Source organism: Pinus tabuliformis, chromosome X (assembly GCF_031772625.1).
Source record: "Pinus tabuliformis cultivar Carrire ecotype Pingquan chromosome X, CPIR1, whole genome shotgun sequence".
NCBI lineage: Eukaryota > Viridiplantae > Streptophyta > Pinopsida > Pinales > Pinaceae > Pinus > Pinus tabuliformis.
The window spans coordinates 42,194,595-42,266,683 of NC_142308.1; positions in this window are offsets into that span (position 1 = coordinate 42,194,595).

Consider the following 72,089-nt stretch of genomic DNA (forward strand, 5'->3'; position numbering starts at 1 on the left):
TAGAATTCCGTGTAGCTGAGACATAGTAAGAATTCGTATGTTTTCCTTTTCTTCTATTGCAGACACTTTAGATTCAAACTTGGGGGACAACGATCTTAAAACTTTTTCAACCACAATAGCCTCTTTTATTTCTTCACCCAAGTTTTTCATGCAATTAACAATCTCGTCTACCTGAAGAAAATGGTTAGCCACACTTTCATCATTATACATTCTGAGATTCTCATACTGAATCCTGAGGGTTTGAAGTTTAGCACGCTTTACCTGTTCATCTCCTTCGTAGCTCAAGACAATCTTGTCCCATATTTCCTTTGCGGATTTATATTGCATAACCTTTACGAATTCTATTTGAGATAAGCATCCTAGCAGAGTATTGACTGCTTTAGCATTTGTTTCATATTTATTCTTCTCGGTCGAATCTGTAGGAGTAGCTGAAGGAAAAGTGTAGCTTGTATCTATGATATCCCAAACTTCTGTACCAAGAGATTGAAGATAGGCAGTAACTCTTACCTTCCAATAATTGAAGTTTGTCCCATCAAAGATTGGTTGCCTGATTGATGCTTCCCTCTCGTAGTTGCTCATGATGAATGATCTTCCTTCAAGCGATCAAGCTTCTCTGAAGGACCTGCTCTGATACCAATTGTTGGAAATAATACTGAGAGGGGGGTTGAATCAGTATTATCAAGTTCTTTTAATAAATCTTCCTTATTTATACTTCGAATTATTTTTGCATGTCAGTACCATAAAAATAATCAGCATGAACAAGAAAAACAGATAGTCACACCAAAGAACACCAGATATAAGGTGGAAACCCAATGTGGGTGAAAACCACCTGCTGCAATATGTCTCTATCTTCTTTCAAATTAGAAACTCCTTTTACAATGGTTTTGTACTGGTGCAGTCCTTTACCAGTACGCAGGCTGCAACCTGCAGAGAGCTATAACTCTCCCTCGTTTTCTAGTCTCTCCTGGAAGGGAGCTACAACCCCCCTACTTCTTGTCTTTCAAGGACCACTTTTCATAAATTTTCAAACTGGATCCATGAACATCAAATGATCATCAAGTACAAGTAAATCACCCAGTCAACTGTAGTAACCAGATCAATAGCAACAGTAAACTAAACCCAGAACACCTTATCAACAGAGAAAAGTCAATCAAATAAATGCCTTAATACAGATCCGTAGTTTTTTCTTTATCTAGCCTGTGTGGCTCCGCACTTCACCTTTTGCTCCCCTGTGTATACCCGCAGAGAGCCTTCTGTTGCACCGCGTACCCACGCACTGTTTCTTCAATCACGCCGTGTACTGTTACTGTAGCCACACACCCACAGATGCTGTCGCACCGCGTACTACTACTGTATCCACGCACCCACAGATGCTATCGCGCTGCATACCTACGCACCTGCGGCTTCAGAAGGGCCGTGTACTTTCACTGTGCCTACACATCTGAACCTCTGTCGCGATGCGTACCCACGCACTGAGCCTTCTTCTGTTCAACGTACCCACGCACTGCTCCTTCTTCTGCTCTGCGTACCCATGCACTTGCACCGTTGATCACCTGCGTACCTCTGATTAGGGCCGAATTAGCAGTCCTCCAGTGTGCCACAGATAGTCAGATGCCCAGATCTGATCATGCGCCCGAGAGATCACTCTTCATAGATTCACTTTCAACTTCACTTTTATATAGATCAAGCTTTTAAACCGATAACCCAATATTTCAGATCTTAAGATATTTAATTTGCAAAAGTTACATTGGCCAAGTGATCTCCTTCCCTATTTATAGTCAAATTAGATCCTATACCACGGGCCAAAACCATAGAAACAAGAACGGCGGGCTTAATACCACAGGCCAAACATAAGAAACCCCACGTGAGCGCGCTTCTCTGCCTTGAAGTGAGTGAACTGGGGGTACACACCTCATGAACGGGTCACCTGCGGGTATGAACGCACTTCCTGGCCAGTGTACCTGCGGGTACACACCTTTTGAACTATTCTCCTGCGTACCTCTTAATTTCCAACATTTTGAGAGCCTGAACAGAGCATTGCCACCTGTATGAGTTGCCATCAAGTACAACACATGAATCATAGAGCCATACCAGAAACATAATGCCAACAACGTGACTCATACATGTAGCAGAATCAAAACACATTCATTTTCTATTAGCACCCAACATAATTCATAACAGAAATGAGAATTGATCCCTATCTGGAATTTTGTATTTCTCTAAACACATCGAATTTCAAAATTGAAGTTCGATTTTGATCTTTTATATGTGGAATCGATCATTCCAAGGATCAATACAGTAAATAACATCCCTTTCAGCTATGTGCACAATCTCAACAACTTCAATGGTATCGATCCAATCAAGAACAAGACTAATTTATCAAATCATATAATATACAATTCACCCAGGAATTTTAAAACCAAAATTCTTCATTAATAAAACCAAATGTGAAAAATTTCAAAACCTCTTAGTTCATGGCCAGATTTTTAAGATTTGTGGCCCTTACAATCGTCGAAGGCTCCCAAGATGAAACCCTCTCACTACTCACACTCACACTCTCTCTGCAACTCTTCAAGTGTCTTTTCCTCACAAAAACCACTCATATTTATACACAAATAATGCATTTAATTCACTCCAAAAGTCTCTCCACCCAATCCTCAACTAAATCTATATTTTAGGTGTGGACTCAACAAAGTCCCCTACATAGTATTCCTAATCCCAAATTTGGCTCCTAATCTATTTCTCTCATATCCTTTTAATTAATAAAAGAATATCTACAAAATCCTCACTTATATAATTTATCTAGTAATTTAATTAATAAAATAATAAAAATGTCACACCCCCTTTATTTACATCATTAAAATGAAAATTGGACTTGATGCTCCTGCATCAGACTCCAAAGATTGAAATTTAACATGATCGCCTGATCATGTGTTCGGATCTGTGTATGCATGGATCCCATATCTTTTGCTGCAACTTTCCACTTGTCGTTGCTTCTCTCTGTTGTTCTTCTCCAGGTTTCCTCACTTTATGCTACATCACCCCACTCACTAGGCTTTCACTATCTTCTGTTGTCTTTCTTTTGCTGCTTCTCCTTTGTTTTACTGCTGCTAGCCTCTTTCGGGATACTTTCATCATCAGTCTTCATATTCTTTCAATCTCTCGGTCCAATAAATCTCTCGGCTGTTGATTTCTTGCTATCTGCTGAACTAAGATGGCTTGCTTAGTTTTTACTCTCTCTATCTGTACTGTCACTTGCTGACTTCTTGCTTCTATGCTTGTTTCTATTCTGACTGCCACCCGATCATCCATGCCCTCTTGTCTTCTGGAACAGAAAACTTCTTCTCCCTTCATTTGACTGCTCAACTGAGTCAAATGTTCTTCAGTACCAATACCTGCATTCACAAAACACTTGTTAAAATAAAAATCATAAGGCCTCAGTGCCTTACTTCCCATTGCCAGTATTTCAGTATGTTGATCCCAATCATTCTTGAGACTATCACTTAGTCTCTCCTCAGCATCATCTTCTCCGAGAATGCCTCTGTGTTCTGGTTCATAAAAATGAACCTCTTTATTTTCATTCATCTCTGTCTTTATATTCTGAACACTTATCTTTTGTACTTCTAGTCTCTGCTCTAGAACACTTAACTCATGCCATAGACCTGTCATCTCCTTTGAGAAACTTTCTGTGAAATCTTCAATACTTTCACAAGCCAAGCTTTCTATTGTCACCATCTCATCATCTGTTATCAGAACATAATTCTGATTCTCAACTCCTGCAATAAACTCAGTTATCTGTCCATCACTTAATAAAAACAATTTGTCATTATCAGCATTTATAACAAATTGATCATCATCATGTATCATCCCTGCATTCATACACAACTTGTCAGTTTGAAAACTACAAGTTTCAACAGTTTCAACTGTTGGTTCATATACTAGCTCCTCAAGCTGATCCTTTTCTTCATTCACAAGAACTTCCTGTGCTGTAACAGCAAAAGCATCACTGCTTTCTTCTTCAAAGTACTTATCTCCTGAAAGATTCTTTTCCATGCTTGTGACAACTTCACAAGATTGCGCATCCTCCTCAACACCTTCACCAGCTCTTGACCAATCATCAGCTGGTCCTTCTCTTTCTGCACCAATATTTCGATTAGACTCCTCTGTCTTCATTTCCTCCTGAGATCTTGCTATCTCAGCATCGATCTGAACAGTCTTCAGATTCAAATCTTCTTGAACAAACTCTAAAGCTTGCTCATCTCCCTGTACTGTACCTGCAAACATACACAACTCATTAGTTTTAAAACTACAAGACTTTTCAGTCTTGACTGCTCCCTCCAGCACTTCCCTTTGAACAAATCTGCATGTGGAATTTTCAAATTCCATCTCTGGCTCAAGAACTCTAAGTCCTTTCTTCAATAAGGCAATCACACTTTGCCTCAACTTCACCTGCAATGGTTTCCAAATCACTCTCTTTCCCTTTAGTGGAAAAATCCATCCTCCTTTCTGATTTTCCTGCTCTTGCAGCCATTCTTCTAGTACCTGCAATTGTACCTTCATTACTGCAATCTCTCTTTCTCGGACTTCATCAGTCATCTCACCTCTGTGGCATTCTTCTGAACCTCTTTTCTGATCCTCCATGATCATCTTCTCCATGAGTTTCTCACTCACCATGAGTTTCACTAGCCTCAGCAACAGCAAGCTCTCCTGTCTTGCCGCCACTTACCTCACCAAGCTCTCCTCACTCAGTCTTTTGGTAAGTACTGGTTCACTGCCTCTGGAACCTCTTGAGCATTCTCCTCTGCTCTCTCTCTAGGCTATTTCTTCAACTCACCTTCTTCTTCAGGACACTGTAATAGTCCTCCCTATCTAGCCTTTAGCTGAATGTCAGGTTCACTTCCATCATCTTGTCTACAACCATAAACTTCAACCATAAATTTCAAATCAGAAAATCATCTCACCTTTAAGATCTTGCATGATCTTGTCCTCCATTTACTTCTGCCATCCTGCTCACTGCAATTATGTAGCTTGCATATCAGATTAAGAATATAATATTCCTCTCAGTCTTCATCACACATTTAAATAAAACACACTTCAGTTCTCAACAGAACCTTCCTGTCCTCATTCAGAAAACAAACATCTTCAACATAGCATTCCGGCTCTAATACCAAAAATGACGTAGGGCTAGCCTGGAAAACCCAGAATCTCTAAACACCATGCATATAAACATGCATCTCAGCATTTTCCCAAATCAAAATCTCAATGTCTGGCAAATTCCACACACTACCGTTTACATGCGGAAGCCTTTCAACATATGGTTCGAATCATTCACCATTTATTCCACATTTTAATTAAATGCCATTCGTATATGGAATTATCTCAATCCCAATCCACTCACCTTCAGGGCGTTAATTTGAAATGTCACCCTACATAAATCTCAACTTTGAGAAAACCCAATAGCCCAATTCCATGAAATTACTACGCAATTCATATAACACCCAATCATGCTCTCATAAAGAGTCTTTCCCAAGCCTTAATAACAGACTTTCATTAAATCCCATTTTACATATTCACATATGCTCTTGATATTGTATTTTAAGATCAAAACAATGTACCCACACTTGCCATTCTTCGTGCATTCATTGCAGCACTGCACCATCTGCGCTCTGCTAGTTTTTATATACGTTGGCCAGTTACAAAGACCTTTCCTCATCGACTCCACCTGCACTCAAGTCGAATTTCATCTAATCCTTTGCTTTGAAACCTCTGCAATTAAACAATTACACATACATTTGCCTTGAACACGGAACCAAACTGTTTTTAATCAACCAGATTCAATATTCATTTAGACTCTGACAAATGCAGATTTGCCGCATACAATATTCCATTCACAATTAGATTCATGCACAGACTTGTACATGCTTGTTTTAGTGCCAGCGCTCCTGACTTATACAATCTACCATCGTTCTACCCTTACACTGCACATAGACTTGCAAACTAACACCATTCTATTCCAATCTTCTTCACGTAGAACAATTACACAAAAAATCATTCAATCGATCGCTACATGGTGCCTTTCCAATATACAAAACCCACATAACATGTCAGATCAAATGTGTTCTATAGACAATTACTGCCTCCAACGCTCTACAGTTTCGATATCCCCCTTATAATCACATTATTTCAATGCTGCCACTTAATTTAATACAATCCGTAGGTACTTGAACCTTTAAAAAAAAACAAACTAAAGTTCCGAGCTTTTGGAAAAGGCGCAAAACTTAATCACTGCCAGTCGCTCTCTCCACGTCTCGTTGTACTCCGTTTGCACACATTTGACTCTACGTCCTTTCAAACTCTTGCACGCAGAACCTGTCACTCAATAACTGTGAACTGGTTCAATCAAATCGATACAGAAAGCCTTGCACTACTTTTCCATTGTGCTAGCAATTCAATTCAACGTTGTCCATACCAACGTGACTCATACATGTAGCAGAATCAAAACACATTCATTTTCTATTAACGCCCAACATAATTCATAACAAAAATGAGAATCGATCCCTATCTGGAATTGTGTATTTCTCTAAACACATCGACTTTCAAAATTGAAGTTCGATTTTGATCTTTTATATGTGGAATCGATCATTCCAAGGATCAATACAGTAAATAACATGCCTTTCAGCTATGCACACAATCTCAACAACTTCAATGGTATCGATCCAATCAAGAACAAGACTAATTTATCAATCATATAATATACAATTCACCCAGGAATTTTAAAACCAAAATTATTCACTAATAAAACCAAATGTGAACAATTTCAAAACCTCTTAGTTCATGGCCAGATTTTCAAGATCTGTGGCCCTTACAATCGCCGAAGGCTACCAAGAGGAAACCCTCTCACTACTCACACTCACACTCTCTCTACAACTCTTCAAGTGTCTTTTCCTCACAAAAACCACTCATATTTATACACAAATAATGCATTTAATTCACTCCAAAAGTCTCTCCACCCAATCTTCAACTAAATATATATTTTAGGTGTGGACTCAACAAAGTCCCATACATAGTATTCCTAATCCAAAATTTGGCTCCTAATCTATTTCTCTCATATCCTTTTAATTAATAAAATAATATTTACAAAATCCTCACTTATATAATTTATCTAACAATTTAATTAATAAAATAATAAAAATGTCACACCCCCTTTATTTACATCATTAAAATGAAAATTGGCCTTGATGCTCTTGCATCAGTAATTTACCTACTGCTAAATAATTCACAAAATCAACATACCAGGGTATTTTGATAGTAACAATGAATAAATGTTCATTTGGAAATTGATCTTTGACTGCTGTTGCGTCTACTAGCTTTGGTATTCATGAGAGAAAGTCAACTACATGATTCTCTTTCCCAGGTCGATCTTTTATTGTGATGTCGAATTCCTGCAATAAGATCAACCATCTTGTTACTCGACCATTTGTAATTCGTTTATTTGCCAAATATTTTATAGCAGAGTGATATGTATATAAAACAACATGATATCCAGTGATATAATGCCTAAATTTATTGACAACATGAATTACAACTAAAAATTCTTTTTCAATAAGGGTATAGTTTAGCTCAGCAGGAGACAAATTATTGCTAAAATAATAGATTGCATATGGTTTTTTGTCTTCTTCCTGCACAAGGACTGCTCCAATAGCTATGTCTGAAGCATCTGATGAAATTTGAAATGGCAGGGCCCAATTTGGAACTCTGAGCACTAGGGCTATTGACACAAGCTTTTTCAGATCCTTAAAAGCACGGTCACATTTATATGTCCAAATAAAATCAAAATTCCCTATTAGTGTGTATAGAGGTGCAACTATTTGAGAAAAAGGTTCTATAAATCTCCTATAATAACTAGAGAATCCAAGAAAACTGCGTACCTTTGACTGTGTGGTAGGAGTAGGTATTAACAAAATTATTTGAATTTTGGTCAAGTCTACTTGTATTCCAACTACTGAGATAGAATGACCTAGGATGAGTCCTTCATTCATCATCATATAACAATTTTCATGCACAAGCAGAGCCTGATGGTGATACGTCGTTGCAACACCTTTTCTAATGTGTCTAGTGCTGGGTTGAAATCATCTCTGTATGGTGTGAAATCATCCATGTATACTTTGAGCCCTTCATTTATGAAATTTGAAAAGATGCCGAGGACAACCCTTTGAAATGTGGCAGGGGCATTGCATAGGCCCAAGGGTAGGGCTCTGTAGGCAAATGTTCCTGAAGGACAGGTAAAAGTGGTTTTTTGCTGGTCTTTAGGGGAAATTTGAATCTGATTGTATCCACTGAAGCCATCAAAGAAATAAAAGAATTTCTTTCCTGCTAATGTGTCTAATACCTTATCAATGAATGGAAGGGGGAAGTGGTTTTTCTGGATGGCTTTGCTTAATTCTCTATAATCTACAAAAATCCTCCACTTTCCATTCTTCTTTGGTACCACTACTAGTGGAGAGACCCATTTGCTATGGGAGATTGGATAGATAAAGTTTACATCCAAAAGTTTTTGTAATTCAGCTTTCACAATGTCTTTCAAGTGAGGGTTGAGTCTCCGTTGGGGTTGGCGAATGGGTCTCACATCTTTTGTATAAATGTGGTGCGTACAAAGTTAGGGATCAATTCCTTTCATGTCTATATAATCCCATGCAAAAGCTTCCTTATATTTTCTCAGTAGTTGGATCAACATGTCTTCTTGTTCAGGAGTCAGGTTATTATTGATGTTTAAGGTTTTTCCTGGCTCAATCTCCACAATTTTGTTATTTGAAATATAGGTAGTAGGTATTGTTTGATCATGAATTTCTTTGAGAGGATATTCTTCTAGTTCATTGTCAAATGCTGCCTCTTTCATGTGACATTGTATGTGGGATGTGGATTCAACTTGGTTAATAAAGTTGTTAATAACATAATCCTCTGTTTGATCTTCGAAATCAAGGGCATCTTCTATAGTTAATGGGGATCTAATGTTTTTGGTAAGGTATGATACTGGATGTTTGTTAGTTTTTATTATTGTTACACTTGGCTGGGCTGGAGGGTATAAGGCTAGGTTCTTGATGTTACTCCCTCTAGTTATGGTCATACTGTCTTGTCGGCATCCAATGTAAGCATCAACGGTCGCAAGCCAAGGTCTGCCTAAAATCAACGGGTGTCCTGTTAGAGCCTAGATTTGCCTCAGGTTGAAAAGACAAGGTTCTAGGTCCACATCAAACCACGCTCAGCCTCGTAGCTAGCCCTATGAGGACAGGAGAGGGCTCTCTCCGGGTCAATCTCAGCAAAAGATAATCAAAGGGGCTAGAGATGACTGATTTAGCAACTAATTTTAGGCTATGTATGAAGTGCAAGGATTTAATTTGAGTTTTTAAGGGATTTTCTTGGAAAAAAGGGACAAGCAAATTTGGGTCCGGGGATGAGGGCCAGTTCTTGCAGAGTTCAAGTTGGGGTGAGAAAAAGCAATGGTTAGGATGCCTTAAATTGAATGAATGGATAGAAAGTATTGTTGAGAAGCTGAAGAGGGAAAGATTATATCATGGATCCTCTATAGACTAAAGAAAACATATAAAACTAAACAAAAGTCAAAGGCAGAGCATAGCAATTTATGAATTCCACATTAAGTACTCATCAGTTTAATTTTAGAAGCAAGAGAAGGGAAATGGTATACATAAAAATTCATGAACTTACAAATACATGGAGAAAAACACCATCTAAATATAGAGCCACAAGGATCCCAACAAGTGCTGCAAAACCCTGGTCTTTCCTTTGCCAAAATTGCTGAAATGAAATGTACAATAGAGTGCCAATCAATCCCAAGTGTCCAACCATGAAAATGATTAAGAAATTACATAATATAGACAAACCTAACTCCTTCCCTTGCTTCTAGGGGTCGACCTCATCATTCTAGGAGTTGTTTCAACCAATTCTAAACAAAGCACTAAAATCTAGGCATTCAAACAACTTGCCTCTATATGGTAGGAAACTGATTCATTCATTTAATTTTGACTTTTTAGTGAATGAATCCTCTATAACAAGTAACTGTGTACCAAAATTACATCATGGTGGATCAAGAGTTACATGAAAAAGTGGAACTAGTTAAAATAGGCGAATTTCTGAGCTGTACAGTGAAAAATAGGCAAAAATCCTCTATGCGTCGTGCCTGATTCTCTATGCGTCGCGCCACTGTGGAGCTAATTTTGAGGCACTTCCTGAAGTCCAAATTGAGTGAAGGATAGCTTGTTGGAAATGTACTTGAGTCTATGTTCCAACCCAACTAGAATGTTTTAATTTGGAGTTCATTTACCCTATCAAAAGTCAAATCTCCCAAGACTGGTCAAAATGTGCCAAATGAGGTTGCCCCAGGGCAGAGTGCTGTTGCAGTCAACTTTTGAAGGTGTTCCTCAACTCCAAATTGAGCGCATGATAGCTCATTGGAAATATATTTATGCCTAGTTATCCTTTGACTCATCAAGCAAGTCATTTGGCCAACCAAGCTAGGCGAAAACTTGAATTTCCCAAGGTCACTTCATAGGTGCATCAATTCTCCCGAGGCAACTGTATTTTTGACATTTCTCTAAAACCATGACACCTGTATAAACAGTGAAGGAGGTTTTTCTTCCTTGGCCTATTTGGGACAAAATACTCTCTTAGTGTTTCCAAATTCATTCTTCCTTGCTCAAAAACATAATTTGAGTAAAACCTACCCCGATGTGTGGAACAGGGGATTTGTCGAAATGAAGTGAAATGAAGGGGATAAGGGGCTTCTAAATTCTTGAGAAAATTTTTGGAAGTAGGAAGGGATGTTAGGAAGTAGGGGAAAGTGGAATTTCAAATATTGAGTGAGAGGAATGGGTCCAAAAGGGCTAAACATAGGCCCAACCTAGAAAATGGTCAAGTTGTGGCAAGAAACTAGGGTTTGTTCAAAATTGATGAATTTGGGGGATCGCAGTGATGGGAAGTGTTTAATAAGGTACATTAAGGATAGGGTAAGGTGTATGAACATCAGGATACAAGTTTTTTTGATTATTTGACCATCCAAGAGAAATTGCTTTCAAAACCCTAAGAGAGGGAAATGACCTTACCTGGGCACAATTGAAGCATGAACAAGGCATAAAATGACCTAGTGGAACTTGGCATGATGATGGAAACCCTCAAAAGGATGGTAAACTCCACTGAATGGTGACATGAAGCTCTTGCGATAGCCATTAGGGTTTGGGATGATTAAGACTACGGATTTGGGAAAATGGGAATTGGGGATAGGTATGACTAAATATGGGAGTTAGGAAATGGGTGATAAGCTGAAAAAATAAATGGAGGAATGAAAAGTGAAGGAGTGGTAGAAGGCAGCAAAATGACAAGTACAAAACCCTAGGAAATGGATTTTGAGGGATTGCAAGATATTAGGGTTTGGATTTTCTTTTACACAACCATCATAAACTTTAAGAAAAGCTCCTGCACTAGCAAGGAAAAGAGCTTAGCTTACCTGCACATTAGAAGGTTTGAGCAATTTTGGAAATTTGAGGAATTGTTGAAAATTTTGGGATCCTCTGGCTATAAGCATTGTGCAGCTCGCCCAATGTGCCGTGCCTGTGTAAAAATGCACTGAATGGTCGCGCCCAGTGCACCGCGCCTCACCAGTGCGCCGCGCCTCCTGCTCAGTGCGCTGCGCCTACAACTTGCAATGATTTTTTGCCCAAGATTCTCACTTGCTCACTAAATTTGCTCAATCTTGTTTCTCCTTTGCTAATGAGCTTATGACATGAAGGAATAGCTTATAGACCAAGAGCTTTTGAAATCTTGGCTCATTAAACCCACTTTTGTAATGTTGCAGACTTTGGCACTTTCACATAACTCTGATTTTGCTTCCACTTTGAATTTTGGCTGAATGAGTAAACTCTGTCTATTTTTGCAGGGATGATTAGCATGTAATTTTGGAAAAGGATGACTAGGGTTGTGCCTGAAGCACCTCATGACTGAAAAACTTTAAAAATTACATATTTATTACAAACCATAAATTTGATGATTTCTTTTTCAAAACAGGGTTTTCATGAAGAATCATGACCAAACACATGGACGATGAAATTTTGCAATGAAAATTGATTTTGAACCTGCCTCATGTGCCTGTGGACATTATTAGACCTTTTGAAGACGAAACCCTAGACCTAATGAGTAAAATGACCCTTTTGCTGACCAAGAGACCAAATAGGACTGTGAATGACTTTAAAATTGATTTTGATGTATATACATGGAGCAACAGATACATGACATGAGGGAGATGAGTGACAAGACCGTTCTGTTAGAAAATCGATGCTCCTAATGGAATGCAAATGACTAGACTGAATGAGACACCTAAAAATGAAATGCAACAAAAGAGATTTTGATCACTGACGGAGGGCTGAACAGACCGACTCTAACATGTCCATCAAGTCAATTTTTAGGGTTTATTATCAGAAAATCAATAGGATATTCCGAGGAATCAATAGATACCATGAGATCATGTAGTGTACCTTCTGGCCTAACCACTGATCGGTTAGCTAGTTCTAATAAGGTGGAGGTTAGTTCTACTGATGTAATGCCCAATGTTTGATAAGTGGTGGTTGTTAAAATATTAATTGAAGCCCCTAAATCAACTAAGGCATTTGAAAATGTTTGTCCATTGATTTGCACTGCCACTATTGGATTTCCTAGGTCTTCATATTTGACAGGTGCTTCTGTCCCTGATAATAGATCAGATAAGGTGCCAACTACTTGGACTGTTGGCTTATTTGTTATTCTCCTCCATGGTTTTTTTTATATGGAGTTCTTTAATGGTTTTTACATATATTGAGATATCTTGGATAGCTTGGAGGAGTGGGATTTTTATGTACAAATTCTTTAGTTCTCCCAGAATATCAAATTCAGGATGTTCTATAGGGCATGGTATGATTAATTGTTTTGGGAATGGGGGAGAAGATGTAGTTGCTTAGTTATGAGTCTGTTGTCTGACCACATCTTCTTCTTGTAATGGTTGATCTACAGGTAACTGATTTTCAACTTGGGCTTGTTTATCTCCCTTGGTTTCTACAATACGCCCAAACCTTAATTGAAGGTCGTTTCACTCCCTTAGATCGGTTTCTAGTTCTGGTGTTTTGATTATTTGAATATATTGCACTAGTCTATTATTTGGGTTTGGGTTGGGTTGGGCTGGGAGTTGTCGTCTTAAGTTGGACTGGGGGTTTTGTTGTAGTGCTAGCAGTGTAGGTTGAGGGAGTGGAATGGTTCTTACTGGTTGATTCATCGGTCTTTGCTAGTTTGTCTGCCCGACTTGACTCTGCGAAGTGGGAGGGGACCATTGTGTTAGATATGCATTATTTTACCAATATGGTGGAGCATAGGGGAAATTAGGCTAATTAGATTGGCTTGTTTGGTTTGGCCATGGAGAGGACGAAGGAAATGGTTTTTGTGACCAATTTGAGAAGGGAGGTTGATTTTTCTACATTGTATTATATTGTTGAGCATGATATTGCAGAGGCTAGAAAGAAGAAGATGGATCGGGGAACATACCTGATTGTCACGACTACAATTGACGACGCTAATTAAGTAGGTACACCGGTTCTAGTTCTTCTTCCACTTCATTGTATACTGCTTTCAAACCAAGAAGTGAGGGGCAGCTCTCCGTAGAGTGGTCTTATGTACAAATAGTGCAAACTTGAATTGCATCTAATGGGAACTCTTTGTGGCTATGTTTCTTTCTGCATTTGGGGCAGAATATTGCCAGATTTTGCTTTGCCTCTGCTTGTTTCTGTTTTTCTTGCATAATATCGAGCTACGTTGTCAGAGTCCCCAATATATCAGTTTTGAAATTCTCCAATAAATTTCCAATTTCTGTGCGAGTTACTCCTTCTCCAGTGATCTTGTTGTCCCTTGTAAACCTATCATATTTTGTTGGTTTTAGCCTTGTGCTGCCTTGCAAACTCCTGGTACATAAGTTAATAATATCGGAAAATTTTCTTGATAAATATCTCCTTTTCCCATAATATTTAGTGTTTCAACCCATTGTTCCTTCATGCCTTTAATTAGTGTTGTTTTTAATACATTTTTAGGTAAGGGTAATCATGCATAAGGAGATCTTTGAAGATTATACTGAAAACGTTCAACATATTCTTCTAGTGTTTCATTAGGTCTAGCTACCATCTGAAATATTTCGACTTTTAACTCTCTAGACCTACAATAATCCTGATATTTCTTCAGGAAAGCACCTTTCATCTGATCCCAGTCATTTATAACACCTCCACCCAACCCCATAAACCATCGTAAAGCAGCCCCTTTCAATGTAGAGGGAAATAATTTCAACTTTTGGGGATCGATGGTATAGTCATATCTTTTGCACAACACATCGAATTCAAATAAAAATGCATTTGGATCTTCTGATGTTAGGCCATGGAATGTAGGGATGTGCTAGAAAGGAATGGCCTTCATAGGTGCATTAACTACAGTATCTACAATGGGATATTGCAGTGTAGAGATTTGGGGGGTTTGCTGGTTGTGGGCCATTTGGTCAAATATGTGCCAATAACCTTCCGGAATTTCTAGGAGGATATTCCTAGGTTGGTTAGATGGAGTAGGAATGACCTTAATATGAATGGCCTTAACAACACTTCCTTTGTCTGGGATGACGAGAGTTCCTAATGTCTGGGGGGGATTTTAGCTGTTGAGGTTCTTCAACTTCGTTCTGGATGATTTTTACAACACTTTCCTTATCTGGGCTGCTTAATGGTTGAATTATTCCAAGAGGAGGTCTTGGTTCTTCAATTTCCCCTGTTTCTCCTCTCCCTTCGCAGAGATTACTAAAGTTCCCTTCTTGCAATGATTTTGGACTAGAATTCACAATTTCTTGAAAATATTGCTCCTCTGTTTGGCTGTGCACCTCAGCAAAGGCTACAGATGGTGATCCTATGGCCTGAAGGGAACTAGTAGGTTGTCTAGAATCATCTTTTCTAGGTCCTACTAAAGGCTAAGATTCTACTTTTTAAAGGATTTTGTCTATGAAAATCGATCGGCCAACGGTCACCGACCCCTTAGCTTTATCAGGTTTGGGTAGTGGTTTAGGATTCTTTTTAGGTTTTTTCTGCTTAGTCATGCACACAAATCAAATGCTGATTTCTACCCAAAATAACAACAAATCTGCAGGAAAGTGGGCAGGGGAGCAGGGCTGTTACATGCTTCGTACGCAACTTCTTACCTTCCATTTTTAAAACCCAACTCTCTCGTAGTAGGTACTTACACTACTCTTAAAAGAAACAAATGGATACACTCTTCCCCCGGAAACGATGCCAAAATGTTGAGCAATAAAAAGTGTCTTTTTCACCTATATTTACCCTACATTATTTTTCAATCCAGGTAAGATTTGTTATCTCAAAGAGTGTACTCAGTCTGAGGTAGTCACTTGTTAAGAGAAATGCTAGTATTATATTGCTTTCACAAGAGTAAATAAATGTTGGAAACAAACTCTAAATGTAATGGCAAGAAATGGAAATGCTCTGTAACTGAATAATTTATTTAAGAAACTACAACACTTAATCAACCAAGGGTGTAGTAATGATAACTCTTCCCTTTGTAAACTGATGCAAATGAAAAGTAATCAAAGAGAAGATCTCAAATCTGGGAACCAGACATCAATAGTCAATGTTCACTACATTTGCAAACCGTTCTGTTCACACCAAAGCAATTACTTGAAATGATAATTCAATTAATAGAAAAGGGAACAACAACTAATCTATTTGAAAAGATTGAACAACAAGCTTTAATTTATGGAAATGAATTAAACAACAATCATAATATAAAGGAATTAAGCAAAAATCTTTAACTCATAAATGGTTGGAACAGCAAACCAAGAATAGAACAACAAACTAAAGTAAGTCTACGAAATATTGAACAACAATTAAATCAAAGGTAAACGCACAACAAACTAAATCAGATGTTAACACATAGCAGAGTTATAATGATGGAATTAGTAATCTGAGTCTTTAGCATAATAAATCTTAACCACTATGATAAAGAAACGGAAATTGCGGTTACAATGGAACGACAGTCCAAATGAACATCAATCACAGTTAGAGGTAAACCGGAGCTAAATAAACAATAATACTGATCTGTAAATGCATAGCACCATTACTTTGTAAACCAACAGTAATGTTAATTTGTAAAGGAACAACAATGTTACACAGTAATGCCAATCTATAATGGAACAACAATGCGATATGCTTTCAGAATGGACATCATAACATTTCAGCTGTAGAAGATAACCTTATTATTCAAATACGAATGAAATATGACAGAGCTAGTACACGAAATGATAAGGAACAATAGATTACTGAATGAAGTAAGTAAAAGAAATCAAACCACACATAACTTGGAATTGGAAGTAATAGTAGAGGAAGCAAGTGATCCACTAGGGCTGGGCCCTTAGCCTTTAGGGATGCACTGTTTCGGTTACTCCAGAATCAAAGACGGAACAACAACAAAGTTTATATGATCATGAAAACAGAGTTACAGTAATCAGTCTTTAAAAAGAGTCGATGATCAAAGTTCAGTTTACGATAGTAGATTCTATAAAACAAAAATAGTCCACTCCTTGGGCTAGCAACGTTGTCCCTTTTTATAGTGGCGAGGTGGAGATATCAAAGATACAGATGAATTCGCCATATCATTATCCTTCAGTTATCTCTTCATCCTCTTGCGTTGATTTGGTATTTCTTCTTCCTTTTCCTGGCTTATGTGCTCTGATCTAGATTGCCTCGTATAGATACGGTTCCCTATCAAAGGGACAACAGTTGGTTTCACCTTGTCTTTTCCTTTGAAATGATGATCTTCCATTTTCTTCATTTTCTGCATAGAAAAAGTTAATAATTAGTTATTCCACTTTACTCACAAATCTCTTAAAATTTATCATAATCCTTCATCATATGCTCGTTTCATAATGTAAAGAAGTTATGAATTAAAGGAAAAGATAATGAAATAAGTGGCAATCACATACCTTTTCTAATGCAAGAAAACGAAAGAAGAAATTGATATCCTTAAGAAGGAAGTTGATGATTTGAACAAGAGCCTAAAGAGCTCTCAAAACCTAGATGACATCCTAAGTCTTCAAAGATATCCTATTGATAAATCAGGGCTTGGCTATGCAGGTGAATCCTCAAGTAAGAATGATGCAAACCATAATGATGAAAACAACAAGGATGTGAGGACGCATGTAAGAAATGTTTATTTTCTTAGTTCCAGCAAAGGCAAAGAGAAGAGTCAAGACAACTATGGAATAAATCCTTCTCCAAGGATACTTACAGATGGTGTTAAGAATACAAAAGGAAATGGATATCATCAAAGAATCCCACAAAAAAATACTTCATAAGTACATCAAGGAAATCGTCATCTCCCAGGTACCAACATATATTTATTGGTTATTGCTACTCTCATACAAACTTTAGGTACATACCAAAAGATTGTACGGCATATCACAAAGAAAAATATAATTGTCCCCGTCAATCTCCTAGAAGCAATTTTGCAAGAAGAAGTCATGATTACTCATTCATAAAAAAAACATGGAGTGAATCAATTTCCATAACCTTAGACATATGGCACATGATTGTAACTTGAATTGGGTCCCTACACAAGCTAGAACCATGACAACCAAGCCAAAAATGAAAGTTACACAAATATGGAGAAAGAAGTAAATTGGATCTAAAACTCTCTTGGAAGCTCTAGCCAACAACACATGTTGTTGATTTGATGAAGACATCCTTGACAGATGTGATATTCCAAGTGTTTGATGATGAGACTCTACCTAAAAGAATACCATGCATATAGTTAGGGGGAGCTTGTAGAAGCTATCGTTGAAAGGACCCTACAAAATCATTGATGAGTCACTCATGGAAAATCTTCCTTTGATATATCATCTCTTCAGAGAAACTCCATTGGAGAACATGATCCCTTACTCATCCGATGGACTATTATTGAAGATTTCTTCTATTTCATCAAAAAGAAAGAGATGCTTCTTGAGATAAAGGAATTTATAAAGGCAGGGGGAGTTGGTTCATCACATGAAGAAACGTAAACACATCTATCATGGGCTACGTTGCCGAAAGGAATAACACCATAATATGGGGAGAAACATATCTATGAAGAACTATTATTAATGAAGATAACCATAACTAGGGGAGAAACGTACCTATGAAGAACTATTATTGATGAAGAGAATATGATGAAGAGAAACAACTTAATAGGGGGATTACTTGGGCACCTTGTTTTCCTTTGATTTTAAAGGGGGATAAAGTGTTGGAAAAGAAAGAATATTTCCATCAATGACAAAGGGGGAGACAGTTGATGAAGGTTGTCGTTGATGTCAATATGACATTGTTGGAGATGGAAAATATTCTTGTGATACATGCCTTAAACCCTTTCATGATATTTCCCTAACTACATGACAATACCCTAAGTACATTTATGCCCTAGATTGGTGATGAATGATCTAAATGCCCATAATAGTCTAGAATATGCCTTAGCCCTAACACGTTGATGAAAGTCATAATAATTATTATGCCCTTCAGATACATGAATGGAAGCCTATATGTATGAATCCTTAATATTAATGAAGAAGCCCTTGCCCTAATGTCCATGAAAAGCCTTATATAATTGATGATGAAGCCTTAAATGAAGATGCCTATGAATACATATTGGAAAGAAACCTTAATCTTGTTTATTTCCATGATACCTTTAATGAATCCTTAATCCTAATCAGCTTGATGACCTAATTCTATAAAGAAGGAGCCCTAAACATTGGATGCCTAAAACTAAAATCCTAATGGCTACCATAAATAAAATAATAATGACATTATCAAAAAAATAAATATATTGGTGGTAATATGATCCTATTTAAGGATGGGATTGACGTAGGAGTGTACAAGATTTTTTCCTCCTTCTAATGAGCTACTAAATGCCCCCAAATTCCTTACCGTTGAAGAGAAATCAATTTTTGAAATCAATATATGTCAAAAATTGTCAAACTATCCAAGCCAACTTGAGTAGGTTGTTAAACCTTGGAAAAGAGACATCTCTCTTCAGAATATGGAAAAACCACTATAAATATAAACCTAAATTCGTCCATTCAACCTCATATTTTTTGGTGGAGACAAGACAAGAGGTAGAGAAGTAGTCGCAACCTATAAAGGGAAGGAAGACAAGTTTGTGGAATTGTTCTTGGGTTAAATAGTCTCCCACGGGTTCAAGCTAGAAGCAGAGAAGTTGTCCTAGTTGTTCTGGTCAAAGCTTCCATAGTGGCCATGCTCGAAGCTACCATAGTTTTCATGGTCAAAGATATCGTAGTTGTCGTGGTAAAAGTTGTCATAGTTTTCATGGTCCAAGTTGCCATAGTTGTTGCGGTCGAAGCTGTTGTAGTTGTCATCGTAAAATTTTCCATAGTTCTCATAGTTGAAGCTACCGTGGTCAAATTTTCCATAGTTTCCATGGCTGAAGTTATTGTAGTTTCCATGGTTGAAGCTACAATAGTTTCCATGGTCAAATATTCCATAGTTTCTGTAGCTGTGATGGTCTAAGCTATCATAGTTGTTGTGGTCAAAGTGGTGATTTATTTAGATTGGAAGAATAGAGCTTATTGAAGTCCTCTCTTGAGAATAGAAAGGGAAGAGTTGGAGAACTTTGTGAAGTAGCACATTGACTATTGGAGGAGATCATTGAATACCATGTTGCATTGAAGCCATCATGAGGTGACCCTGAAGAAGTTTTGTTTGGGTAACAAGAAGAGTTGTGCGGACATCTTCTAAGAAGGAAAAGTTGTCATTGATGATCTAAGTGCTCTGGAGATCAAGGGAATTGTTGAAGGTGAAGATTATTTACAGGGCTAGTTGCAAAAGATATTGGGAGCCTTGAAGAATTATTAAACTTATCTTGATGAATTGAAGTCATGGGTTGGAGCCTTAGAGGATAGGAGTCCTAAAGAAGACCAGGTTAGAGCTTGTACCAGAGATAGGATTAGATCCGTATAGGTTGGATCCTCATAGAGACAGTGTTGGTGCATTAGAAGATAGGGTTGGAGCCCTAGAGGATAGGAGTCCTCAAGAAACTAGGTCAGAACCTGTACAAAGAGATAGGGTTGGAGCCCTAGAGGTTGGTGCCTCAAATTGACAATATTGGACCCTTGGAAGTCCAAGTCGGTGCTTGGAAAATACAGGTTGGAGCCTGGGAGATTGAATATTGGTGTCTTCATAGAGGTTTGGAGACCTGCATTTATTATACTTGAACTATTGAAGAAATTAATAAAATCATTTATTCTTATTGTTCATTTTGTGTTCTAAATATAAGTGATCTAACTAATAAAAGGAACAATTGAAAACGAATATTGATTCACCCCGTCAATATTTCCAACATTACAGACATACTTCTGCAATAGGTAGAAATATTGTCAGTGATGCTCACCTCTAGTTTTATATATCTCACACCATATGCTAGGTCTAGCATTCAAAGGGTTTGGTTCTCGACTAGCCATGTAATTTCTGAAGAGAGGGCATTGCTCTTTAGAATGACCTTCTGCATTACACTTGGTACACGACACTTATTCTTTGACTTCCTTACTTTTCTTCATTTCTTATATCTCCAGTGTCGAATTTTCTAACTGACACTGGATCTATTGCATGCCTCCATTGGTATCCCATATGGGCGAAGCTTCTAGTTTCATCGCAAGTTCTAAAGCTTTGGCTTGCGTTTCCATATTTTGTTGTGACAAAGGAAATATTATATGTGGAAGAAACACAACTATAAGCGATTCTTTATGTTTTTGTGGAGCTATTTCAAGTCTCACTTGATCCAATAATATATTGAATCTTTGATCAAATTCCCAAATAGATTCAGTAGGCTTTTGTTTGATTTATTTTGACTCTATGATACACTGTGACTCAGACTTCAGATTCTTAAATTATTTTACCAGCATTGTTTTAATATTTGCAAATGATTTTATCTCATTGCTTGAATACTTCATGTACCACGTCAAATTGCTATCTCAGAATGTCATGACAAGGTGCACTTTCTTCATATTTTTTTCATGGACCTATTTCAATATCCATACCACTTTACATAAGAACCAGAACTGCTATGGACCCTCTGATCTAGTCTGTTTAAACATAGATAGCCTAATATCATCGACCATAGTTCTTCTCAGATGGGGAGGGGAAGGGAGTGGGGGATGAGGATTCATAAGGGGAGGGGGATGGGGCTTAAAATGAGTAGGTGGGTGGGGAAAAATAAAAGCACCCTAATTATTACTCAATTTTGGCTTTGGAAAACTTTCAGGCTGGAAGGGTGAATACTGCGAAGTTACTTCAGGGTTCTCGTGGTTGTTTTCTTCACTTTTAGACTCTCTTAAAAGAGGGTTATAGCTAGTTTCTATAAAATTGTTTGGATCTTGGCGACGAGATCTCTTTCTACTACCTATTCTATATCTTTTTCCACTTCACATTGTTCCAGTTTCTTCTTCAGATCTTCTCCCAAACATAAGTAACTAATAATCTAACTGCATTCGTAAAATTCCCTTTTCGCACAAAAGCATCTTAATCCAAAGTTTTAGAGATATTAAGAACTTACATCGCGGTCCTTTGAAAAAAATTCATTCTCCTTCGCTATAGGACACAATCGTGTCTACCATGAACTCAGTAATGAATCCTACCAAGATGCTATCAATCCAGAAGTGAACAACTCTTGAGATACTATTGTTAATGTTCTTGAGTCGTTGTATTAATTTCGGAGTCCACTCCTTAGGTTCTGTTAGTGTCAGTCTTTCCAGCCTTCCTCCATTGATCAAATATGCTCTTACAAAGTGGTCTCAGAGTGTCAAGGTCAAATTTTGTCATTTCAAAGATTCTTCAAGCAAAATTTGGTCACTAGGCATTAGGTCTAGGGTTTGCTTTCACTCCTTCTAAAGTTGTCCAAATATCGGTCTATGTCATCATTTCGTTGAGTCTATCATCATTCATAGGGTTGTCCTCATCATGTCAGGTTCCATTGGGTTATTTTACACCTTGTTCATGCTTCAGTTGCGCCTAGGCAAGGTTCATTTCCCTCTCCTAGGGTTTTGGAGGTAAATTATCTTGGAGGGTCAAATCATCGGAAAAATTTGTATCCTGATGTTCATACACTTTCCCCTATCATTAATGTACCTTATTAAACACTTCCCATCACTGAGATTCCCCAAATTCCTCATTTTTCCACAAACCCTAGTTTCTTGCTACAACCTGGCAATTTTCTAGGTTGGGCCTGTGTTTTGTCCTTTTGGAACCCTTCCCCTCAGTCGATCTCCATGATTCCACTTTCCCCTACTTCCTAACATCCCTCCCTACTTCCAAAAATTTCCCCAAGAATTTAGAAGCCTCTTATCCCCTTCATTTCGCTTCATTTCGACAAAATCCCTTGTTTCACACATCGGGATAGGTTTTACTCACATGATGTTTCTGAGCAATCAAAGATGAATTTTGGAAAAATGAGAGAGGTTTTTGTCCCCAACATGCCAAGGAAGAAAAACCTCCTTCACGTTTTACACAGGTGTCATGGTTTTAGAGAAATGTCAAAAATACAATCGCCAGATCCAAGGAGGTTGAGCAAAGCACTAAAACGGCGAAAGAGGCTAGATCCACTTCAATTTTTGGCCAAGGCTTCTCTTTCTGAGCATGGTACTTGATTGGGGACCGCCAGCCCAAATTTCAACAAGTTTGGAAAAAAATTTGTCAATTGTGAAATTTTTGGTTAAAAAACAGGTTTTTTGGCTCAACGCGTAGCGCGCTGCGCGCGACCCATAAAATTGGGAGGTCCAAATCACAAATGGTTTAAATTTTCTGATTTTCATGATGAAATACACCTTCTCAGCTATTTCCAAGGCATTTAATCAAGGTTTGGGTCCCCAAAAGGTCAAAAAACATGCAAAAAATGACCTCACTGCCCCTTTTTGGACACACAGGAAGCAGCGTTGGGAGAGTTCACTTTTTGAGGGGCAAATGGACATAAAATTGGAAAATTCCACTTGGGTTGGAAATTATACATCCAGGGCTTTCCAACAAGCCAACCTGAGCTCAATTTGGATGCCGGGAAGTGCCCCAAAAGCAGGTTGAAATTCGTGCTACGCATAGGGCTCAGGCGCGCTACACATCAGGATTTTTTGCAAAGTTTTCATCTTCAGCTCAGGAAACGAAGCCAGTTTGACCAGTTTTGACTTGTGATGGGATTTTTCACCCTCCTTGATGTAATTAATGGAAATTTATGTTGACTTGACATTTATTTACTTATTCTAGATGATTCATTAATAAAATAGCAAAAATTTAATGAATGAATTGGTTTCCTAGCTTATAGAGGCAAGTTGTTTTGATTGCCTAGATTGTAGTGCTTTGTTTAGAATTGGTTGAAATAGCTCCTAGGATGATGAGCTCGACCCCTAGAGGGAAGGGAATGTGTTAGCTTGCCTATATTATGTATTTTCTTAGTCATTTTCAGGGTTGGACTCTTGGGAATAGCTTGATACACTATTGTACATATTTTATCTGCAATTTTGGCAAAGGACAGACCAGGGTTTTGCAGCACTATTTGGGATTCATGTGGTATTATGTGTTGATGGTGTGTTTATCTTAGTACTTTTAAGTTGTGTATGTGTACCACTTTCCTTATTTAATCTTCTGCAATTAAACAAATGAAGTGTTAAGCTAGAATCCATAAATTTGCTATGCTCTGCCTTTAAGTTTGTTTAATTTTCCATGTTTTCTTCAGTTTAAGGAGAATACTTGAGACTTCCTTACTCTCCTTAGCTCCTAACCTGTCAGGTCTATTCATTCAATCACTTTAAAGGCATCAAAACAATCGCCTATCTTTCCCCAAATAGACCTCTGCAAAAGTTGTGCCTCATCCCTGCACCCAAAATTGCCTTTCCCTTGAATTCAACAAAAATTCAAAAAAATAAATTCGATAGTCCTTGTACTTCATACCTAGCCTAAAATTAGTCATCAATTCAGTCATCTCAAGCCTCTTTGATTACCTTTTGCCGAGATTGACCGGAGAGAGCCCTCTCCTGTCCTCGTAGGGCTAGCTACGAGGTTGAGCTTGGTTTGATGTTGCCTCGAGTTTTGCCTTCCTCAGCCTAAGGCAAATTCGAACAGTAACAGGTTCATCTCCTTTAAAAACATTTTTTCTCTCTGTCAACCATGATATCTACTCATACAACTCAACATGAAGATTTCATATGGATATTCAAAAATATACTTCTCCAACCAACTTTCAGTTGACAAACGTGGACTTCTATTTTCTTGTTCTGCAAATTCTCAATCCTTTTGTTCTACCCAATCTTGAATTTATTTCTTCGATGGATCCCACATAAGCATGTCCATCAAACACATCCCAGTCTTAGTAACATAATCATTTGTTGGCTTAGGTTGGACTAACCCAGGCTTGATTCTTCACTCCACACCAGAAAAACCCTCAATCACCGGATGTTTCAGCAACAGCCTGCAAGTAAGTTGCAGTCTCACCTGAAGTGACTATGGGAGGTTGCAGAACCACGTTTCTGCAACCTTGAGGGATACTACAATGTGGCAATTTTTTATTTTCTTATGCTTTAATACTTATAAACTACTTTTCATTCATTAATTACTTCATACTCATATATTACTTTGCAAAATTACATTCATCACTTAAACATATTATAGACATCCATAAACTTCATAGAACTAAAATACAGTGCATATAGTAAGCAAATCAACAGATGAAGACACAGATTTTACCATGGTTCATTCCAATGTGAGGCTACATCCACAAGAATTATTGCTTACAATAGAGAATTTGGTACAATAAATTGTTCTTCACCTGCTCACACAAGTGCAGGTTGTCTACGCACTAAGCTGCAAACAATTTGTGCATTGAGCTTGCAGACCCATGCCTCCACACACTCAACTATGGAGCCTTCCCCTTTCTCTGAAGTACAGATCACAAAAATACAACCATAAACATAGATATAGATTAAATTATGATGCCTTCCTTCTTTATTATTCATCCCTACATATACTATTACATACCCGAGTGACTGCGTAGTAGAGAAGGGAAGGCTCGAGATATATTTGTTTTTGTCTTTAGAATTGCCAAATGGAATCAGATGCACATTGGGAGTGTGCCCTAGAACAATGAACCAATAAATGTTCACTAAGAGAATAAGTGGCACATGATTATAATGCTGGACATTGGATGCAGATTTGACTTTGACAGTGGATTCTGGACTTCCATGGGCGGAGATGAATATTGGTATTAATTTTGAGGGTGGAGGTGTGAGCCAATGGATTCCCTTGCTGCAGATGCAAAAATCATATCATTTTATTTGTTGGTTAAGAAAATGTGCATATTTTTATATGTGTGTATTATTTTAAATACTGTATCGAGATGGATTTATAAATTTGCATAGACAATATTATTATTTTATGGGTGAAGGAAATGTGTATGTGGTTATATGTGGTTATTATTGTAAATACAACAACAAGCTATGTTATAAAGCTCCATGGGAAGTCTACTCTTTTTTCAGCAGAATTCTTGGTTATAGGTTTCATTGAACACTAAGGACGGTGTTCCCCCAAGGGGCAGGGTTCTATAATAGCCCTGGTTAAAAAATCCATTTAAAAATATATAAGGCCACGGTGATGGGACACGTATTTGAAGTTGAATGGTGGGTAAGACATCCTAGTATGGGTGTTGATTCAGTTTATTATGGCTAAGGAAATTGGAAAAGGAAATGGCTAAGGCTTTAGAAAGGAAAAATGCCATTTTGGTACATTTATTTATGAAAATAATGGAAATGATGAGAAAAGGAAGGTGAAATGTCACATGTTGCATGTGAGGAGGAAACTGAAAGAAAATAATGGAAAATGGAGAAAATAGAGGCCTCATTGATAAAAAGGTTTATGAGGATTGGTGGGAAGGTTTGGTCAGTGTAATATTGGTCAGTTCAATTTTGGATTTCTCTCTCTATTCTCTCTCTCTCTCTCATATTCTTGGATACTTGGAGTTTTCTTGGAGCACTCCTTGAGAGTGTGGCATACTTGGAGTTTTGGAGAAAGAAGGAAAAGGTAGAGCAAGAAACCAAAAGCGGAGATTGGGATCAACAACTACAGTGGGTTTTTCTTGCAGGTACCGAGTTGCATGTATGTTTTCCTCACCAGTTTTGGCATGCATGGAACATGCATGTGGTTACTTCATTGTGATCTATCATTGAAATGGAGGATTGTCTAGATTGACAGTGGATTGCTTAGCCTTTCCATTTCCTAGATAGCCATGGAGATTATGGGTTTATTTCCTTGTTTTGTTTTGGTTGGTTCTCATGTTTCCTTAACTTGGGTTGAGTTATTAGTTCCTTAAAGCCCTGGTTGGGAAAACACTATGGAATCCCTGTAACAACTTAGGTTGAATTACTAGTCCTCGAAGCCTTGGCTGGAAAAATGCTCCGGAAGCCCTTGGTGGGTTGAGTTACTAGTCCTAGAATCCCTAGCTAGACAAAATCTTTTGAAGCTCGACAACAGTTGTTGGTTGAGTTACTTGTCCTCGAAACCTTGGTTTTAACAAATGCTCTAGAAGCTCTAGAAGGCTTGGATAGCGACCATGCTCATGATGGTTTTATGATTTCCAACTATGAGGTGGAATTACCATTTGATGGGTTGAGGTGGATGGCCTTTGGAAGCCCTGGATGGTTTTGAATTGACGTGTTCTATGGTATCCCACATTCATGCTTAGAATATGGAACGATGGTGAATGGTTGAAGAGATATTTGACTTATCCATTCTACGATCGGGTGGAACATGGAATTCCCATCCCGAGTTTGGATTTTGAGTAATGAATATGAGGTTATTTATCCTTGTTATCTCATGAGTATTATACTGGTCTATATGTGGATTATATGGCCATTGTTTCCTTGGTATTTCTGTTTTTATTGTGATGGTTATGAATATTTATTATGACAGTGACTATGGGTGGATTCCATCATGATTTTACTTGTATATGAATGAAAAATGTATCTATGGCCTAATGGATGAAACTACAACTGAAGTGATAAGGAAAAAATGCTTCATAAAGATTTTGACCTAAGTATGACACCCCTATGCTCAGATCTATTATTTACAAATATAGATTACATATTCGTGATATGTTTGACAAAATGCATGCCATGGCTAGTAGTAGTCTAGTTAAGGTGTTATTCAAGTAATTGCATTAGTACTATTATTTCCATGTTATTCTACTATTCTGAAGGTTTCATTCAATTCTAGGCAGTGACCTAGGCTCTAGGCCTAAAAATGTGGCTTAAATCTTGGGGACTCTAGTACAAAAATGAGAAATATAGTCCATAAATGCAAGATTGTATGTGTGTGAGAGCGTCGAGAGGTCCCTCAACACTGGAATTCCCATAGCATGAGATCGTCCATAGGTCAAGTGGTCCAAAATATCAATGGGACCCAGGGGCTGATTGGCAGAAATGTTGGATTAGTTCCTGAGGGTCCTAGTGCTAATATTGAATGTTTGTATGGTCTTTTAGTTGGTTCCACTTTCTTAACGTGACTTAGTAGGTCGAATCATATCATAGTGGTCTCTCATCACATGTTTACCTCGACTGGTCAGTTTCTTTGGTAGATGTGGGAGGAGCGCATTACAAAACTTGAGATATCTATAAAATGGCTTGAATTGGTGAAGTATTTGAGTTTAGAAAACTCTGATATAATATTATATTGATGACACAGTGAAAATCAACAAAACCTCTATTACTGACATTAGAATTTGTCTACAAAATGGATAAGCAAAGAATGCATTTTTGCAACTAGAATCCCATTACCAATGAGATGAGTTTTAGCAGAAGAGTTGACATTCTGAACTAGATTTTGAGACAAACTCCCATCACCTACCAGAAATTTATCACACCAGTGAGATTGAGATTGATTTCTGTCAAGTGTCCATTTTAGTAGTAGGTTTTCATGTAGATGCAAAAATTCATGTTACACTTCACAAAATCATCATCAAACAATAGGAAGAGCTTGCTAGCAGTAAGAATAGAAGTGGTCTTGGATATGAAAATGATGTTTCCTTTCATATTCCGTAGTATTCTAATCCAATCAAGTTTTAGAGTGCTAGATTTCTTCAAAATGGTTCACATTCAACTATTCCAGATCCTTCTCCTCTTCCACAATAACCATAGATTTTCAAATGTCGAAATTGTAATCGAGTTGACCATGTGAAAGGCCATTGTTTTGATCTTTAGACATGTGAGTATCAACATAAAAATAATCATAATTCAAATAGATGCTTCAAAAACAAGCCTCCTATAAGAACAAAGATTCACTTTGGATGGATTGCTTCTTGGAAATGGGATTCAACAACCAACAAGATATTTTGGTCATACCATACAATTTATTTTGGAGTATTGGAATGTCTTGCAATTTATATTCCTTCATCTTCTCGCCTTGTATCTAACTGGGGGGAAATGATGGTCATCTACAACCTTCAAAGATACATCAAGCGATCCTGAGCCATAGTTTGAATATGTTTCCTAAGCCTAGAGCTAGAGTAAACCATACCCATATTCAGAGTTATAGCTAGAGACAAATTCATGCCCCATGAACATGCATTTTGATTGGTAGCCTTCCTTAAACCACCACTAGTTGATACCCCAATGGTATTCCTTTTGCAAGAATTAGGGAGCACTTCGACCAAAAGAAGACTCCAACTTCTAGCCAAGTTTAGAGTTAGACCTCAATGGTATTCCTTTTCAGAACATTAGGGAGCACTTCAAATAGTAGAAGACTTCAGATTCTAGCTAGATATGGAACTGTTCCACAAACTACACCAAATGTTCTAGTGTTGGTGGTAATCCTTAAACCACCACTAGTTGATACCTTGAATTTTCCCACCTTTTACCATCATTTCAGAGAGCACAGTCAACCAATTTTTTCCATACATTTTTTCCATTTTTTAAATTTCATCTCTCTTCTTGGACTCATATATACCCCCTTAGGATTAGGGGGGGAATGTTGGACACGTAATCTTCTAAGGGTTATGGTGTGGAATGTGATCAATCATTGGAGTCCAAGAGACCAATTGGAATATCAAAACCAAGGGTCATAAGACAATGTAGTAATATGTAAATATTTGCTAATAGAAAGTATTTCACTTAATCTTGTTTATTATTTGTGAGTGTTTAAATTTTTTAATAGAAATGGAATTACAGGAGGGTATCCCACCAAAAATGAATATCGATGTAGGTGAGAAGGTATATAACCAACATTTGGACTTCTAGAAAATTCCTTTTTGTTGTTTGAAATGTCACAACACTAGCCATCTGCGAGCTTATTTTGGATCTCTGTCATGGCCCTCCCTTGCTAATGACAGGACTATTGGGTATCTTATTAGGGAAGATAACATTGATGTGGTTATTTAGGTGAGGGAGTTTCTAATTGTTGGTAGGGTTCTTTAACGTGATGACACCATTTCATCTCCTCTTCATTTGGATCTAAGGGTTTTCACTACCATCTTGGGTAAGTTGTTACCTCTTTATCTTGTTATTTTGGATTCCTTCTTGGAGAATGAAATCTCCCTTTTAAATTCTCTAGATTCATATTTTAATTCTTTCAAGCCTAGACATGATTTTTCTAGGTCTCAACTAGTGGGTCTTGTGAAGGATTCATGTTAGGTCTCTAGTCATGAAACCATTATTGAAGTTTACACAACCCTTTCCCTTGTGCATTCTAGAAATAAGTGTAGTAACCTTGTACTAAATCTTAATGGGAAACCAATATCTTTATTATTCCTTTCTCAATGTGTTAGGCTCGACGTTGAAACAATAAAAAACCTATCTAACACTATTGGGTCTCTCGAAAAAATTCTTACATTTGGAAGATTTCTAGTTTTGGCTAGCAATATCCCCCTTTTAAATTTATGGAAGAATTTGCGAGATTGATCCATTCTCTCCTCGCTAAATGAAATATCTACGAGTAGTCCTATGTTTATCACTTTAAAATATTTTTCATAGTAGGGGTTTAATGGTCCTGTTAAAGCCCCTCCTTCTAATGATCTTTAGAATGTAGCATTGAGGAAAAGGAGGAGAGAGAAGAATAAAAAAATTCATGTTGGTATGGTGGAAGGGGGTCTATTTGCTGATGAGAGGTCTTTGAAAGTTGTCTTCCAAGAGAGTGGTAATGTAAGGGTTAGTCCATTTAGTGTACTTAGATAAAATAATGGCCCTATTAAGGTTCCCAAATGATATTTATGTTTCTAAATGTGGGCCAAGTACCCCGCTCCTAATATAAATGAGTTGAAGAGGTTATTGGTCGTCAATAAATATTTTGTTGTGATGTTATAGAAGATGATGCTTGATGGGAGAAGGCTAGGGTCTTTTTCCTAAATCTATGTCCTCCTTGGCATATTTTTACTTTAGATGATAGTGGTTAGCCTAGAGGTTTGCTAGCTTATTGGGACCCAATTGTAGATTATTTCAAACCTTGACGTGTGTAGATATACTGTTGATGGGTTTTATTTGAGGTTTTATATACCCTCTTACCATTATCAATTGTTAGGGTCCATACAATTATTGGGAAGTTTTCTAGAGGAATATTATGAATTTGTGGTTTATTAGTGATCCTTTTTTGGTGTTGGCAGGGGATTTGAACTTAACCTTGTCGATTAGGAAGATATGGGGTGAAAAGGATAAAATAGAATCATTTATTTTTTCCAAAATTTTTTTAATTAGTCAAATCTAGTGGATGTTGCTCCACTTTGATTAGATCCAATTGGAGGAATGGAAGGGTGGGAAGGTCTTATATTGCTAAAAGTTTGGATGGATTTCTCATTGGAGAGAACATAGTGGAGAGATTGGGAGGTTATAGGTCCTGCATTAATGGTAGTGGTATTTTGGATCATATGCCATTCTTTTAGAGCTGGATATGGAGGGTTATATAACTTTTTATCCTTTAAATTTAATCATGTGTGTTTGACAGTAAATTATTTTCAATCATTGGTGAAGAATCTCGTGAAGGATTATGGAACTATGCAAGGTTTGGGTGCTATGGGTTATCTTATAAAAAAATTGAAGGACATGAAAAAGGTTGTTGAGTGGGAAGGTAGGAAGAAGGAAAGATTAAAGATTGAGTTGGTGCATATTGAGTTGAATTATGCAAATATAATGTTGGAAACAAAAAGTGGAATTTTTAATGAAGAGCATAAAAGTGTTGGAAAATCTGGAGGTTTAAAGATTAGATTATATTTTCCTTTATTTGATAACTACCTGTGAAATTTGTAGACTTATTATTTACTCAATTATGCTCTTTTCTAATCAAACAATTATAAAATTTGTAAAGGTGAAGATCACAAGAAAACAAAGAACACAAGAAATAGGCTCCAAGCCTGGGAAAAACCTTTCCAAGGAGAAAACCTAGAATTTTGTTTCTTATAGAATCAAATCAAATGATATATCCAAGACCCTTTCACCTTCTATAAGCCAATTCAAACCCTCTTTTTGCTCAAATTTAGGCCTTCCTCTTTCGCTATGAAATTCCATATAATTTTATGTTGGAAATAATACTGAGAGGGGGGGTGAATCAATATTATCAAGCCAAATATTTCCTTTTTTAAATTCCAGATGGTATACGCTACTTCTCTGTTCATCAACCTGCGAGTATACGCTTCTTTATCACAACCAACCTGCGTATACGCGCCTTTCATTCACAGAAAACGCGTATATACGCACCTTCAATTCACTGAACCTACGTACAGATCTATAAAGGATAATTTATTCTTCTAAGCATTTAGACATCGGTTAGCCCAGATTTATAGATCAAGATTGTGCCACACATAACAGATCAAAATCATACAGAGATACCAATGTTCAAGCCTTGAGATTTAGATCCATCAATAGTCCTTATCCTTCTTGCACTCAGGTTCCACCTTCATTCAGATGTAGATCTGCACCATAACCCAATCACCCGTATTCCAGATCTATCACAATATCAGATATTCAATCATTCAGAGGATGCCTTTTCACATGATCTCCTTCCTCTTTTATAGTTATAGGCCTTGCACAATACCACGGGCCAAAACCATAATAATCCAATACCAAAGGCCAAAAACCTGGGTTCAACTCTTCTGCCGAGATACCATGGTCCACAACCAAAGGTTCAAATTCCAAGGACTAACAACCACAGACCAAAAATAAGTTTCCCATCATGTACATGCTTTTATGTGCATGAAAGTGCGTGTATACGCATACGCGACTTCGGAACGTATAAACTGCGTGTATACGCGACTTTGGCAAGGTGTACCTGCGTATACAAGATTTCCTTCATTCTGAGCACTTGAACTAAGATCTGTCACCAAAGTGAGTTGCCATCAAGGACAACACCTGTACCATAGCACCACATCTATGCTAAAATGCCAACAATCTCCCCCTTTGGACTTGATGGCAACCCCAAGATCGTCAAATTCATTCTCCCCCTTTGTCATCAAGGGCAAAGGGTTGTGCTCCCCGTGAGTACATGCTGATATCTCTGCTATGTTGTGTTGAACATGCTCCCCTTGACTGTAGGCAAGATCTGCAAAAAGATGTTCTTCAAGAAGAACCATGGCTTTTACATCATAAAAGACCTTCCTATCCAAAAAGACTCGATACCCAACCAAGTGGGGATACATCAGAAATTTACATATGACAACAGATCACAATCATCCCAGGCATAGTGGGGAAACCAAAATAGGCAGTTACATGACCTTGATAAGCAAATATACATGACATAGAGACGAAATATCAAGACTTATGACCAATAACTACTATTAGCAGCATCTGACAATCACTGTACATATCAGCAATCATGTTCACCTTCTGACCTTCTTTCTACAGCTGATCCGCCTGAGCCAAAAACAACTTGAGTACTAGGTCCAAGAGCTTCTAAGGTAATGCCAACAATGTATTATTAGAAGATTATCTGCTCCCCCTAAATCTGTGCCTGATGTTCTCTGACAGACCCATCTCAGACTCTCTCCAACTAGAGTCTACCCTTGCTGATTTTCTTCAGAACTCCACATACGCGACTGCACCTGAATAAATCGGTGTATGTACATGGATACCCCTCATCCAACTAGCGTATACCAACTTTTCTTGGAGCATACAAGCTTCAACAGCAAGATGAAGCATCAATGACTCCCAGCTTCTGTCTCAGATATTCAAAAGTTTCCCTGGGCAGTGGTTTGGTGAGTATATCAGCAACTTGTTCCTTAGAAGGAACATACTCCAATTTGACCTTTTGTTCCAACACTTGTTCCCGGAGAAAGTGATACTTGATCGGTATGTGCTTGGTTTTTGAATGCATGACTGGGTTCTTTGAAATGCTTATTGCACTTGTATTATCACATAAGATAGAGACAGGTGGATTACAAGTGATTTGAAAGTCCTGCAAGGTTTGCATCATCTGAAGGAGTTGTGTGCAAAAGGATGCAACAGCCACATATTCCGCTTCAGCTGTAGATAAAGCAATCGAACTTTGTTTCTTGCTGAACCAAGATACTAATCTGGAACCCATAAAGAATGCACCGCCACTTGTGCTCTTCCTGTCATCCACGCTTCCGGCCCAATCTGCATTTGTGTAAGCATGAAGAGTGAGATCTGTATCTCTAGGATACCATAGGCCATAGTTTTGATTTCCTTGAAGGTATTTGAAGATTCTTTTGACTGCCTAAAGATGAGTTTCCTTTGGGTTGGCTTGAAACCTTCCAACTATTCCCACTGCATGCATAATATCTGGTCGTGTACCTGTCAAATAAAGCAAGCTCCCAATCATGGATCTATAGGTTGGTTGATGCACAACTGCTGATTCATCATTTGCACTAAGGCTGCATCCCGTAACCATGGGGGTACATACTGGTTTCGAATCTTCCATGCCATACTTCTTCAAGATCTACTTGAGGTACTTGGTTTGAGACAAGAAAATACCGCCTTCATTTTGTTGGATTTGCAGTCCAAGAAAATATGTCAATTCTCCAAGTAATGACATTTCGAATTCTTTCTGCATCACCAAGGCAAAACTTTGACTCATAGCTTCTTCATTGCTCCCAAAGATAATATCATCTACATACACAACAAGTATTAGCAATTTGTTATTTTCAATTTTTATATATAGATTTCTATCTGCTAATCCTTTTGAAAATCCTTGTTGATGAAGGTATTTGTCCAACCGATAGTACCAAGCCCTTAGAGCTTGTTTAAGCCCATAGAGAGCCTTTTTAAGTTTGCATTCAAGATTTGGATCATTTCCAAGGATAAAGCCATCTGGTTGCTCAATGTACACTTCTTCTTCTAAGTCTCCATTCAAAAAGGCTGACTTCACGTCCATTTGAAATACTTTGAATTTTTGAAAGCTAGAGAGGGCAAGGAACATTCTGATGGCCTCAAGTCTAGCAACAGGAGCAAAATTTTCTTCAAAGTCTCTTCCTTCCTGTTGAGCATATCGTTTGCAAACAAGCCTGGCCTTGTTTCTAATAACTTCCCCATTTTCATTCAACTTGTTCTTGAAGGTCCATTTTGTTCCTATGACATTCTTGTCTTTTGGTCTAGGAACCAACTCCCAAGTGTTGTTCTTTTCGATTTGCTCAAGCTCTTCACCCATTGCCTTGACCCAATACACATCCTTGCATGCTTCTTTTACATTTTGCGGTTCAGTGGAAGAGAGCAATGCCAAATAGCTTGAAGCTTCTGCAACTGTTCTTCTTGTTTGTACACCTCCTTCTTTCTGCCCCACAATCTGAGATTCTGGATGATTCTTTTGAACATATCTGGATGGAGTCTTCTCTTCTATTCTTGTTTGCTCCTCTGGTTCTTCTAGAGGTTCTTCTTCTTCATCATTATGTCTTTGAGGGTAGCCTTCATCTTCTTCGATGTCTTCATGATGTACTTGCCTAGGAATGTATCCCTTCTCATCAACCACTACATCAATTCTGTCAACAATTCTGCCAAGTCTTTTATTGTAGCATTTGTATGCTTTGCTATGTGGAGAATAACCAAGAAGAATGCCTTCATCTGCTCTAGGTTCAATTTTTCCAAGTTGCTCATCAGTATTCTTAATATAACATTTTCTCCCAAATATTTTTGAAGTGCTTTACCGAAGGAGTCTCACCACACCAGAGCTCATGAGGGGTTTGAGTGTTGTTCACCCAGACATTTGTTTTGTTGAGAATAACAACTGCAGCATGTGCAACTTCACCCCAGAAAGTTGCGGGAGTTCCCAACTCATCAAGCATATCACGAGCCATTTGTTGGACTGTTCTGTTCATTCTTTCCACAACTCCATTTTGTTGAGGAGTTCTAGCTATAGAGAATTCTCTTGTTATCCCATGTTCTTCACAGAAATCGAAAAATTCATTTGAGGTAAACTCCCCACCTCTTTCGGATATGAGGCACTTAATTTTGTATCCTGATTCATTTTCAACCAAGGCTTTGAAGGATTTGAATTTTTCGAATGCTTCATCTTTGTGCTTCATAAGTCCTAAGCAGACAAACCTGGAGAAATCGTCAATGAATAATTTCAAGTATTGTTCTCCTCGAGGTGTCCTTTTCCTGAACGGACCACATGTATCTGTATGAACTAGCTCAAGAGGCATGATAGCTGATCCTTCCTTCTCTGGAAAGTTAGTTCTGGTTTGCTTTCCAAACTGACATGATTTGCATATGGTGTTGTCTGGAATTTTGATAGCTGGAAGATCGCGAACTGCCTGATATCTGCATGCTTTCCTTATTTGTGAAAAGCTTAGATGCCCCAACCTCCGATGCCATAACCAGTGTTCATCATCCTTGCTTAGATAGCATTGTTGTTGTCCTTCTTCAAATATGTATAGATTATTTGGAGTTCTTTTACCTTTGATCACCATTTTACCTGTATCAAGATCACGAACAAGACATCCATTGTTCTAAATATCACCTCGGTTCCTTGATCACACATCTGGCTGACACTTAGAAGATTATGTTTCAATCCATCAACATACAAAACATTTCCAGCCTTGACCTTTTCTTTTAACTGAGCAATGCCTTTTCCTTTTATAGTTGCAGGAGTATCATTTCCAAAAGAAACATTCTTTCCCTTTTCTAGAGCAGAATATGACTCAAGTTTTTCTCTATCACCTGTCATATGCTTCGAACATCCACTGTCAATGTACCATAGATTTTCTTGTCCCTCTACATAAAATGCTATCCCACATCTTTCTGTTTGTGGTTCCTTTATTCTCCATGTTTTGGTGCTTGAGGCTTGTTCCTTTGTCTGCTGAAACCTGCTCCTGCATTCAGAATCGTCATGACCAAAGTTATTGCAAATAGAACATTCAACTTCAATTTCAAGAGCTGAAAAGTTGTTATAGGTCCTTTTTGTAATCCTGGTCATACTTCTTTGTTTTTGAGCTTCTCTAGTCATGATTGTTTTATATGCAACACATTGAGCTGCTTTGTGACCAAAGTTATGGCAAGAGAAACATTGTCCATTAAGAAACTTCTGCGGTTATCAAATCTACTGGCCAAATGATTGTAATTTCTATTGTCATCCATTCTTGAACCAAATTGAGAATATTTTACCTGTGGCTGGTTGTAGCTTTTGTTTACTCTTAAGACAGATTGCCCCTGATAGTCTCTATTTGCAATTCGTCCCTGCTTTACCTGATGGTCTCCATTGTACTTTTGCTCATTCCTTCTTGCTGCATCAAGATAACTTTTTGATGTGGATGCTTGAGAATTTTCTCCATTATAGCCCAGACCTGTCTTGTTTAGTGGAGAACGTTGTACATTGATAATCTCATCCAAAGTTTCAGATACTTTGACAAACTTAAGATTAATAGCTTTTGTTTTCTCAATCTCTTTTCTAAGACCAACAATTTCACCTTCTAATTTTTCAAGATGTTTTTCCTTTTCATCAATTTGAAATTGTAGAGTATCAATGATCATATTCTTTTCTTCTATACATCTCTTGAGTCTAGTAATTTCTTCATAAAGGCTATCCACATCTATAGCATCCATATAATCATCATCTTCAAATGCCATTAACAGTTTATAGTCATTACCTCGTTCATCTTCATCACTATTTGATAGACCATCACTATCTTCATGAGTGTAGTAGCTTTTCTTATTTGCACTCTGTTTCTTGTTCCATCTAGCAGGTTCCTTTCCTTTATCCTTATAAGGACATTTTGTAGCATAATGACCTACTCTTCCACAAGAAAAGCATTTAAAAGGTAACTTACCTCTGAACCTTCCAAAACCCCTTTGAAGATTTCTGACAAAATTTGATTCTTCTTCTTCTTCTTCTGGCACGTGACTTGCTTCATAATAATCTCCTTTGCCTGAAGCCTTGAAAGCAGCTTCTCTTCTGTCTGATGGACCTCCCTTTCTCATTTCATAAGCAGTTAGAATTCCGTGTAGCTGAGACATAGTAATAATTCGTAGATTTTCCTTTTCTTCTATTGCAGACACTTTAGATTCAAACTTGGGGAACAATGATCTTAGAACTTTTTCAACCACAATAGCCTCTTTTATTTCTTCACCCAAGTTTTTCATACAATTAACAATCTCATCTACCCGAAGGAAGCAGTTAGCCACACTTTCGTCATTATACATTCTAAGATTCTCATATTGAATTCTGAGGGTTTGAAGTTTAGTACGTTTTACCTGTTCATCTCCTTCGTAGCTCAAGACAATCTTGTCCCATATTTCTTTTGCAGATTTATATTGCATAACCTTCACAAATTCTATTTGAGATAAGCATCCTAGTAGAGTATTGACTGCTTTAGCATTTGTTTCATATTTCTTCTTCTCGGCCGCATCTGTAGGAGTAGCTGAAGGAAAAGTGTAGCCTGTATCTATGATATCCCAAACTTCTGTACCAAGAGATTGAAGATAGCCAGTAACACTTACATTCCAATAATTGAAGTTTGTCCCATCAAAAATTGGAGGCCTGATTGATGCTTCCCTCTCGTAGTTGCTCATGATGAATGATCTTCCTTCAAGCGATCAAGCTTCTCTAAAGGACCTGCTCTGATACCAATTGTTGGAAATAATACTGAGAGGGGGGGTGAATCAGTATTATCAAGCCAAATATTTCCTTTTTAAAATTCCAGATGGTATACGCTACTTCTCTGTTCATCAACCTGCGAGTATACGCTTCTGTATCACAACCAACCTGCGTATACGCGCCTTTCATTCACAGAAAACACGTATATACGCACCTTCAATTCACTGAACCTGCGTACAGATCTATAAAGGATAATTTATTCTACTAAGCATTCAGACATCAGTTAGCCCAGATTTATAGATCAAGAGTGCGCCACACATAACAGATCAAAATCATACAGAGATACCAATGTTCAAGCCTTGAGATTTAGATCCATCAATAGTCCTTATCCTTCTTGCGCTCAGGTTCCACCTTCATTCAGATCTAGATCTGCACCATAACCCAATCACCCGTATTCCAGATCTATCACAATATCAGATATTCAATCATTCAAAGGATGCCTTTTCACATGATCTCCTTCCTCTTTTATAGTTATAGGCCTTGCACAATACCACGGGCCAAAACCATAATAATCCAATACCAAAGGCCAAAAACCTGGGTTCAACTCTTCTGCCGAGGTACCATGGTCCACAACCAAAGGTTCAAATTCCAAGGACTAACAACCACGGACCAAAAATAAGTTTCCCATCATCTACGCGCTTTTATGTGCATGAAAGTGCGTGTATACGCATACGCGACTTCGGAACGTATAAACCGCGTGTATACACGACTTCGACAAGGTGTACCTGCATATACAAGATTTCCTTCATTCTGAGCACTTGAACTGAGATCTGTCTCCAAAGTGATTTGCCATCAAGGACAACACCTGTACCATAGCGCCACATCTGTGCCAAAATGCCAACATTTTCTTCAAATTATATGTTCAAAATGAGCTCCAACATTTTTCTATTTATACTTATCCAGAGGGGTGTGAACAATCATGTCCTTGGGGAGGAGCCTCCATGATAGATAGGTCCAACTTGACTTCTAGAAGGAATTTTTACCCAAAATACATATTTAAAAATTAATTTTCCTTTTTCTTTTCAAAGTACCAAATGGGACCTCACTCTTTGACTAATGCCAAATATTTTTTTGACTTTGACAAACCTTAGAAGCAGGAAGAACATGCTTGACCTAGATGGCCAATTTACTTGAGCATAAAACCCATGTTAGAAAAATAATTTTTATTTTTCTACTTTTTCATTTTACATCAAATATATAATGACATAAGTAATTGACAATTATGAAGCCAAGACTTAGTTACATCCAGTGGTATTCAAAATTCCATCACCTATACAAGGATACTTCTCTAATTGAAATATTCTCATAAGAAGAGTTTGATCAACATCATAACGAATATATACTATGTTAGAGATCTAGATACCATCTATGTTATTGCAAGGTACCAATATAGGACTTTTCAGGGATCTAGGTACCATCTAGGCTATTACCAAGTGCCAACACAAAATCTCACATGGATCTAAGTACCATCTAAGCTTATGCCAAGGTACCAAACCATAAACTTTTAGGAATCTAGGTACCATCTAGGTTGCTGCCAAGATACCAACCCATCTTACAAGGATCTCAGTATTGTCTAGGCTACTGCCAAGGTTCCAACCCATATTACAGGGATCTACCGTGTGGGCTATTGCAAAAATATCAACCTTAAGTGCCATCATACATGCTATTCAACCTAAATTACAAAAACTAACCACCATGATGAAATTAATGCCTCAACCTCATGGCATACAGACTAGCATGTGTTTGCCACCAAAGACTTTAATGCTTTCATCCAAAAACTTGAGTGTGAAATATTTTGAAATTGATATCTAATGCAACAATGTGCCACTATGAATTAGAGTCCACAGAAAATCAATACAAGCTTCTTAGATTGTAATGCAAGCCTTTAGTTTTTTGTCGAGATGATGTGTAATGTATCAAGAATCACAATGCTATTGATGTCATGTTCTATGAGCCACAGTGATGAGTGATGGTTATGTACATAGAAGTGCATGATGAAAATGTTTTGTTCATCATACAAACCATATATAGATAGGAGCCGTTAGAGTTACTGTAAGTCATAACAATCATGAGATCAAGATTATAAATAACATATGAGTCACAGTCATAAGCCAAAAAGTATAAGATCAATAAAGTGAGTTCCATAAGAATTGGGATATTTATTGTTGATGCGATAGAACAACAGATGCCTATGTATGCAACGTCACTGCCACACCAAATACCGAATGTGTGTTTTCATGCCACTGCAATATAAGCCGAAGATCCAAACCACAGAGCATACGTGTTGAGCCTTTGAGATGTCATCAAATGATGCAAGAAGGATTGAAATTATACACAAATTTATGCAATCAAAGCCACCCTGTAGCAAGTCATTTTAACAACCTTCATGTAAGATGAATTGTAGAGCGAGCCTCTGTTGAATCATAGAGAGTTAGATTCGAACCTAAGTCATTGTAATTAAGTCACAAAAAGTAAGATCTGAGTTGTGTATGAGCAACAAACCACAGGTGCAAGTCATTGGAACATATTCATTGAGCCTCTATTGACCAATGTGAGCTACAAAAAATTATATGTGAGATTTTTAAAGGTAGGAAAATTTGCTTAACATAGAGATATCAATTAAGCAGAATTTTGTCAAATGGAGCTTGAATTCCTCAAAAACTTGAAAAATGAACTTATTATAGAAGTGCCAAGAGACTGTGATTTCCAAAACTCCTTCTTCAAACCACCTTGGCTTTGATTCCATGTTGGAAAATTGAGAGGTTTAACTATTAGATTAGATTTTCCTTTCTTTGATAGTTGTTTGTGCAACTTGCAATTTTTATTTATTTAATTATGTTCTTCCTTCATCAAACAATTATAAAAAACCTAAACATGAAGATCACAAGAAAACACAAAAACATGATATAGGCTTCAAGCCAGGGTGTTGGGTGCTAAAAGGTGTATTTTAAAACTGCTATTTGCCTCACATTAATTATCAACCTGGGTAAGTCTTTTGTTTCAAGAGTGTACACAATATGTGCAAGCTATAAATCCAGAGAGTAATGCCCTTTAAGTTGAACTATAAAACTGGATATAAGAGTAAACAAATGCATTTATAAAGCTCACGCTACAACTGTTAATGGAAATATTACATCCAAGCATCAACACTTAATCTTCAACTGAAATCATAATCAAATATGAAGCCAGCAATTCAATTGAAAATAGCATCAACCAAGAGCATAGTAGCATTAACCAATCTCTTCTAGCTAATTCTATCTAAATCACAATCAATCTCAATTAAGCAATTCAAATGGAAATGATGTCAACCGAGAGTTTATTAGCATTAACCAATCTCTTTCAGCTGATTCTATAATAACCACACTCTCACATATGCCCTGTTCTGCAATGCTGTAAATGAAATAAAATGAAATCAACGCTCTAATCCACACCTTATCCACGCCTACCTGTGTAAAAATAACTCATGCTTATGCTAGAAATTAAACACTCTGTAATGAAATTAACACATGCTCTGCAATGAAATTAACACTCAACCTACAAAATTGACAGAATTGAAATGCAACTCGTAATGGAAATCTACAGTGCTAGTGCTAATCTAGCTAGATCTCCTAGTAGTGGTAGGCCCTTACCACTTATGGGAGGAAAGAACTTACATTAACCAGAGAATTAAAAATCACTCAAGCTTAATCAACACGTCTCATTCGATTCGATCTACACGCGTCAAGATAAATTAAGAGAGTCTTTCGTTGAATGAAAATAATATGAAATAGTTTGCGTGAAATTTGACAATGATTACATGTATATATCAAAATCTCTCCATTATCCCCTCTCCTCCTATCTGTTAGTTCTAGTATTCACAGCCTGTCACCAGGGATGAACATGAGCTCTTACTAGCCTTAGCTTGGTTAGATTGTTTACACATGATATTCAACACAAAACATGCCACAAATGTGTCCATCAGAAGAAGCTTGGAAAAATATTTCCAACGACATATAACACTCCAATAACCAGTTTCTGGATCATAAGATATGATTGAAATGAATAATTGATTCTTGGTTATGCATGTTTTGAGGTTAGTTGATGCACACAGGGACAAGTTTACTACAGTCAGTTTGGACAGGAATTTTACAAAAGTGAAAGAGTTTTTTGTCCATCACATACAAAATAACAAAAATTTCCTCCAGTTTATGCACAGGTGCTACTATGTGGGAGATATGCAATGATATTTGGAGCCTGCATTAAAACAAAGCAAATTTTTCATTTATTTTACTGTTTTAGTCATTTTAGTGCGGTGCCATTTTACAACATATGCAAAGTAATTTTGAGAAAACAAAGGAGGTTTTTTTAACCACAGATCATATAAAAAAACCTCTTTCCGTTTATTCACATGTGTAAATTGGATATGTGACTAGATCTTTATAGCTCATTTTCACAAATCTAAATTTTTAATGATTTTCTGTTTTAGAAATGATTTTGTGGCACTGATGGTGAGCAAGTGGAAATAGATTTCAAAAATTTGAGAGAGGTTTGTCTCCAAAATGACCTTATGTACAAAAACCTCTTTCATTTTTGTAACAGGTGCTACAGTTTAGGAGATACGAGTTCATATTCAACACCTATTTTCAGAAATTCGGTCCAAGTTTAATGTAACTAATTCTATTTTGAAGAAGATGTTGGAGCTCAATTCCCTTAGTACAGGGATGAGAAAATGTATATATTTTATGAATTTCATAGTGTATAGGTTTGTTTTTGGTACATAAAGGTTGTTTTCCATTATGTAAAATTTTTCTAAATATCATTTTAATAAAAGCAATTTTCTGCCCTTTGGACCTGGGATTCATCACGTTGCTTAAATGATCAGTATGTTTTTTCTCATAATTTCATTTACAAATTATGTTTTTCTACTTTTTTTCAAGCATTATCTAAGTGATATGTTAGGAATTCATCCGTAATGTTGCTCCTTTCATGATGATTTTGTTGTTAGTTGTAATGGTTGTCTTTGCAGAATTCATCCTTTGCTAGATGCTCTATTGAGAAACCTTGTTATTCTCTTTCATCTAAAGTTGCTGCTGAAGATCCATCCTTTGTTTGATGCCTGGAAGGTAGCGGGTTTTCTCCCCTATGCTACTCACATTCACAAATCTTTATCTCGCTGAACATGGCACTTACTTTTCCCCAAGTTTGCTGGCAAAAATTGGCATCGACTCCATAGCACAATCATCCTTTCTCTTGCTATTTCAACCCAAAAACTTTCAAATAAAATTCCTGCACTCCATAACTAGCCTAAGGCTTCATTTATTGCAGCCATGTTGTGTTGGCAAAGAGAGAGCCCGCTTTGGTCTAGCAGGGCTAGATGCCAGATTGAAGCTTGGTTTTTGGTTACCTCGGAATTGCCTTTCCTCAACCTTAAGGTTCATTTTGAGTGCTAACACTATCCTATCCTATCCTCTCTCTAATGATCCATCATGAATCCCCTTCTTTGATCTTTGTTTTCATTTAAATACACAGAGAGCAGGGAGAAGTTACAACAGAGATGATTACAAAATGATTCTCATAACAGAATTGGATTGTTCACAACAAATTGATTAGCAAGATCATGTCTAAAATATATTTCCATCGGCATTCAACAGGAACAGGTCAAATTTGGTATTGCAACTGAGATAATTTGGAAAACAACCACAATAGTGAATCTAAGAAAAATGTCTTCAGGGAACCCTATGTTTCTCTTAATAAGGACTGAATTTGGGAAAAATGCACATTACAAAACTAATTTGGTCCATTCTAAACAAAACCCATGTTTCAGATTTTCCAGACTCTTCTCCATTTTCCAGAAACATCTAATGCAAAATGGTCATTTCTTATTCCAACGAATTTATGAGTTGGCATATTTAATGATGAGGTGGAGTTCAAATCTGCAATCTAGAAAATATCTTGGAGGCTAAAAAGGTGAGAGATGCAACAACAAATTTATTAATAAACCATCATTGGTAAGATCATGCATAATAATCATTAATTTATTAAAAATAAAGGAGAAGAAATAATATTTATCCATAACAGCATAAATAATTATAAAATGAAATTATATGATAAACCATGATAAATGACGTGATAAAGAATGGTATAAATGTATGAAATAGGCGTTAAAGAGTGATAATAATAATGAAAAACTAGCGGCCCAACACAGGGTAAAACCCTTCCAAGGGGAAATCCCAAAAAATTATCTTCTTATAGAATTAAATCAAATGAAATATCCAAGACCCTTTCACCTTCTAAAAGCCAAGTCAATCCCTCTTTCTCAGATTTAAACCACCCTCTGTTATGAAACCAGCTCACAAAAAGATAGAAAAGAGAGATCCACGCCTTAGAATTCAGCCTCTTCGAGGGGGCAACCTCCTTTACATTACATAAATGAACAATTCTTGGATGATACAAATGAAAATACCTCCTTTCTATATATAGGAGTCTAAGTGGTCCCAATACAATCAAAGCCTACATAACAATAATATTGTAGGGCACAACAATAACAATAGTGGGCTTCTATGTGGCACAATAGTAACAATATGGGCACTGCATGGGTACATCAATATAAATAAGGGGTATAACTACAATAGTAATGGGGTAATCACTAGTATTATAGGGACCCAACATGCCCCTCTCCTTCAAAAAACTGTTGTCCTCAACGCTTGAGTAGTTCAGGATACTTCTGCATAAAATTCGCGTCCTCCCATGTGGAATCTTCAGCGGATAAGTTCTTCCACTTGATAAGGTATTCTGAAATTGATCGATTTCGTAGCTGTCGAGTTCTTGTTTCTATAACTGCTTCCGGTTCCAATATAATTTTTCCTTCTTCGTCAAGTTCTGGCAATATTGTTTGAACTGGGAGCTTGTTGCCTATAACCTTCTTTAAGCATGAAACATGGAAAACTGGGTGCAATCGAGAAGCTGCAGGAAGCTCCAATTTGTATGCCATAGTACCAATCTTTTGCAACACCTTGTACGAACCATAATACTTTGGTGATAATTTATTATCCTTCTTAGCTTGCTTGAGGGACATTTGCTTATATGGTTGTAGCCATAGGAATACCCAATCACCTACATCAAAACTTCTTTCACTGCGATGCTGATCTGCCTGTTGTTTCATTCTATTATGTGCCAACACAAGGTTATCCTTTAAGAGTTGGAGGACTTGTTGTTGATGTTTGATGTGATGTTCCACTGCCTGAACCTTAGAATTTTCTCTTAAATATGATGTGATGGATGGTGGTTGATACCCATAAAGTGCCATAAATGGGGTCATTTTTGTTGCTGTATGAAAGGAAGTGTTATACCACCATTCAGCCAGAGGCAACCATTTGACCCATTGTGTCTGTTTATCAGATACAAAGCAACGAAGGTATCCTTCCAAACATTTGTTTACTATCTCAGTTTGCCCATCAGATTGAGGATGATAAGATGAGCTATGAGCTAACTGAGTACCAAGACAAGAAAATAATTCTGTCCAAAAATTTCTAGTGAAAATGGGATCTCTGTCACTTACAATAATCTTTGGGTTTCCATGTAGCTTTTGAATTGTTTCCATAAATGCAGTAGAAACTGTACTGGCTTTAAATGGATGTGATAATGCACAAAAGTGTGCATACTTGGTAAGTCTGTCAACTACCACCATGATGACACTCTTTCCCTCAGACTTGGGTAAACCTGTGATAAAATCCATTGATACCTCCTCCCAACGTTGGCTTGGAATGGGTAAAGGTTGTAATAGACCCGGTGTCTTAATTGTTTCAACTTTATTTTGCTGGCAAACCAAACATTCTGCCACAAACTTATGAATATCTGATTTAAGGCCATCCCAAAAAAATTCCTTCTTCACCCTGTGGTAAGTTTTTAAAAATCCTGAGTGCCCTCCTAAGGGAGAAGTGTGCAATTCCATAAGAATCTTTTGTTTTAGCTGGGAATTCTTACAGAGGTATAAGCGATCTTTGTACCATAACGAATCATTTTTCCAGCTAAATGTATCAGACGTACTGGAATCTTGTTGTAGCTTTCGAATAAGTGCCCATACTTCTTCGCCATTCTTCCATTCCTCCCTTGCTTCATTTATCCAATCTGGTTGGATGATAGAAATAGCGCACAACAATGCTTCCACATCCTCATCCTTCCTTGAGAGTGCATCTGCCACCACATTTTGCTTCCCCTTTTTGTAGATGATTTCAAAGTCATAACCCAACATCTTTGTGACCCACTTTTGTTGCTCTTCAGAGGATAATCTTTGTTCTAAAAAGTATTTAAGGCTATCATGATCTGTTTTTACCTTGAAGTGTCTTCCCATTAGGTAGGGTCGCCATTTCTTAAGTGCATGGAGTATTGCCAACATTTCCTTCTCATAAATAGCTTTTCTTAGAAACTTTCCCTTGATTGGACGACTTTCAAAGGCAATGGGTCTTTCATCTTGCATTAGAACAGCACCAATTCCATTTCCTGAAGCATCAAATTACCGGTGTAGCTAAGACCGGTGCTTGGCACATTGCCTCTTTAAGATGTTCAAAGGCCTTTGTTGCTTCCGGAGTCCATGAAAATGCATCTTTCTTCAATAATGTCGTTAGAGGTGCTGCTATTCTCCCATAATTCTTAACAAACTTGCGATAATACCCTGTCAACCCAAGAAATCCGCGCAAATGCTTTATGGATGTGGGGATTTTCCATTCCTTAATGGCTTTAATTTTGGTAGGGTCTACCTTAACTCCTTCATGAGATACAATATGACCCAAATATTCCACCTCCTGGACTCCAAAGAAACATTTGGATCTTTTGGCATATAATTGTTTCTCTTCCAATAGTTGTAGCACCCTGTCGACATGTTCAACATGATCCTTCCAAGACTTGTTGTAGATAAGTATATCATCAAAAAATACTAACACAAATTTTCTAAGGAATGGTTTGAAAATTGAATTCATCAAACCTTGAAATGTTGAAGGTGCATTGGTAAGGCCAAAAGGCATGACCAAAAATTCATAATGACCCTCATGAGTTCTAAATGCCGTTTTCGGAATGTCTTCAATCTTCATTCTGATTTGATGATATCCTGAACGAAGATCCAACTTGGTGAAGTAAATTGATCCATGCAATTCATCGAGTAATTCATCAATGACAGGAATGGGGAACTTATCTTTAATAGTGAGCTTGTTGAGCTCCCTATAATCCAGACACATGCGCCATGATCCATCCTTCTTGTGCACCAATACTACTGGAGCAGAGAAAGAACTTTGACTCGGTTGAATTATACCAACCTCTAGCATTTCTGCAACCATACGTTCAATTTCACTTTTTTGGACATAGGGATATCTGTACGGCCTGATGTTTGGAGGAACACTTCCTGGAATCAGATGAATAGCATGATCATGATCACGCATAGGTGGGAGACCTTTGGGAGTCTCAAATACCTTGGAATGATTGTCCAGGACTTTTTGGAGATCTGGAGAAATAGATGATTCTAATGTGGAAACATCTAGCGAACATAATTGTGCAATTACACCCCTTTGCTCCTTTTTTAGAAGCTTTGTCATACCATTAGAGCTGATTATCTTTCTTGGTTTCCCTGCAATACCCCTTAATTCAACTTCCTTTCCTTCCACAGAAAATTTCATGAAAAGTTCTTGAAAATTAAAAGCTATTGTACCCAAGGATTGTAGCCATTGGACTCCTAGTACAACATCAGCACCTCCCATTGGAATGGAAAGCATTGGGCTAGTCAATACATATTCTCCCATGGATAGCTTGATATTATGGCACTTTCCAGAGCAATTTATTGTTCCTCCATTTGCAATCATCACTTGACACTCTGGTGCTGGATATAGGAAGCAATTCAATTCTTTTGCTACCCTACAATGAATAAAATTGTGGGTGCTTCCTGAATCAATCAACACTATCACCTTTTTCTTCTTGATTTGTCCTTCTATCTTGATGGTTTGGGGAGTGGTAATTCCCGCCAATGCATTACAAGATATGGTCGGATTTATTTGTTCTTCATATAGGCTTTGTTCCTGGAATATATCCTCTTCTTTTGACATTTCTTGCTCCTTTTCTTCTTCCTCTTCACAATCTATGTAGAATAATTTCTTCTCAGCACACTTATGACCTTTTGTGTATTTGCTATCACAATTGTAACAAAGCCCTTTTGCTCTTTTTTCTTCCAATTGTTGCGGTGTCAACCTTGTAGGTTGTGGAAGACTATGGGCAACAACACTTCCATCTTTATAGTTGTGAATGGTATGCTTCCTAGTTGCCATAATTTTGCTTTCCATTTTTCTTGCTAACCTGAATGCCTTCTCTAATGAATCAGGTTCCCAAAGGCGCACATCATGTTGGATATTATCCTTTAAAGACCCTATGAACACATCAATCCTATGCTCCTCTGGAATATCTTTTATCCTTATGTTCAATTTTTGGAACTCCTCAATGTGCTCCATTATTGAACCCTTTTGTTTGAGATTCATCAATTGGCTAAAAAAAGTGTTGCTTTTTGTATCCTCATAATGTGCTATCAATTCTTCTGTAAAAATTGCCCAAGTGATAAATTGTTTATGAGAACAAAGCCATTGATACCATACAAACTGATTTGGTTCCAAATATAAAGTTGCCATACGTACCTTTTGTGTGTTTTGCACATTATTGAGATCGAAGAATTGCTCCATCTGTAATATCCATGTGGCGGGATCCTTGCCATCAAACTTCCTCATATCGATTTTTGGAACATGATGAGTCTTCGATCCAAAATTAGCGTCTATGGTACCATGATTAACATTTCTTTTTTTCTCATCATGAGTTTCCTTTACTACCTTTTCACCATTAGTGACACTTTCTTGTAGCAACTTCTTCAATTCTTCCATATCTGTCTTCAAATCTATCTTCAAATCTGCCATGTCTCTCTTCAAATCTGTCTTCAAATCTATCTTTAAATCTGCCATGTCTCTCTTCAAATCTGTCTTTGAATCATCCATCTTAGCTTCCATGCCCTTTATCTTAGATTCCACGCCACTTATCTTAGCTTCTGTTAGCTTTTGTGATCGTGACATTTTTTGCACTTGTTCTTGTAATTTTGATATATCACGTAGCATTTCTTCTTCTTCTTCATGAGTCATGCTAGAGCTTTCAGGTTCCTTACTAGGTGTTTGCATTTTCTTTCCTCGGGGCATCAGTTACCGATAATAATTCTTTACCATGCCCTTTGAATTCCTTTAAACCAAGCTTACACAAAAATTTAAAAAAAACTACACACCTTTTTTTCACTTTATAGAAGCCTGATATTGAATCTGATGTGTCTCTGTAATTTCGAATCATCCAGTTCTGAAATTGCTACCTGCAGTAGCCTTCTGCGTCCTCTTTCTAGTGCCACAAGTCTGAGCCAAATTGGATTCTCCAAGGAAGAGTTATGTGAAATCTCCCACAGTGACTTGCTTTTAGACTCGTTCAGTAGAGCGAACTTGTACGACGTGCCACGAGCCACTGTTTCAACCTTTGAATCTAAAACACACATACAAGAAACTAAAGTCCGTCTTCTTTCTGCACCTTTTTACGAAATTTCAATCTGATCCTCAGAGAGAGAGTTATGACGATTTTCCCCAGGTCACCTGTTTTGAATGTAATTCAGGAGTCTGCAAAAAGGCCAACTTCCTTAGATCATATCTCCGAACATATCACGCGAAAATCTCTGAAATTCGGACCCAAGGTTTGTAGAAATTTTGAATAATATGACACATATTCAACAGAGATTATCCTGATCATACAATTTAAGCGGAACATGTATATTACATAATCTCCTCTACGTTGATCATCAAATTACAGAAGCAGAAACATCCACAGGCACACATAGAAGCATCAATCAAACTCATAAACATAGTATGTATCCCGGGGAAAGCATCTCGCTAAAAACCCCACACTATCTGTATATTATATTGATTGAATCATGTAAAAATACAAAGCATAATACTTCTCACAAGTATCTCCACCTGTTACACACAATACAGCTCAGATTTGATCTCCAAATCTCTCCCGCTGCTTGCCTGCCTCCACTGCTCAAACCTGCTCGAGAACTGATGAGAATAGCTTCCCAAACTCGATTTTACACTGCAAAATAGTCATCCACACTATGTTGGACGTGAGCAACAGCTATAATATCATGAAGATACGTGAGCAAACTCATTGGCATACTCAATCCTTTGATTGTGCAAATCATCATGCACAGTTATAGTCACAACTGATAGCAATCTGATCCTCTAACACCTGTCCCTGCTGAACTGAACATGCACTGACATGCAACTGAGTTAACTGATGTATTCTATAGTTGCATTATGAGTTAATAACTTGTGAATTAATTAATAACTAATTCACCCAACTCATCTTTAGTCTATTGATCAGTTAGACTAAATACAACCAGTTTAACAAAGCTAAACTGAACACAACTCCATCAACTGTACCTCCAGTCCACTAAACTCAACTCACTTGAGTTCTAACTGAAGTCATGCATGCAACAACTCAACTGACTCATAAGAAAAACGAATTTCCTTCTGACAGCTGCATGTGCCACTTCCGTAGCTCAAACTGAAGTGCTCCAAGAGAATAAGATTAAGTTTATAGTCCAAATATTATTGTGAGATAATAATATTTGACTTTTCTATTTTTGACTTTGATCACTCACACTGTGATCACTCACACTGTAATCACTCACACTGTGATCACTCACGCTTTCATCAAAAATAGAAGTCCATCTATTTTTCCCAACTTGATCAATCATCCATAGACATGATCCATATGTCTAAAAATAGACTTGCGCCAAAAATAGCCTGCGGGCCCACTTAGTGAAGGCGACTCTTTTCACTAAGCTCCATCATCTTGTTGCACTCTCAACAAGCATTTCTTGTTGCACACTTTTCAACACTCCCTCTCAACAAGAAAGGCTTCCTCTCAAACCCGATCCTGTAACTCTGGAATGTTCTCCATGCAACACATTTGGCCGGTCCACTTGCTCTGTCATCAAAGTCTCTGACTGCTATTGCCTCTGTCAACTGAAACTCTGCATCTCTGTGCTCTTCAGTATCTGACTGCTCTAGCCTCTGTCACTTTGATCTCTGACTGCATCCGTGCTGCTGCTGGTTCTATCTCCCAGCATTGCATCCGCACTGCACCTCCCAACTGACCTCCCTGTTGGGATAGAAACATCCTCTGATGCTGAAGCTCTACCTGCTGCTGACAAGTGCTCCTTCTCTGACATCTGCGCTACTGCAACATCTCCATGCATCTCGCACCATTGCACACCTCTCTGTGCCACCTAACACTGTGCAAAACACTTGTGCCTCTCGCATTGCTACAGCCTGCTAGCTATGCGCTGTCCTGGGATTCCCTACACTGTCGCTCTCTCTGCCGCTCCATCCGCATCTGTCTCTACCCAATCAGTCAGTTCCTGCTACTACACATCGGGGCTCCCGTAGCAAGGTCTCATCCAAGAGGTTGGTTACCTCAAGGATCTTGCCCCTCCTTCTTGGGACAATCAATCCACATCACCCCACCTCCTACCTGGAGGTATGGATGCATGCGATCCCTCAGCCCACCTGGCTTGAAGTTTCCCCCTACTGGAGGTCTCTGGATGAGTAGATGTCTCTACTCGATCTCCTCTCAGCTTCCCTTGTTGTGGCTCCTCCACAATCTCCTGAAGCTGCTGCACCAATCGTGGCTCCTCCACAATCGTCTGAGACTTCTTCTGGCTCTACATTTTGAAAGGTAATATACGCTCCCTCTCAACCACCAAGTCTTCGTCAGTTGCCTCGCTGCTCAAGGCTTCGCATGCATCTTGAACCTCAAGAGCATACAGGTTCCTGACCCATGAACCAATCTCATGACAATGAAAGCATCACACCGTCGACTTGTCAACTTTCTTCCCATCACTGGAAGAACAAGATTCGAAAAGAGAAACCTTCTCCTTCCCCTTCTTCGCCTTACTCGCTAAGGCACAGTTCTCCTCATCCTGCATGGATGAAGAACTGTCTCTGGTGCTCCATCTAATCTCCTCCTGCATCAAATCCGACCATAGTCGTTCCCAATTTGGCAGTTTCTCCCTTCCATTCACCGAGTCCTGGTAGCTATTCCAACTCTTAGGAAGGTCAAGGAGTGCTAGACTCACCATCCTCATCCGACAGTCACCCCCACACTTCCCAGCTCATCCGGGCATTGGATGAACTTCGTGAGTTACCTGGGCATACTGTCTCCATTCTCGAACTGAATGTTTCTGAGTTTTATCTCTTGCTTTGGAATTAAATTCGAATTCCACCAGCACAAAACTCAACTGCTTCCGATCTAGAATTCGTGAGAACAAATTATTTCTTGTACAGAGATCGACTGTATGGGCATTCACCAGATATCTCACCTTCCAAGAGAAGGATGAATCCAGAGGCTACCTGGCCCGATTACAGACTCTGCCTAAAGAAATAAAATGTAAACACTACCTAAATAACAGATCTGATGATCACTCCTCGCTTGATATCCTGTAAAAATCTCTTCTACAAATCAAGCTGCTCCGATACCATGTAGGAATTTCTTGCAAATTCTCTACAAATCTAGCTCTGATACCATGTAGAAATTTTGAATAATATGACACATATTCAACAGAGATTATCCTGATCATACAATTTAAGCGGAACATGTATAATACATAATCTCCTCTACGTTGATCATCAAATTACAGAAGCAGAAACATCCACAGGAACACATAGAAGCATCAATCAAACTCATAAACACAGTATGTATCCCGGGGAAAGCATCTCGCTAAAACCCCACACTATCTGTATATTATATTGATTGAATCATGTAACAATACAAAGCATAATACTTCTCACAAGTATCTCCACTTGTTACACACAATACAACTCAGATTTGATCTCCAAATCTCTCCCGCTGCTTGCCTGCCTCCACTGCTCAAACCTGCTCGAGAACTGATGAGAATAGCTTCCCAAACTCGATTTTACACCGCAAAATAGTCACCCACACTATGTTGGACGTGAGCAACAGCTATAATATCATGAAGATAAGTGAGCAAACTCATTGGCATACTCAATCCTTTGATTGTGCAAATCATCATGCACAGCTATAGTCACAACGGATAGCAATCTGATCCTCTAACACCTGTCCCTGCTGAACTGAACATGCACTGACATGAAACTGAGTTAACTGATGTATTCTATAGTTGCATTATGAGTTAATAACTTGTGAATTAATTAATAACTAATTCACCCAACTCATCTTTAGTCTATTGATCAGTTAGACTAAATACAACCAGTTTAACAAAGCTAAACTGAACACAACTCCATCAACTGTACCTCCAGTCCACTAAACTCAACTCACTTGAGTTCTAACTGAAGTCATGCATGCAACAACTCAACTGACTCATAAGAAAAATGAATTTCCTTCTGACAGCTGCATGTGCCACTTCCGTAGCTCAAACTGAAGTGCTCCAAGAGAATAAGATTAAGTTTATAGTCCAAATATTATTGTGAGATAATAATATTTGACTTTTCTATTTTTGACTTTGATCACTCACACTGTGATCACTCACACTGTAATCACTCACACTGTGATCACTCACACTTTCATCAAAAATAGAAGTCCATCTATTTTTCCCAACTTGATCAATCATCCATAGACATGATCCATATGTCTAAAAATAGACTTGCGCCAAAAATAGCCTGCGGGCCCACTTAGTGAAGGCGACTCTTTTCACTAAGCTCCATCATCTTGTTGCACTCTCAACAAGCATTTCTTGTTGCACACTTTTCAACAAGGTTCAGCGCCAATTCTTCTCAAATGGGTTTTTTTTTGCGACTTCTGAAACGTCACAGAAAAAAATTTATAACGAAAATTCCACGATGACCTGTTTGGAGCAGCGAAACCCTAGAATCCAAAGCTCTGATACCAAATGTTATGAAACCAGCTCACAAAAAGATAGAAAAGAGAGATCCACGCCTTAGAATTCAGCCTCTTCGAGGGGGCAACCTCCTTTACATTACATAAATGAACAATTCTTGGATGATACAAATGAAAATACCTCCTTTCTATATATAGGAGTCTAAGTGGTCCCAATACAATCAAAGCCTACATAACAATAATATTGTAGGGCACAACAATAACAATAGTGGGCTTCTATGTGGCACAATAGTAACAATATGGGCACTGCATGGGTACATCAATATAAATAAGGATCTTAAAACTTTTTCAACCACAATAGCCTCTTTTATTTCTTCACCCAAGTTTTTCATGCAATTAACAATCTCGTCTACCTGAAGAAAATGGTTAGCCACACTTTCATCATTATACATTCTGAGATTCTCATACTGAATCCTGAGGGTTTGAAGTTTAGCACGCTTTACCTGTTCATCTCCTTCGTAGCTCAAGACAATCTTGTCCCATATTTCCTTTGCGGATTTATATTGCATAACCTTTACGAATTCTATTTGAGATAAGCATCCTAGCAGAGTATTGACTGCTTTAGCATTTGTTTCATATTTATTCTTCTCGGTCGAATCTGTAGGAGTAGCTGAAGGAAAAGTGTAGCTTGTATCTATGATATCCCAAACTTCTGTACCAAGAGATTGAAGATAGGCAGTAACTCTTACCTTCCAATAATTGAAGTTTGTCCCATCAAAGATTGGTTGCCTGATTGATGCTTCCCTCTCGTAGTTGCTCATGATGAATGATCTTCCTTCAAGCGATCAAGCTTCTCTGAAGGACCTGCTCTGATACCAATTGTTGGAAATAATACTGAGAGGGGGGTTGAATCAGTATTATCAAGTTCTTTTAATAAATCTTCCTTATTTATACTTCGAATTATTTTTGCATGTCAGTACCATAAAAATAATCAGCATGAACAAGAAAAACAGATAGTCACACCAAAGAACACCAGATATAAGGTGGAAACCCAATGTGGGTGAAAACCACCTGCTGCAATATGTCTCTATCTTCTTTCAAATTAGAAACTCCTTTTACAATGGTTTTGTACTGGTGCAGTCCTTTACCAGTACGCAGGCTGCAACCTGCAGAGAGCTATAACTCTCCCTCGTTTTCTAGTCTCTCCTGGAAGGGAGCTACAACCCCCCTACTTCTTGTCTTTCAAGGACCACTTTTCATAAATTTTCAAACTGGATCCATGAACATCAAATGATCATCAAGTACAAGTAAATCACCCAGTCAACTGTAGTAACCAGATCAATAGCAACAGTAAACTAAACCCAGAACACCTTATCAACAGAGAAAAGTCAATCAAATAAATGCCTTAATACAGATCCGTAGTTTTTTCTTTATCTAGCCTGTGTGGCTCCGCACTTCACCTTTTGCTCCCCTGTGTATACCCGCAGAGAGCCTTCTGTTGCACCGCGTACCCACGCACTGTTTCTTCAATCACGCCGTGTACTGTTACTGTAGCCACACACCCACAGATGCTGTCGCACCGCGTACTACTACTGTATCCACGCACCCACAGATGCTATCGCGCTGCATACCTACGCACCTGCGGCTTCAGAAGGGCCGTGTACTTTCACTGTGCCTACACATCTGAACCTCTGTCGCGATGCGTACCCACGCACTGAGCCTTCTTCTGTTCAACGTACCCACGCACTGCTCCTTCTTCTGCTCTGCGTACCCATGCACTTGCACCGTTGATCACCTGCGTACCTCTGATTAGGGCCGAATTAGCAGTCCTCCAGTGTGCCACAGATAGTCAGATGCCCAGATCTGATCATGCGCCCGAGAGATCACTCTTCATAGATTCACTTTCAACTTCACTTTTATATAGATCAAGCTTTTAAACCGATAACCCAATATTTCAGATCTTAAGATATTTAATTTGCAAAAGTTACATTGGCCAAGTGATCTCCTTCCCTATTTATAGTCAAATTAGATCCTATACCACGGGCCAAAACCATAGAAACAAGAACGGCGGGCTTAATACCACAGGCCAAACATAAGAAACCCCACGTGAGCGCGCTTCTCTGCCTTGAAGTGAGTGAACTGGGGGTACACACCTCATGAACGGGTCACCTGCGGGTATGAACGCACTTCCTGGCCAGTGTACCTGCGGGTACACACCTTTTGAACTATTCTCCTGCGTACCTCTTAATTTCCAACATTTTGAGAGCCTGAACAGAGCATTGCCACCTGTATGAGTTGCCATCAAGTACAACACATGAATCATAGAGCCATACCAGAAACATAATGCCAACAACGTGACTCATACATGTAGCAGAATCAAAACACATTCATTTTCTATTAGCACCCAACATAATTCATAACAGAAATGAGAATTGATCCCTATCTGGAATTTTGTATTTCTCTAAACACATCGAATTTCAAAATTGAAGTTCGATTTTGATCTTTTATATGTGGAATCGATCATTCCAAGGATCAATACAGTAAATAACATCCCTTTCAGCTATGTGCACAATCTCAACAACTTCAATGGTATCGATCCAATCAAGAACAAGACTAATTTATCAAATCATATAATATACAATTCACCCAGGAATTTTAAAACCAAAATTCTTCATTAATAAAACCAAATGTGAAAAATTTCAAAACCTCTTAGTTCATGGCCAGATTTTTAAGATTTGTGGCCCTTACAATCGTCGAAGGCTCCCAAGATGAAACCCTCTCACTACTCACACTCACACTCTCTCTGCAACTCTTCAAGTGTCTTTTCCTCACAAAAACCACTCATATTTATACACAAATAATGCATTTAATTCACTCCAAAAGTCTCTCCACCCAATCCTCAACTAAATCTATATTTTAGGTGTGGACTCAACAAAGTCCCCTACATAGTATTCCTAATCCCAAATTTGGCTCCTAATCTATTTCTCTCATATCCTTTTAATTAATAAAAGAATATCTACAAAATCCTCACTTATATAATTTATCTAGTAATTTAATTAATAAAATAATAAAAATGTCACACCCCCTTTATTTACATCATTAAAATGAAAATTGGACTTGATGCTCCTGCATCAGACTCCAAAGATTGAAATTTAACATGATCGCCTGATCATGTGTTCGGATCTGTGTATGCATGGATCCCATATCTTTTGCTGCAACTTTCCACTTGTCGTTGCTTCTCTCTGTTGTTCTTCTCCAGGTTTCCTCACTTTATGCTACATCACCCCACTCACTAGGCTTTCACTATCTTCTGTTGTCTTTCTTTTGCTGCTTCTCCTTTGTTTTACTGCTGCTAGCCTCTTTCGGGATACTTTCATCATCAGTCTTCATATTCTTTCAATCTCTCGGTCCAATAAATCTCTCGGCTGTTGATTTCTTGCTATCTGCTGAACTAAGATGGCTTGCTTAGTTTTTACTCTCTCTATCTATATTGTCACTTGCTGACTTCTTGCTTCTATGCTTGTTTCTATTCTGACTGCCACCCGATCATCCATGCCCTCTTGTCTTTTGGAACAGAAAACTTCTTCTCCCTTCATTTGACTGCTCAACTGAGTCAAATGTTCTTCAGTACCAATACCTGCATTCACAAAACACTTGTTAAACTAAAAATCATAAGGCCTCAGTGCCTTACCTCCAATTGCCAGTATTTCAGTATGTTGATCCCAATCATTCTTGAGACTATCACTTAGTCTCTCCTCAGCATCATCTTCTCCGAGAATTCCTCTGTGTTCTGGTTCACAAAAATGAACCTCTTTATTTTCATTCATCTCTGTCTTTATATTCTGAACACTTATCTTTTGTACTTCTAGTCTCTGCTCTAGAACACTTAACTCATGCCATAGACCTGTCATCTCCTTTGAGAAACTTTCTGTGAAATCTTCAATACTTTCACAAGAAAAGCTTTCTATTGTCACCATCTCATCATCTGTTATCGGAACATAATTATGATTCTCAACTCCTGCAATAAACTCAGTTATCTGTCCATCACTTAATAAAAACAATTTGTCATTATCAGCATTTATAACAAATTGATCATCATCATGTATCATCCCTACATTCATACACAACTTGTCAGTTTGAGAACTACAAGTTTCAACAGTTTCAACTGTTGGTTCATATACTAGCTCCTCAAGCTGATCCTTTTCTTCATTCACAAGAACTTCCTGTCCTGGAACAGCAAAATCATCACTGCTTTCTTCTACAAAGTACTTATCTCCTGAAAGAATCTTTTCCATGCTTGTGACAACTTCACAAGATTGCGCATCCTCCTCAACACCTTCACCAGCTCTTGAACAATCATCAGTTGGTCCTTCTCTTTCTGCACCAATATTTTGATTAGACTCCTCTGTCTTCATTTCCTCCTGAGATCTTGCTATCTCAGCATCGATCTGAACAGTCTTCAGATTCAAATCTTCTTGAACAAAATCTAAAGCTTGCTCATCTCCCTGTACTATACCTGCAAACATACACAACTCATTAGTTTTAAAACTACAATAATTTTCAGTCTTGACTGCTCCCTCCAACACTTCCCTTTGAACAAACAAATCTGCATTTGGAATTTTCAAATTCCATCTCTGGCTCAAGAACTCTAAGTCCTTTCTTCAATAAGGCAATCACACTTTGCCTCAACTTCACCTGCAATGGTTTCCAAATCACTCTCTTTCCCTTTAGTGGAAAAATCCATCCTCCTTTCTGATTTTCTTGCTCTTGCAGCCATTCTTCTAGTACCTGCAATTGTACCTTCAATAGTGCAATCTCTCTTTCTCGGACTTCATCAGTCATCTCACCTCTGTGGAATTCTTCTGAACCTCTTTTCTGATCCTCCGTGATCATCTTCTCCATGAGTTTCTCACTCACCATGAGTTTCACTAGCCTCAGCAACATCAAGCTCTCCTGTCTTGCTGCCACTTACCTCACCAAGCTCTCCTCACTCAGTCTTTTGGTAAGTACTGGTTCACTGCCTCTGGAACCTCTTGAGCATTCTCCTCTGCTCTCTCTCTAGGCTATCTCTTCAACTCACCTTCTTCTTCAGGACACTGTAATTGTCCTCCCTATCTAGCCTTTAGCTGAATGTCAGGTTCACTTCCATCATCTTGTCTGCAACCATAAACTTCAACCATAAATTTCAAATCAGAAAATCATCTCACCTTTAAGATCTTGCATGATCTTGTCCTCCATTTACTTCTGCCATCCTGCTCACTGCAATTATGTAGCTTGCATATCAGATTAAGAATATAATATTCCTCTCAGTCTTCATCACACATTTAAATAAAACACACTTCAGTTCTCAACAGAACCTTCCTGTCCTCATTCAGAAAACAAACATCTTCAACATAGCATTCCGGCTCTAATACCAAAAATGACGTAGGGCTAGCCTGGAAAACCCAGAATCTCTAAACACCATGCATATAAACATGCATCTCAGCACTTTCCCAAATCAAAATCTCAATGTCTGGCAAATTCCACACACTACCGTTTACATGCGGAAGCCTTTCAACATATGGTTTGAATCATTCACCATTTATTCCACATTTTAATTAAATGCCATTCATATATGGAATTATCTCAATCCCAATCCACTCACCTTCAGGGCATTAATTTGAAATGTCCCCCTACATAAATGTCAACTTTGAGAAAACCCAATAGCCCAATTCCATGAAATTACTACGCAATTCATATAACACCCAATCATGCTCTCATAAAGAGTCTTTCCCAAGCCTCAATAACAGACTTTCATTAAATCCCATTTTACATATTCACATATGCTCTTGATATTGTATTTTAAGATCAAAACAATGTACCCACACTTGCCATTCTTCGTGCATTCATTGCAGCACTGCACCATCTGCGCTCTGCTAGTTTTTATATACGTTGGCCAGTTACAAAGACCTTTCCTCATCGACTCCACCTGCACTCAAGTCGAATTTCATCTAATCCTTTGCTTTGAAACCTTTGTAATTAAACAATTACACATACATTTGCCTTGAATACGGAACCAAACTGTTTTTAATCAACCAGATTCAATATTCATTTAGACTCTGAGAAATGCAGATTTGCCGCATACAATATTCCATTCACAATTCGATTCATGCATAGACTTGTACATGGTTGTTTTAGTGCCAGCGCTCCTGACTTATACAATCTACCATCGTTATACCCTTACACTGCACATAGACTTGCAAACTAACACCATTCTATTCCAATCTTCTTCACGTAGAACAATTACACAAAAAATCATTCAATCGATCGCTACATGGTGCCTTTCCAATATACAAAACCCACATAACATGTCAGATCAAATGTGTTCTATAGACAATTACTGCCTCCAACGCTCTACAGTTTCGATATTCCCCTTATAATCACGTTATTTCAATGCTGCCACTTAATTTAATACAATCCGTAGGTAATTGAACCTTTAAAAAAAAACAAACAAAAGTTCCGAGCTTTTGGAAAAGGCGCAAAACTTAATCACTGCCAGTCGCTCTCTCCACGTCTCGTTGTACTCCGTTTGCACACATTTGACTCTACGTCCTTTCAAACTCTTGCACGCAGAACCTGTCACTCAATAACTGTGAACTGATTCAATCAAATCGATACAAAAAGCCTTGCACTACTTTTCCACTGTGCTAGCAATTCAATTCAACGCTGTCCATACCAGCGTGACTCATACATGTAGCAGAATCAAAACACATTCATTTTCTATTAGCGCCCAACATAATTCATAACAGAAATGAGAATCGATCCCTATCTGGAATTGTGTATTTCTCTAAACACATCGACTTTCAAAATTGAAGTTCGATTTTGATCTTTTATATGTGGAATCGATCATTCCAAGGATCAATACAGTAAATAACATGCCTTTCAGCTATGCACACAATCTCAACAACTTCAATGGTATCGATCCAATCAAGAACAAGACTAATTTATCAATCATACAATATACAATTCACCCAGGAATTTTAAAACCAAAATTATTCATTAATAAAACCAAATGTGAACAATTTCAAAACCTCTTAGTTCATGGCCAGATTTTCAAGATCTGTGGCCCTTACAATCGCCGAAGGCTACCAAGAGGAAACCCTCTCACTACTCACACTCACACTCTCTCTACAACTCTTCAAGTGTCTTTTCCTCACAAAAACCACTCATATTTATACACAAATAATGCATTTAATTCACTCCAAAAGTCTCTCCACCCAATCTTCAACTAAATATATATTTTAGGTGTGGACTCAACAAAGTCCCATACATAGTATTCCTAATCCAAAATTTGGCTCCTAATCTATTTCTCTCATATCCTTTTAATTAATAAAATAATATTTACAAAATCCTCACTTATATAATTTATCTAACAATTTAATTAATAAAATAATAAAAATGTCACACCCCCTTTATTTACATCATTAAAATGAAAATTGGCCTTGATGCTCTTGCATCAGTAATTTACCTACTGCTAAATAATTCACAAAATCAACATACCAGGGTATTTTGATAGTAACAATGAATAAATGTTCATTTGGAAATTGATCTTTGACTGCTGTTGCGTCTACTAGCTTTGGTATTCATGAGAGAAAGTCAACTACATGATTCTCTTTCCCAGGTCGATCTTTTATTGTGATGTCGAATTCCTGCAATAAGATCAACCATCTTGTTACTCGACCATTTGTAATTCGTTTATTTGCCAAATATTTTATAGCAGAGTGATATGTATATAAAACAACATGATATCCAGTGATATAATGCCTAAATTTATTGACAACATGAATTACAACTAAAAATTCTTTTTCAATAAGGGTATAGTTTAGCTCAGCAGGAGACAAATTATTGCTAAAATAATAGATTGCATATGGTTTTTTGTCTTCTTCCTGCACAAGGACTGCTCCAATAGCTATGTCTGAAGCATCTGATGAAATTTGAAATGGCAGGGCCCAATTTGGAACTCTGAGCACTAGGGCTATTGACACAAGCTTTTTCAGATCCTTAAAAGCACGGTCACATTTATATGTCCAAATAAAATCAAAATTCCCTATTAGTGTGTATAGAGGTGCAACTATTTGAGAAAAAGGTTCTATAAATCTCCTATAATAACTAGAGAATCCAAGAAAACTGCGTACCTTTGACTGTGTGGTAGGAGTAGGTATTAACAAAATTATTTGAATTTTGGTCAAGTCTACTTGTATTCCAACTACTGAGATAGAATGACCTAGGATGAGTCCTTCATTCATCATCATATAACAATTTTCATGCACAAGCAGAGCCTGATGGTGATACGTCGTTGCAACACCTTTTCTAATGTGTCTAGTGCTGGGTTGAAATCATCTCTGTATGGTGTGAAATCATCCATGTATACTTTGAGCCCTTCATTTATGAAATTTGAAAAGATGCCGAGGACAACCCTTTGAAATGTGGCAGGGGCATTGCATAGGCCCAAGGGTAGGGCTCTGTAGGCAAATGTTCCTGAAGGACAGGTAAAAGTGGTTTTTTGCTGGTCTTTAGGGGAAATTTGAATCTGATTGTATCCACTGAAGCCATCAAAGAAATAAAAGAATTTCTTTCCTGCTAATGTGTCTAATACCTTATCAATGAATGGAAGGGGGAAGTGGTTTTTCTGGATGGCTTTGCTTAATTCTCTATAATCTACAAAAATCCTCCACTTTCCATTCTTCTTTGGTACCACTACTAGTGGAGAGACCCATTTGCTATGGGAGATTGGATAGATAAAGTTTACATCCAAAAGTTTTTGTAATTCAGCTTTCACAATGTCTTTCAAGTGAGGGTTGAGTCTCCGTTGGGGTTGGCGAATGGGTCTCACATCTTTTGTATAAATGTGGTGCGTACAAAGTTAGGGATCAATTCCTTTCATGTCTATATAATCCCATGAAAAAGCTTCCTTATATTTTCTCAGTAGTTGGATCAACATGTCTTCTTGTTCAGGAGTCAGGTTATTATTGATGTTTAAGGTTTTTCCTGGCTCAATCTCCACAATTTTGTTATTTGAAATATAGGTAGTAGGTATTGTTTGATCATGAATTTCTTTGAGAGGATATTCTTCTAGTTCATTGTCAAATGCTGCCTCTTTCATGTGACATTGTATGTGGGATGTGGATTCAACTTGGTTAATAAAGTTGTTAATAACATAATCCTCTGTTTGATCTTCGAAATCAAGGGCATCTTCTATAGTTAATGGGGATCTAATGTTTTTGGTAAGGTATGATACTGGATGTTTGTTAGTTTTTATTATTGTTACACTTGGCTGGGCTGGAGGGTATAAGGCTAGGTTCTTGATGTTACTCCCTCTAGTTATGGTCATACTGTCTTGTCGGCATCCAATGTAAGCATCAACGGTCGCAAGCCAAGGTCTGCCTAAAATCAACGGGTGTCCTGTTAGAGCCTAGATTTGCCTCAGGTTGAAAAGACAAGGTTCTAGGTCCACATCAAACCACGCTCAGCCTCGTAGCTAGCCCTATGAGGACAGGAGAGGGCTCTCTCCGGGTCAATCTCAGCAAAAGATAATCAAAGGGGCTAGAGATGACTGATTTAGCAACTAATTTTAGGCTATGTATGAAGTGCAAGGATTTAATTTGAGTTTTTAAGGGATTTTCTTGGAAAAAAGGGACAAGCAAATTTGGGTCCGGGGATGAGGGCCAGTTCTTGCAGAGTTCAAGTTGGGGTGAGAAAAAGCAATGGTTAGGATGCCTTAAATTGAATGAATGGATAGAAAGTATTGTTGAGAAGCTGAAGAGGGAAAGATTATATCATGGATCCTCTATAGACTAAAGAAAACATATAAAACTAAACAAAAGTCAAAGGCAGAGCATAGCAATTTATGAATTCCACATTAAGTACTCATCAGTTTAATTTTAGAAGCAAGAGAAGGGAAATGGTATACATAAAAATTCATGAACTTACAAATACATGGAGAAAAACACCATCTAAATATAGAGCCACAAGGATCCCAACAAGTGCTGCAAAACCCTGGTCTTTCCTTTGCCAAAATTGCTGAAATGAAATGTACAATAGAGTGCCAATCAATCCCAAGTGTCCAACCATGAAAATGATTAAGAAATTACATAATATAGACAAACCTAACTCCTTCCCTTGCTTCTAGGGGTCGACCTCATCATTCTAGGAGTTGTTTCAACCAATTCTAAACAAAGCACTAAAATCTAGGCATTCAAACAACTTGCCTCTATATGGTAGGAAACTGATTCATCCATTTAATTTTGACTTTTTAGTGAATGAATCCTCTATAACAAGTAACTGTGTACCAAAATTACATCATGGTGGATCAAGAGTTACATGAAAAAGTGGAACTAGTTAAAATAGGCGAATTTCTGAGCTGTACAGTGAAAAATAGGCAAAAATCCTCTATGCGTCGTGCCTGATTCTCTATGCGTCGCGCCACTGTGGAGCTAATTTTGAGGCACTTCCTGAAGTCCAAATTGAGTGAAGGATAGCTTGTTGGAAATGTACTTGAGTCTATGTTCCAACCCAACTAGAATGTTTTAATTTGGAGTTCATTTACCCTATCAAAAGTCAAATCTCCCAAGACTGGTCAAAATGTGCCAAATGAGGTTGCCCCAGGGCAGAGTGCTGTTGCAGTCAACTTTTGAAGGTGTTCCTCAACTCCAAATTGAGCGCATGATAGCTCATTGGAAATATATTTATGCCTAGTTATCCTTTGACTCATCAAGCAAGTCATTTGGCCAACCAAGCTAGGCGAAAACTTGAATTTCCCAAGGTCACTTCATAGGTGCATCAATTCTCCCGAGGCAACTGTATTTTTGACATTTCTCTAAAACCATGACACCTGTATAAACAGTGAAGGAGGTTTTTCTTCCTTGGCCTATTTGGGACAAAATACTCTCTTAGTGTTTCCAAATTCATTCTTCCTTGCTCAAAAACATAATTTGAGTAAAACCTACCCCGATGTGTGGAACAGGGGATTTGTCGAAATGAAGTGAAATGAAGGGGATAAGGGGCTTCTAAATTCTTGAGAAAATTTTTGGAAGTAGGAAGGGATGTTAGGAAGTAGGGGAAAGTGGAATTTCAAATATTGAGTGAGAGGAATGGGTCCAAAAGGGCTAAACATAGGCCCAACCTAGAAAATGGTCAAGTTGTGGCAAGAAACTAGGGTTTGTTCAAAATTGATGAATTTGGGGGATCGCAGTGATGGGAAGTGTTTAATAAGGTACATTAAGGATAGGGTAAGGTGTATGAACATCAGGATACAAGTTTTTTTGATTATTTGACCATCCAAGAGAAATTGCTTTCAAAACCCTAAGAGAGGGAAATGACCTTACCTGGGCACAATTGAAGCATGAACAAGGCATAAAATGACCTAGTGGAACTTGGCATGATGATGGAAACCCTCAAAAGGATGGTAAACTCCACTGAATGGTGACATGAAGCTCTTGCGATAGCCATTAGGGTTTGGGATGATTAAGACTACGGATTTGGGAAAATGGGAATTGGGGATAGGTATGACTAAATATGGGAGTTAGGAAATGGGTGATAAGCTGAAAAAATAAATGGAGGAATGAAAAGTGAAGGAGTGGTAGAAGGCAGCAAAATGACAAGTACAAAACCCTAGGAAATGGATTTTGAGGGATTGCAAGATATTAGGGTTTGGATTTTCTTTTACACAACCATCATAAACTTTAAGAAAAGCTCCTGCACTAGCAAGGAAAAGAGCTTAGCTTACCTGCACATTAGAAGGTTTGAGCAATTTTGGAAATTTGAGGAATTGTTGAAAATTTTGGGATCCTCTGGCTATAAGCATTGTGCAGCTCGCCCAATGTGCCGTGCCTGTGTAAAAATGCACTGAATGGTCGCGCCCAGTGCACCGCGCCTCACCAGTGCGCCGCGCCTCCTGCTCAGTGCGCTGCGCCTACAACTTGCAATGATTTTTTGCCCAAGATTCTCACTTGCTCACTAAATTTGCTCAATCTTGTTTCTCCTTTGCTAATGAGCTTATGACATGAAGGAATAGCTTATAGACCAAGAGCTTTTGAAATCTTGGCTCATTAAACCCACTTTTGTAATGTTGCAGACTTTGGCACTTTCACATAACTCTGATTTTGCTTCCACTTTGAATTTTGGCTGAATGAGTAAACTCTGTCTATTTTTGCAGGGATGATTAGCATGTAATTTTGGAAAAGGATGACTAGGGTTGTGCCTGAAGCACCTCATGACTGAAAAACTTTAAAAATTACATATTTATTACAAACCATAAATTTGATGATTTCTTTTTCAAAACAGGGTTTTCATGAAGAATCATGACCAAACACATGGACGATGAAATTTTGCAATGAAAATTGATTTTGAACCTGCCTCATGTGCCTGTGGACATTATTAGACCTTTTGAAGACGAAACCCTAGACCTAATGAGTAAAATGACCCTTTTGCTGACCAAGAGACCAAATAGGACTGTGAATGACTTTAAAATTGATTTTGATGTATATACATGGAGCAACAGATACATGACATGAGGGAGATGAGTGACAAGACCGTTCTGTTAGAAAATCGATGCTCCTAATGGAATGCAAATGACTAGACTGAATGAGACACCTAAAAATGAAATGCAACAAAAGAGATTTTGATCACTGACGGAGGGCTGAACAGACCGACTCTAACATGTCCATCAAGTCAATTTTTAGGGTTTATTATCAGAAAATCAATAGGATATTCCGAGGAATCAATAGATACCATGAGATCATGTAGTGTACCTTCTGGCCTAACCACTGATCGGTTAGCTAGTTCTAATAAGGTGGAGGTTAGTTCTACTGATGTAATGCCCAATGTTTGATAAGTGGTGGTTGTTAAAATATTAATTGAAGCCCCTAAATCAACTAAGGCATTTGAAAATGTTTGTCCATTGATTTGCACTGCCACTATTGGATTTCCTAGGTCTTCATATTTGACAGGTGCTTCTGTCCCTGATAATAGATCAGATAAGGTGCCAACTACTTGGACTGTTGGCTTATTTGTTATTCTCCTCCATGGTTTTTTTTATATGGAGTTCTTTAATGGTTTTTACATATATTGAGATATCTTGGATAGCTTGGAGGAGTGGGATTTTTATGTACAAATTCTTTAGTTCTCCCAGAATATCAAATTCAGGATGTTCTATAGGGCATGGTATGATTAATTGTTTTGGGAATGGGGGAGAAGATGTAGTTGCTTAGTTATGAGTCTGTTGTCTGACCACATCTTCTTCTTGTAATGGTTGATCTACAGGTAACTGATTTTCAACTTGGGCTTGTTTATCTCCCTTGGTTTCTACAATACGCCCAAACCTTAATTGAAGGTCGTTTCACTCCCTTAGATCGGTTTCTAGTTCTGGTGTTTTGATTATTTGAATATATTGCACTAGTCTATTATTTGGGTTTGGGTTGGGTTGGGCTGGGAGTTGTCGTCTTAAGTTGGACTGGGGGTTTTGTTGTAGTGCTAGCAGTGTAGGTTGAGGGAGTGGAATGGTTCTTACTGGTTGATTCATCGGTCTTTGCTAGTTTGTCTGCCCGACTTGACTCTGCGAAGTGGGAGGGGACCATTGTGTTAGATATGCATTATTTTACCAATATGGTGGAGCATAGGGGAAATTAGGCTAATTAGATTGGCTTGTTTGGTTTGGCCATGGAGAGGACGAAGGAAATGGTTTTTGTGACCAATTTGAGAAGGGAGGTTGATTTTTCTACATTGTATTATATTGTTGAGCATGATATTGCAGAGGCTAGAAAGAAGAAGATGGATCGGGGAACATACCTGATTGTCACGACTACAATTGACGACGCTAATTAAGTAGGTACACCGGTTCTAGTTCTTCTTCCACTTCATTGTATACTGCTTTCAAACCAAGAAGTGAGGGGCAGCTCTCCGTAGAGTGGTCTTATGTACAAATAGTGCAAACTTGAATTGCATCTAATGGGAACTCTTTGTGGCTATGTTTCTTTCTGCATTTGGGGCAGAATATTGCCAGATTTTGCTTTGCCTCTGCTTGTTTCTGTTTTTCTTGCATAATATCGAGCTACGTTGTCAGAGTCCCCAATATATCAGTTTTGAAATTCTCCAATAAATTTCCAATTTCTGTGCGAGTTACTCCTTCTCCAGTGATCTTGTTGTCCCTTGTAAACCTATCATATTTTGTTGGTTTTAGCCTTGTGCTGCCTTGCAAACTCCTGGTACATAAGTTAATAATATCGGAAAATTTTCTTGATAAATATCTCCTTTTCCCATAATATTTAGTGTTTCAACCCATTGTTCCTTCATGCCTTTAATTAGTGTTGTTTTTAATACATTTTTAGGTAAGGGTAATCATGCATAAGGAGATCTTTGAAGATTATACTGAAAACGTTCAACATATTCTTCTAGTGTTTCATTAGGTCTAGCTACCATCTGAAATATTTCGACTTTTAACTCTCTAGACCTACAATAATCCTGATATTTCTTCAGGAAAGCACCTTTCATCTGATCCCAGTCATTTATAACACCTCCACCCAACCCCATAAACCATCGTAAAGCAGCCCCTTTCAATGTAGAGGGAAATAATTTCAACTTTTGGGGATCGATGGTATAGTCATATCTTTTGCACAACACATCGAATTCAAATAAAAATGCATTTGGATCTTCTGATGTTAGGCCATGGAATGTAGGGATGTGCTAGAAAGGAATGGCCTTCATAGGTGCATTAACTACAGTATCTACAATGGGATATTGCAGTGTAGAGATTTGGGGGGTTTGCTGGTTGTGGGCCATTTGGTCAAATATGTGCCAATAACCTTCCGGAATTTCTAGGAGGATATTCCTAGGTTGGTTAGATGGAGTAGGAATGACCTTAATATGAATGGCCTTAACAACACTTCCTTTGTCTGGGATGACGAGAGTTCCTAATGTCTGGGGGGGATTTTAGCTGTTGAGGTTCTTCAACTTCGTTCTGGATGATTTTTACAACACTTTCCTTATCTGGGCTGCTTAATGGTTGAATTATTCCAAGAGGAGGTCTTGGTTCTTCAATTTCCCCTGTTTCTCCTCTCCCTTCGCAGAGATTACTAAAGTTCCCTTCTTGCAATGATTTTGGACTAGAATTCACAATTTCTTGAAAATATTGCTCCTCTGTTTGGCTGTGCACCTCAGCAAAGGCTACAGATGGTGATCCTATGGCCTGAAGGGAACTAGTAGGTTGTCTAGAATCATCTTTTCTAGGTCCTACTAAAGGCTAAGATTCTACTTTTTAAAGGATTTTGTCTATGAAAATCGATCGGCCAACGGTCACCGACCCCTTAGCTTTATCAGGTTTGGGTAGTGGTTTAGGATTCTTTTTAGGTTTTTTCTGCTTAGTCATGCACACAAATCAAATGCTGATTTCTACCCAAAATAACAACAAATCTGCAGGAAAGTGGGCAGGGGAGCAGGGCTGTTACATGCTTCGTACGCAACTTCTTACCTTCCATTTTTAAAACCCAACTCTCTCGTAGTAGGTACTTACACTACTCTTAAAAGAAACAAATGGATACACTCTTCCCCCGGAAACGATGCCAAAATGTTGAGCAATAAAAAGTGTCTTTTTCACCTATATTTACCCTACATTATTTTTCAATCCAGGTAAGATTTGTTATCTCAAAGAGTGTACTCAGTCTGAGGTAGTCACTTGTTAAGAGAAATGCTAGTATTATATTGCTTTCACAAGAGTAAATAAATGTTGGAAACAAACTCTAAATGTAATGGCAAGAAATGGAAATGCTCTGTAACTGAATAATTTATTTAAGAAACTACAACACTTAATCAACCAAGGGTGTAGTAATGATAACTCTTCCCTTTGTAAACTGATGCAAATGAAAAGTAATCAAAGAGAAGATCTCAAATCTGGGAACCAGACATCAATAGTCAATGTTCACTACATTTGCAAACCGTTCTGTTCACACCAAAGCAATTACTTGAAATGATAATTCAATTAATAGAAAAGGGAACAACAACTAATCTATTTGAAAAGATTGAACAACAAGCTTTAATTTATGGAAATGAATTAAACAACAATCATAATATAAAGGAATTAAGCAAAAATCTTTAACTCATAAATGGTTGGAACAGCAAACCAAGAATAGAACAACAAACTAAAGTAAGTCTACGAAATATTGAACAACAATTAAATCAAAGGTAAACGCACAACAAACTAAATCAGATGTTAACACATAGCAGAGTTATAATGATGGAATTAGTAATCTGAGTCTTTAGCATAATAAATCTTAACCACTATGATAAAGAAACGGAAATTGCGGTTACAATGGAACGACAGTCCAAATGAACATCAATCACAGTTAGAGGTAAACCGGAGCTAAATAAACAATAATACTGATCTGTAAATGCATAGCACCATTACTTTGTAAACCAACAGTAATGTTAATTTGTAAAGGAACAACAATGTTACACAGTAATGCCAATCTATAATGGAACAACAATGCGATATGCTTTCAGAATGGACATCATAACATTTCAGCTGTAGAAGATAACCTTATTATTCAAATACGAATGAAATATGACAGAGCTAGTACACGAAATGATAAGGAACAATAGATTACTGAATGAAGTAAGTAAAAGAAATCAAACCACACATAACTTGGAATTGGAAGTAATAGTAGAGGAAGCAAGTGATCCACTAGGGCTGGGCCCTTAGCCTTTAGGGATGCACTGTTTCGGTTACTCCAGAATCAAAGACGGAACAACAACAAAGTTTATATGATCATGAAAACAGAGTTACAGTAATCAGTCTTTAAAAAGAGTCGATGATCAAAGTTCAGTTTACGATAGTAGATTCTATAAAACAAAAATAGTCCACTCCTTGGGCTAGCAACGTTGTCCCTTTTTATAGTGGCGAGGTGGAGATATCAAAGATACAGATGAATTCGCCATATCATTATCCTTCAGTTATCTCTTCATCCTCTTGCGTTGATTTGGTATTTCTTCTTCCTTTTCCTGGCTTATGTGCTCTGATCTAGATTGCCTCGTATAGATACGGTTCCCTATCAAAGGGACAACAGTTGGTTTCACCTTGTCTTTTCCTTTGAAATGATGATCTTCCATTTTCTTCATTTTCTGCATAGAAAAAGTTAATAATTAGTTATTCCACTTTACTCACAAATCTCTTAAAATTTATCATAATCCTTCATCATATGCTCGTTTCATAATGTAAAGAAGTTATGAATTAAAGGAAAAGATAATGAAATAAGTGGCAATCACATACCTTTTCTAATGCAAGAAAACGAAAGAAGAAATTGATATCCTTAAGAAGGAAGTTGATGATTTGAACAAGAGCCTAAAGAGCTCTCAAAACCTAGATGACATCCTAAGTCTTCAAAGATATCCTATTGATAAATCAGGGCTTGGCTATGCAGGTGAATCCTCAAGTAAGAATGATGCAAACCATAATGATGAAAACAACAAGGATGTGAGGACGCATGTAAGAAATGTTTATTTTCTTAGTTCCAGCAAAGGCAAAGAGAAGAGTCAAGACAACTATGGAATAAATCCTTCTCCAAGGATACTTACAGATGGTGTTAAGAATACAAAAGGAAATGGATATCATCAAAGAATCCCACAAAAAAATACTTCATAAGTACATCAAGGAAATCGTCATCTCCCAGGTACCAACATATATTTATTGGTTATTGCTACTCTCATACAAACTTTAGGTACATACCAAAAGATTGTACGGCATATCACAAAGAAAAATATAATTGTCCCCGTCAATCTCCTAGAAGCAATTTTGCAAGAAGAAGTCATGATTACTCATTCATAAAAAAAACATGGAGTGAATCAATTTCCATAACCTTAGACATATGGCACATGATTGTAACTTGAATTGGGTCCCTACACAAGCTAGAACCATGACAACCAAGCCAAAAATGAAAGTTACACAAATATGGAGAAAGAAGTAAATTGGATCTAAAACTCTCTTGGAAG